Source organism: Rattus rattus, chromosome 18 (genome assembly GCF_011064425.1).
Source record: "Rattus rattus isolate New Zealand chromosome 18, Rrattus_CSIRO_v1, whole genome shotgun sequence".
Taxonomy (NCBI): domain Eukaryota; kingdom Metazoa; phylum Chordata; class Mammalia; order Rodentia; family Muridae; genus Rattus; species Rattus rattus.
The window spans coordinates 1,198,938-1,259,885 of record NC_046171.1 but is presented as its reverse complement, the minus strand read 5'-3'; the positions used below and the strand labels follow the sequence as shown (position 1 = coordinate 1,259,885).

The 60,948-nt window shown below is 52.0% G+C and overlaps 2 protein-coding genes and 2 non-coding genes across 4 annotated transcripts; all 4 read left to right on the top strand.

Annotated features, from left to right (window-relative positions):
• Positions 1–427: 427 nt before the first annotated feature.
• Trpm2 (transient receptor potential cation channel subfamily M member 2) lies at positions 428–49,222 on the top strand. The gene is made up of 33 exons (XM_032888823.1): positions 428–489; positions 2,520–2,766; positions 3,540–3,628; positions 8,717–8,885; positions 11,835–12,015; positions 13,081–13,247; positions 14,708–14,888; positions 16,700–16,761; positions 18,056–18,256; positions 19,927–20,029; positions 22,093–22,214; positions 22,407–22,760; positions 24,647–24,784; positions 25,303–25,432; positions 25,677–25,822; positions 26,614–26,726; positions 27,692–27,905; positions 29,542–29,660; positions 30,074–30,206; positions 30,655–30,826; positions 34,340–34,523; positions 35,998–36,179; positions 36,366–36,498; positions 37,838–37,925; positions 38,913–39,000; positions 39,462–39,619; positions 40,265–40,341; positions 40,610–40,711; positions 43,667–43,753; positions 44,461–44,566; positions 45,702–45,803; positions 47,204–47,320; positions 48,249–49,222. The coding sequence occupies exons 2-33, from the start codon at positions 2,605–2,607 to the stop codon at positions 48,393–48,395; spliced, it is 4,527 nt and encodes a 1,508-aa protein (XP_032744714.1). The 5' UTR covers positions 428–489; positions 2,520–2,604; the 3' UTR covers positions 48,396–49,222.
• LOC116887779 lies at positions 44,520–44,616 on the top strand. Its single transcript, XR_004386276.1, has one exon. It is a non-coding gene; the product is annotated as a Z6 small nucleolar RNA (small nucleolar RNA).
• On the top strand, positions 45,670–45,745 carry LOC116887780. Its single transcript, XR_004386277.1, has one exon. It is a non-coding gene; the product is annotated as a Z6 small nucleolar RNA (small nucleolar RNA).
• A 5,853-nt stretch (positions 49,223–55,075) lies between the features above and the next one.
• Positions 55,076–57,778, top strand: Lrrc3 (leucine rich repeat containing 3). Its single transcript, XM_032888597.1, has 2 exons — positions 55,076–55,194; positions 55,862–57,778. Exon 2 carries the CDS (start codon positions 55,994–55,996, stop codon positions 56,765–56,767), a length of 774 nt encoding a protein of 257 aa, XP_032744488.1. The 5' UTR covers positions 55,076–55,194; positions 55,862–55,993; the 3' UTR covers positions 56,768–57,778.
• The last annotated feature ends 3,170 nt before the right edge of the window (positions 57,779–60,948 follow it).

Genomic DNA, 60,948 nt, shown 5'->3' with positions numbered 1-60,948 from the left:
TTCCCCAGTCTTCACATCCAAAGTCACCCTCTGGGTATTGGCTTTGGCTTTGGGAGCTCGTAGTGTGAGGGTAGCTGTAAGGGACTTGTAGCAGGAGGGTACTGAGGCAGGAGTGTGTCAGGTATTTAAGTCAGCTCAGGTCCAGCAGGGGCGCCCTGGCTCCCTATCCCAGGCTGCCCCCTCCGTGGTTCAGGGATTGAAGACAAGGCACACACAATTCTCTTCCTACACTTTGTGGAGGATCTGACCCCCCGGACCCGCGAGTGCCTTTCTAGGTGTCCTAAAGAGGCTGACCCGAAGGTGGAGCATCTCAGGAGGCCCAGCACATGCTTGGCTCCACGTTCTTAGTTGCGGCTGCTACCAATCAGGCTGAGTGACGCAGAGTGCGGGGCGGGCCGTTCAGGCTGCACCTAGCGGTGAGATGTGGGCGAGTTGCGGCTGTCCTGCGCAGCTGCGCGTGTGACGCTGGGGTGCGCGGCCTCTGAGCAGGTACCCGGCGCTGGTAAAGGGGCGCTGACCTAGTATCTGGAGAGAAAATAGGGGTTCTGTTGGGGGAAGGGAATGCCGACTGCAGGGGCTCAGGCGGGAAGGGAGTGTGAAGTGCGAGGTGCAGGGGGCGGGTTGCAGTGTTCGTTGAGTGTGACAGAAGTGTAAAGATTAAGTCTCCGACCTGGGTGCGGGCATGAGTTGGAATGCTGACTGCTCTCTGGTGCACAGATTTCAGCCTGAGTTGGGGGAGGGTGTGCCCCGGGATAGAGGCATAAGTTGTGGTGTCGAGGGGCTGCTGGGTTTGAGCTGCATCCAGGTACAGTCTCTGGAGTTAGTACAGGGTACAGGTTCAATGTCAGCCAGGGTGGTCTATGCCCACGCGCTATAGCTCCCAGCTCCCAGCTCCCGGCTCCGGGCTCTTCCTCTGAATCCTCACAGGGGACTGGGGGCGTTAGCCTCCTGTGTTTAGCGGTTTATAATATCTCAACTGATTTCCAGGCCAGTATGTCCAGGATGCCTGGGAGCAAGCAGAGAACTACCGGGGAGCCTGAGAGCTGCATAGTTTTCAGGGAGTGAAGTAAAGAAGGTGCCACATGTCCCAGCCTCCAGCCAGGGCTCCTGAGGCCTCCCTCCCAATAAAGTCCCTTATGTTTTCCGGGACTTTTGTGTGCTGGGGTGGGTGCCCAGATACACCCTGGGTCCAGGGGTCTTGAGAATGAATAGCTACTTGGAAAATGCCCAGAGCCCAATCGGGTTTGGCTCTCCAGCCATTCATTCTTAACAGGCAATCTCCAAAGGGACTGAACTCAGTTGCCTGAGGCCATAGTGGAGGGTGTGTCACTACTACTACTACTACTACTACTACTACACACACACACACACACACACACACACATCGGGGTCCTTTCCTGTCTCTACCAGTGTGTGTGTATAGAGCTCAGGTTTGGAGGGTTATCCCATATGGGGGTCTTGCTCTGTTCCAGCCTGCTGTCGTCTACAGGTAGAGCAGATGACCCAGATAAACACATTTATAGATGTCATGTTGTATCCAGGGTATAGGCTCTGCCAAGTCCTGTCTGTCTGTCCACTCATTCTTTTCTCTTTGGAATACTCTGCGAGTGCGTGTGCGCGCGCGCGCGCGCGCACGCGCGCGCGCACACACACACACACACACACACACACACACATACACTGGCTTGCCTCTACCCCCCAGTGCTGGGATTAAAGGCATGAGTCCCTATCCATCTTCAACATAGTTTCTTTATTTATCCATCAGTGACCAGAGGACAGGGGTGAACTCTGTTACTTTTTTAACCATGGACAGCGGCCATAATGCCTGCTCAGGGAGGCTTTGGTTTTAGAATTGAGTTTCCTTCTGACACTCCCAACAGGAGGACCTCAGGATCTGATGGCAATTCAGGCGCCGAGGGCTTCTTTGGTTTTGCCTGGATTTCTCTTTCAGCTAGTTTACCACAGCCCACCCATTTCCCTTAGTGGTTAAGGGCTGGAAAACTGGCAGCTTTTTGCCGCCTCCTCAAAGCAGAGCCAAGGACGAAGGGTTTGCACCAACAGACTGGTTTCTCGGGATGGAGCATTGCAAGACTCCCCAAAACCTATTTTTGTGGGCCGGCGGGGGCTTTTTGTTTTCCTTTTGGAAAGTGAAAGCAGTCAACTGGTTTCTGTCATCGCAAGATGCAGAACTGCGGGGCATGCGCTGGCCACTGAAATTTGTCTCCCGTCACTGGTCTGGGTTCCGATTCAGGGAGCTTGTGAGTAGTGGAGTTTCGGAGATGCCCCATTAGGAGCTGGCGCCGATGGTCCTCAGAGGCATGTGTGCTCGTAGACTGCTCGAGGGCTCTGCCCATGGATAGAGCTGTGGAAGCTTCGGAGAGATGTCCAGACAAAGGGAAAATAGATGAAGACTCTAGAGAGGAAACAGGTGGGTGGGTGGGTCCTCTCAGTACCACAGCCTTGCCTTCCTCTTTCAGATCTCTTTAGAACCCCTTGGGGTGTCTTTCTTTTTTTTCCAGAGCCCCCAACCTCACAAATGAGAAGAGACGTCCCTGAAAGGCATTTAGAGATCTCTCTCCTCTGGTGGATCTGGAGCCGTGGAGGATGGAGCCCTTGGACCAGAGAAGAACTGACTCTGATCAAGAGGAGGGCTTTGGGGTGCAGTCCCGGAGGGCCACTGATCTGGGCATGGTCCCCAATCTCCGACGAAGCAATAGCAGTCTTTGCAAGAGCAGGAGGCTTCTGTGCTCCTTCAGCAGTGAGAAGGTAGGCTTCTGATGGCTAGCCTGCTACATTCCCGACCACAGAGGCAGCCCAAAGGTCAGGTGAGCCACTCATGCCAGGAGAGGAGCATCAGTCAGAGACTGCAGCCTCAGAACAACTCAGACAGGCAGGTCAGCTACAGAAGCAAAGTGACCCAGGGTTAAGACAGGTAACCGTTTTATTATCAGATGGTTAGGGTGAGGTAACCTGAAACCTCACTGATGGGTGCCGGGATGCCCCGGATGGGTTGCATTCCTGCATTATGAATGATTAACCACAGCACAGATGGCCCATCCTGAGATAAAATATTCCCCATTCATGTGGCTCTCTTCAGGCTGCTCCTCGGGTGGGGGGATTTTCTTGTCTTGTTTCTGGACTTTGGGGTCTGCCGCTGGAGCAGATGGCTTCCGGGGCTTCCGAGTGAGACAAAAATGGGATGAATGGGCCCCTTCAGAATGATCATGTTGAAAGTGCATTCGACGGTGAAGACACCAGGTACCAGATTTTCACCTCAGAAGCTCTTTCCATAATACAACACCCCAAAGCAGTGTGGACATATTCGCTGAGCATGAGGTATCCCCCAAAAAATGATTGTGTAGGCTCATCCTTGTCTCCTGGGTACACACCCCAGCCAGGTACGAACCCCAGCCATGGTGCTTTTAGGCTTTGATGTACCTTTGGATGTCTCAGTAGCAGATGGTCAGGGAGCAGAGAGATGACTAAGGGAGACCCTGGGGTAGATGGGCTCCTATCAACATTTCTTTTTTAACTCCCAGCAAGAAAATCTTAGCTCATGGATTCCCGAGAACATCAAGAAGAAGGAATGTGTGTATTTCGTGGAAAGTTCCAAGCTCTCGGATGCAGGGTAAGTGGCGTGGCTCTGATTAAGGGCTCTGTTCCATTTCTCCTGGCTCAGTGTGACTGGTCGAGGGGAACCTGCTCACGCTGCCTCAGCCAGGGCCAGGGAAAGAGCATCTGGTGTTCATGCCAGGCTGAGAATCCCCAAGTCTATCCATCTCAACTCAGGAGACACTTGGGGAGCATGTCCAGGCCGTCTCCTTTATGCCCCTAAGAGTCTCCCGGGGCGTGGAATGCACTTTGTGGCTAGGTCAGCCTAGGGCAGAGGGCCAGATGACCTGCCCAGGGACCTGTCCAGAGTCTGGCTATAGCCGAGTGGCAGCAATGTTCAGATCAAGCCTGGTGGGTCAGGGCTCTGTTACCTGTCTTTAGAGCTTCTTGATCTCCAAAGAATCAGGGGAGCAGGAACCTTAGGGTCTTTTTTTTTTTTTTTTTCCCTAACCCTAACCCTAACCCTAACCCTAACCCCCCTAACCCAAACCCCAACCCTAACCCCAACCCCAACCCAACCCTAACCCTACCCTAACCCTAACCCTAACCCTAACCCTAACCCTAACCCTAACCCTAACCCTAACCCTAACCCTGAACCGTAGGGTCTTAATAGTCAGAGGGAGGTGGATCTCTGAGTTTGAGGCCAACCTGGTCTACAGAGAACGTTCCAGGATAGCCAAGGCTATACAGAGAAACCCTGTCTTAAAACAAAACAAAACAAAACAAAACAAAACAATCCCTGCAAGCCAAAAGTTCCCAGAGTCTCCTCTAGGGGAAGGTATGATTTTTTATTTATTTATTTATTTTTAGAGCGGGGGCAGGGAATGAAGAAATTGAGACAGAAACTCCCAAACCCAGCAGTGGCAGGGAGATATGACTGCCTTTCCTAGCTCAGCCATCTTCTTCTGCTTGTCTGGGTTCCAGACTCCATCTGGTTTTTGCCTCAGCTGTACCCCGTCTTTTGTAAGGCTCAGTATATTGTGCCTCTGTCGCTCCTCTTTTCGTGCAGGGCTTCTATGGTATGCGTTCAACTTTTCATTTGAAAATAAGTACAGATTTAAAGGAAAGATATGCCAGGCCCAAAGCATAGGCCACCACTGCTGGCTTGGCTTACAAGGGATCTTAAGGAACACTTGTGTGGCCTCCCTTTGTGGCTGGCATTAGTTGAACAGCAGGGACAGACCCCTGAGTAAGGCCTGCGTGTGGTATCTTGGCCTAATGATGCCAAGGATCCCACCAGGCAATGCCATCCCTCTCGTCTTTGGTAAAATGAGCTTTCATACCCCTGTGGTGTTCTCCATCCTGGTCCAGAACAGGATGCTCTGCTCTGTGTGGTGCTGTTATCAACAGTGAGAGTTCAGTCTCGGTCAGAGTGCGCTTGGCTTGTGCCCGTTCACCAGCCACATAGCATGTGCAACCACTGGCACAGGATGCACACAGTTCTGTTCCCACAGAGATGGCCTTGTACTTCCCCTTGTGGTAACAGACACCACACACACACACACACACACACACACACACACACACACACACACACACTTTTTTCTCACCCTCTAGCAACTAATAATCCAGTCTTCACATAAACATCTATAGATTTGACCTTTGGAGAATGCCATTAGAATGGAGTTATGGGGTTGGGGATTTAGCTCAGTGGTAGAGTGCTGGCCTAGCAAGCGCAAGGCCCTGGGTTTGGTCCCCAGCTCCAGCTCTGGGAAAAAAAAAAAGACAAAATAGAATGGAGTCATATGCCTCTCGGTCTGTGTCACACACAGTGGGACCTGTGCCCTCTAACAGGTAGCCCTTGAGATCCACTGACTCTTTTACTGTTAAACAATTCTCTAGTTGTATATATTTGAGGTGATACTTTGTAAATACTGACTAGGTTCTTTTTTGTTTGTTTGTTTGTTTGTTTTGTTTTTTTAATCCCCATCTGTCAGTCTCTTTGCTCTCTCTCTCTCTCTGTCTCTCTCTGTCTCTGTCTCTCTCTCTCTCTCTCTCTCTCTCCCTCCCTCCTCCCCTCCCCTCTCTCCCTCCCCTCCCTCCCTCCCTCCTCTCTCTCCCTCTCTCTCTCCCTCTCTCTCTTTTTTCCTCTCTCCCACCCACAGACTCACAGATCTTCCTGCCTTCTTGCCTCTGCCCTCCCAGTGCTGGGACTAAAGGCATCCTACTCCTGGTGTAGTCTCGACTTATCAATGGGTATATTTAGATCATTTGTGTTTAGAATTGTTGCTGCATTCTGGCTTAAGTCTGCCATTTTGTTTCTGTTTTCTGTTTTCTTTCTGTTTCACTTCAGCTTCTTTGTGGCTGCGGTGGCTGTGAAAGTTACACAACAAAGTGTGTCATCATCAGGAGTGTTGACATGCTGAGAGTAGCAGTAGACTGTAGAAATACCTCCTTCCACCTCTCCTCACTTACAATGGTTGAGAATTCCACGTTTGACCCAGTTCAATCATCCACATAATTTTAAAAGCTCAAGAGAAATGAGTTGTACTGATTCTCTTTACATCTTCATCTTCCTCCTCTTGGTATTCACAATGTGTTCATTTGTGCTTTCACTTTTGATTAAACATTTTAAAAAACCAAACAGAGGTTGGGGATTTAGCTCAGTGGTAGAGCGCTTGCCTAGCAAGCGCAAGGCCCTGGGTTCAGTCCTCAGCTCCAGGGTGTGGGGAGGGGAGTAAAAAACCAAACAGAATGTCTTATAGTCCAGGTTGGCCTTGAACTCCCTATGTAGCTGAGGGTGACCTTGAATTTAAGATCTCCCTGCCTTTAGATCCTGGATACTTGGGTCACAGGGGTACATCATAGTGCCTGGTTCATGCAATGCTGGAGACTGGACCCAGGCCTTTGAGCATGGTAGGAAGCACCCTGCTAACTGAGCTACATCTGCACGCCCTCCCACTTTAGCCATCCCTTCGAGTTGTTCATCTGTTGACAAACCTCCTTAATGGTCATTCAGCTAAAAGCATCCCTTGCCAGCTGGCTTCATTCCTGAAGGATAGTTTAGCTGGCTATAGAATTCTGGGTTGTAGTTTTCAGTCTCTCAGCACTGACTCTCCTTATGGTTTCCATGGTTTCTGATAAGAAGTATGATGTTTTTAAGCTGGCTGTGGTGGCACACACCTTCAATTCCAGCACTTGGGAGGTAGAGGCAGGTGAATCTCTATTGGGCTGTAGAGATGGCTTAGCAGTTTCGAGCACCTGCTGCTCTTTCAAAGTACCAGGATTGGGGCTGGAGAGATGGCTCAGCAGTTAAGTGCACTGGCTACTCATCCAGAGATCCTGAGTTCAAGTCCCAGCAACCACATGGTGGCTCACAACCATCTGTAATGATATCTGGTTCCCTCTTCTGTCTGATGCTCTCTTCTGTCATGCAGGCATACATTAAAAAACCCACAAAAACAAAGCACCACGGGCTCAATTCCTAGGTCCCACATGGTGACTCATCTCTGTTTCTAGCTCCAGTTTCAGGAACACAAATACCTTCTTCTGGCCTATTTGGGTACCAGGCACATATGCATGCACGGGAGAGAAATCAGCAGGTGCCATTTCTGTTTTGCTGATGTCAAGCACTTTTTCTTCTTTGGCTTTGGAATTTTTTTTTTTTTTAAGATTTATTTATTATATACGAGTACACTGTAGCTGTCTTCAGCCACACCAGAAGAGGGCATCGGATCCCGTTACAGATGGTTGTGAGCCACCATGTGGTTGCTGGGATTTGAACTCTATTTTTGCTCATTCAGCCTCTGGAATCTGTAGATTTGTTTGTTTGCTTGTTTGTTTAAAGCAAATTGTAAGAGCCCAGGTAAGGAGGCTGTGAACTTACTCTGAACTATGGATGGGGCAGCGAACAGGTTGTTCTTCCCACAAGGTGGCCTTCTAGAGAGAATTGTATGAACCATGAGAAGGGTATGCCTTTGGCATGTCGGCATCATCTCTGAGGGCAAGGCAAAGGCCTGGGAGGATTATTCTTGTTTTGTTTCCTTTTCCCACATGACCAAAGATGATAAGACAGAACTCCAGATGTATTCCCTCTCTGGGCTTATCCTCACTTAAGTTAGCTGTAAACTTCACCTCCTGTTTTATTTGTTTTAAATAACGATGATAAGAAATGCTTTGCCTGCTCCACCTTTGAGCTCAAATACGTTGAGTTTCCTGGTTACTTCAAGCAGATCTTTGGCATTTCCTTCAATCCATGGGTCAACAGGGAGTCTAGGGCATTCTTCCTTTACCTGGCTTTATCAGTCTTGTCTTATCTTTTCCCTCTGGGTTTCTGATGGCCCTGCAGGTCTCAGCGACTCTGGGTCTGTTTTTTTTTTTTTTTTTTTTTTTTTTTTTTCAGGGCTGGGGACCGAACCCATGACCTTGTGCTTCCTAGGCAAGCGCTCTACCACTGAGCCAAATCCCCAACCCCTGGGTCTGTGTGTTTATATTCTGGTTTACTTTCTCTTTTGGTCATTCCCTTTTGCAGAGCTGAGGGTTCCAGTTGTTCTCTCTGTCTTTCTGGAAGCTTCGGTTGGCGTCCGGGGTGGTTTTAGTCACTCACAGAAGCATTTTTTTTTTCTATTCTTTTTTTCGGAGCTGGGGATCGAACCCAGGGCCTTGCGCTTGCTAGGCAAGCACTCTACCACTGAGCCAAATCCCCAACCCCACAGAAGCATTTTTAACCTGGATGCTTTAAAATCCTCGTCAGATGACTCCCACACCTGTGCTATCCTGGTGTGGGTGGCTGCCCTAGCCTGCTTTCTCGGTGTGACTGATGATTTTTTCTAGCTTTTGAGTTTTTCTGGTCCTGAACCCTGTCTGAGGGAGGGAGGGAGGGACAGAACCTCATCGTTGCCACACAGGAAAAGTTCAAAGTTCTAGCCTAATGTCTCCTTTGACCTCACTGTATATCTTTATTTGGCTCCTTGCTGATGCCACCTGGCTGGGAGGGCAACGGTGCCTCGTACCCACTGCCCACATGGCCCCTTGACACCCAGGAGGGGTACCTTGTCACCGTTGGGTGAGATGAATGTCATGACTCTCTTCTGGTGTACCTGATGTCCCATTAGAGAGCACCAGTGCCCTTTCATTCCCATGACAACCCTTGGTATCTTCACAGGAAGGTAGTGTGTGAGTGTGGTTACACCCATGAGCAGCACATGGAAGTGGCCATCAAGCCTCACACCTTCCAGGGCAAGGAGTGGGACCCAAAGAAACACGTCCACGAGATGCCTACAGATGCCTTTGGTGACATTGTCTTCACCGGCCTGAGCCAGAAAGTGGGGAAGGTGGGTTCCGTCATTCTCACGCTTCATCGTGTTGGCTTCTAGGACACCGTAGCAGGCTTCCTGGTCGGGGTATGGTGGGGGAGAATGAGGAGCCGGTAGGAGTCTAGGTGTATGGAGTCCACTCTGCATGGAGGAATGATGGGGGTGGGGTGCTCCCTGCTCACAGGAGGCTTTGTGAGCCGAGGGGAGAGTGTAAGGCGTCCTAGGGGAGGAGTGAGCTAGTTCTGAAGGGTCCGCTCTCTGTTTGGGTCTAAGGCATCAGGACCTGGCACAGGTGTGGAAGGGGGTGAGGTCTCTGGAAGGGAGGGGGGAGAAGGAAACGTCCAGGGTGAAGAGCCCAGGCAGGAGCCACCACAGCTGGCTGAGCAAGGCTACCTTGGACAGGAGGTGGTACAGGTAGGTACAGGGGAGGTGTAGAGAGAATCTCTTATAAACATTACCTGTTAATAAAAAAAGCCAATGGCCAGTGAGCTGAGGTGGGACACTGGCAGGAAGAGAGAGAATTCTGGGAAATAGTAAGAGATAAAAGAGAGACGCTGAGAGATGCTGAGAGACGCTACGGGAGACAGACGGAGAAGACAGAGATAAGCCAGCAGGGAGACACTGAGATGTAAAGAACCGAGCTGTGACTGAAGGACCACAGGGTAGACAGAGAAGAGTTTAAATGGGGGTAACTAAGTTACAGAGCTCCTCAGGGGGTGAGCCAAAGCGTATGGCCTAGGCTTTTTTTCGGAGCCGGGGATCGAACCCAGGGCCTTGCGCTTCCTAGGCAAGCGCTCTACCACTGAGCTAAATCCCCAACCCCTTGGCCTAGGCTTTTATAATAAATATTTAGTCTCAGAGTTATCATTTCAGAAGCAGGAGTGGGAAGGAAACACAGATACCATATTTTAACAAGAAGGTCCTGTCACCTGGCCTCAGGTAAGGAAGAGAGGCATGGAGAGGTGTCGCTTCTTACTCAAAGCTATCACAGGCAGAGCAAGGGTGGGCTTGCAGCCAATCGAACCCCGGGCCAGGTTCCTAACCTGACAGTTTGTTTCCTCAAGGGCAGTGACAGAGACAGTCCCAAGCCAGGGACAGCTAGTGGTAGGGGATAGTACTCATGTCCTACCAGTGACTAGGATACCTGTTGAGAACCATAAGGCATATCCTGACCCCAATGAGTGTGTGTGAACCCACCTGTGATAAAAGGCAGTTTCTAGAGGAAGGGAAGAGGGGCTTATTCTGGCTTATGGGCCAGCATGGTGGAGAAGACATGTGGCGTAAGAGGAGCTCAAAGCTATGGGTGTAAGGCTGCTGGTTGCATCTTGGTAGGCTGAGATAGGTAGAGAGATATATAGGAGATAAGAAGATGTGAGTGAGGTCTTCACCTTTGTCTTAGTTGGGGTTTCATTGCTGTGAAGAGACACCGTGACCAAGACAACTCTCATAAAGGACATTTAATTGGAGTTAGTTTACAGGTTCAGAGGTTCAGTCCAGTATCATCATGGTGGGAAGCATGTGTGGTAGCGTCTAGGCAGCCATGGTGCTGGAGAAGGAGCTGAGAGTTCTACATCTTGACCTGAAGGTAGCCAGGAGGAGACTGTCTCCTGTAGGCAGCTAGGAGAGGCTCTGATTCCACACTTGATGGAGCTTAGGCATAGGAGACCTTAAAGCGCCCCCCTACAGTGACACACTTCCTCCAACAAGGCCACACCTCCTAATAGTGCCACTCTCTATGGCCAAGCATTCAAACATATGAATCTATGGGGACCATTCCTATTCAAACCACCCCAACCCCTAAGACCTGCTCCCCAGCAACCAGCAACCCACTTGCTCCAGCTAGATGCCACCACCAAAAGGTTCCACAGTGTCTTCAACAGGAGACCAGAGGTTCGAACACATGAGCCTGTGGGAGAACATTTCGTGTTTAAACTTTAGTGCCTTCAGTGTGGATCTACAACCCCTTTCTTCTGTACAGACATGCACTTGCACGAACACACGGGGGACAGGGGAGGGGGAGGGGGAAGGGGAGGGGGAGATGGGAGACAATAGAAGGGATAAGGAGGGGGAGAGGGAGTGGGAGGAGGGAGGGGGAGGGGGGAGGGAGGAGGAAGGGGAAGAAAGGGAGGGGGATGAGGGAGGGGGAAGAGGAAAGGGGATCGAGAGGGGGAGGGGAGAGAACAGAGAGAGGAGGAGAGCAGGAGGAGAGAATAAAGGAGAAGAAGAGGGGGAGGGGGAGGGGGAGGGGAAGCAGGGGAGAGAGTCCACCATGGCTCAGGGTGTTCTGGAGTGTGAAGCCAGGGAATTGCCACTTCCCACCCCCACCCTTTCCTGGAGGGCAGAAAATGTGTACACAGAGCAGGGCCAAACTTGAAACCCAGTGACAGTTCAGGGGCCAGCAGAGTTCTGCCAGTCCTGGGAGCAGGAAATAAATGGGGTGGAGGCCAAACCATATGGAGGAACCAGTGCCAGGGTGACATAAGGAAGCGGGGAAGGTCTGCTTAGGGTGCTCCCTAAGCATAAAGGATGGGGGAAGAGAAAGCGTGTGGGGGTCAGGGGAGCTGGACCTGGGGCTTCGTAAGGAATAGTCTGGCTTTACCTAGGGAGGCCCCATTGTACTTGAATCTCTCCTCTGGGCCTCACCTTCTTCCCTTTCCTCTTACAACTCGTGTCTTGACTAGACCCTGTGGCTACTTTTCCTTCTGGGTGTTAACTCAAGAAGGTGTTCAGCCCTAGGCTGAGCAGGCAGGGCTCAGGTGGCCACACTCCCTATTGAGAGTGAACAGAACAACCATTCTTTCAGGGAATCCTCGCCAGCCCCTGCAGGCTTCCCTTTCTGTCCCTTGCTCAGTCCCCTTGCCCCTCAAGATGCCCTCACTGTCTCCTGCAGGGTGTCCCTGTGCCTTGTAAAGTTCCCTTGCAGTATCCCCTACCAAGTGCCCTCACCAGTGTACGATTCCCCTGCAGTATGTCCGACTCTCCCAGGACACGTCATCCATTGTCATCTACCAGCTCATGACACAGCACTGGGGCCTGGATGTCCCCAGCCTCCTCATCTCTGTGACCGGTGGGGCCAAGAACTTCAACATGAAGCTGAGGTTGAAGAGCATCTTCCGGAGAGGCCTGGTTAAGGTGGCCCAAACCACGGGTGAGTGAGTGCTGAGGCCTTCCCAGGCCGTGGGTGCATGAAGGGATCTCTGGGGATCAGGGTTATGGGCTCTGGAAAACTCTTGGGGATAGCTGAATGCACACCCCAGCCTGGGCTAGATTTCTCAGGTCCCTCATCTATGGACAGCACTTCCTTCTTGCCATTTATTGCTCTGATGCCCTCTAGCCAACTGTCGTGTGCTAATGTGCTAGATTAAAAAAAAAGATTTATTTTTACTTAGAGCCTATGTGGGTACATGTATGTGCACCTATGTGCATGTGGGTGCATGCATGTGCACTTATGTGCATGTGGGTGCATGCATGTGCACTTATGTACATGTGGGTGCATGCATGTGTGTGTGTGTGTACATGTATGTGAATACTACACGTGTTCAGATGCCTGTGGAGGGCAGAGGGGGGACATTGGATCCTCTTGGAGCTGAAGTTATAGGTGGTTGTGAGCCTCTCAACATGGCTGCTAGGAACAGAACTTAGGTTCTTTGGAAGAGCAGTCAGTACTCTTCACTACCGAGCTATCTCTTCAGGCCCTAGATTTTATTTAATGTCCACATCACATGCGGTCTTAAGGCACTGATTTCAGAGGTCTGGCCAGAACTGTCTATTGAGCTAAGCACCCACACAATGGCCGAAGGGCCTTGACTTATGTAGCATGTATGCACTTGGCTCAGGGAGCTGGGGAGGCAGATTGTCATCTGTGGGGAGGAGGGCTGAGGGATGGACACCATCTACCACTCTCTGGGTCACAAACGCCGAAGGAAGCAGACGAATAGGAGACTCAGACCCTGTATGCTCCTCAGCCTGAGACAGAGAAGACATAGGTGCAGGAGAGACTTGGAGAGAGAAGATGATGGCCTTTGTTTCCCATTCTTTCCCATCACCATCTTTGTAACATGGGGAGCTCAGGTCCCAGAAAGGCATCAGGAAGATACTATCACTGTATAGTGTTTCCTCCTTAATCCTGCTTTAGAGACATAGCTGCCAAGGTACTCGAGAGTCTGAGGATGAGTCCATGTAGGATTAGCATGACCTGTCTCTCCTTCCCAAGGGGCCTGGATCATCACTGGGGGGTCCCACACCGGTGTGATGAAGCAGGTGGGCGAGGCGGTACGGGACTTCAGCCTAAGCAGCAGCTGCAAAGAAGGTGACGTCATCACCATTGGCATAGCCACGTGGGGCACCATCCACAACCGTGAGGCACTGATCCATCCCATGGTGAGTAGCCATTCCAGAGTGGCTCTGGCTTGGAGGAGGAAGGCCAGGGGCAGAGGGAGAGGGGTGCAGGGAGCCCATTGGATGACAGCATGGGTGTTGGGGGAGGGAAGGGCACAGTGAGCGGGGTGGACAGCTAACATGGACTGACTGTATAAGAGGTATCCAAGTGCTGGTTATTACTACATGGGAGTACATCCCAAGAGTTGATTTGATGAGAAATGGGCTTCAAGGAAGGGAGTGACTGACCAAGACGACACAGCCAGCAAACATTGGGGTCTGATTGAGCCAGGCTCTGACCCCATAACCTGAGCTTTTAGCTCTGAACCTTTATGCTCAGAGGCTTCCAGCCTGGAGTTCCATGGGGTAGCGGTTTCTGGCAGTCAGCAGCAAGTTGGGCTACATTTTCATGCTACCCCCCAAGCTTGGCCTAGCAGCTCCTTAAGAATGGAGACTTCAGGGTTGGAGAGATGGCTCAGTGGTCAAAAGCACTGACTGCTTTTCCAGAGGTCCTGAATTCAATCTCCAGCAACCACATGGTGGGTCACAAACTCTGTAATGGGGTCCGATGCCCTCTTCTGGAATGTCTGAAGACAGTGACAGTGTACTCAGTATACTCACATATATAAAATAAATAAATCTTTAAAAAAAAAAAGGAGACTTCAGTTGGGTAACTTGGTTAACTAAGCCGGATTTTCTAAAGATACATTGGGTCTGTCCTAATGAGGACATTCACAGCCAGGGAAGTCTGGGGACATCGTGGTCTGTGACTAGGGAGTGATAAGAGTATGCCTGTCTCAGTGTGCAGTCCCCCGGGCTCAGTGACCCTTTGTCAGACATAGTCATGGTCTTTCTCTTGTGTCTTAAATCATGGAGTTCATCCCTGGGCATGGGGGGGGGGACCAACTGTTCTGTCTTGCACACCCATTTTTTGGTGTAAGACCGAGGCTAAGAGAAGCCGGGGGTGTTCCAAGTTGCGAACCCTTCTGGTCCTTATGCTGTTCCCTGCTCTGTGGACAGTGGAGACGGTGATGCCTTGTCCGGTAGCATCTCCCAGGTGAGTAGCCTCTTTGGGGTGCTGTAAAACACAACCACACACCTGGTTGCACAAAGCGACTACAATTAGAAGTCACTCTCCCACACAGCAGGACACCATATCACTCGGCCCTGACGAAAACGAGTTATACTATTCTGGGGCTCTGATGGGACCCTTCCTGTCCCTTTAACTATTGGTGCGTCTGGGAGTCCAGACAAACCTTGCTAATCTTCTCATGTTGAGATCCTTAAAAACACAGTTGCAACGGCCATGTCTCCAAATATGGGAACTCCAGCAGACTTTCGGTTTTAGGGATTGGTGTCTTTGAGGGTCATTATCCAAGCTATTAGTCCCCTACCCCTTTCCAGAATACAGATATGACTTTAAAAAATAAACCCAATGTGTGTGACTTCCCTGTCATCCCCAGGGAGGCTTCCCTGCTGAGTACATGCTGGATGAGGAAGGCCAAGGGAACCTGACCTGCCTGGACAGCAACCACTCCCACTTCATCCTGGTGGATGATGGGACCCACGGGCAGTATGGTGTGGAGATTCCGCTGAGGACTAAGCTGGAGAAGTTCATATCGGAGCAAACGAAGGAAAGAGGGGGTAAGTGTGCATGCTCCTAAGGGAATCTGGGGCAGAGAGGAGAGGCTGGCTCTGTGTCAGAGCCACAGCTGGCTGTGACAGGCATAGTTTGTGGCGGTGAGATCGCAACACGACTGTATTCGTTTCCCCGGGTCCCTGAATGCTTCTTCATGGGGACCTGACTTCTCTTGCTGCTTCAGTCAGCGGACGGATATCAGTGTAGGCTCGGCTGTTGGCTGTCAGTTAATAGGACATTTGACATTTTCAATTAGAGATGGCTTCAGGCTGTGTCTTAGTCATAGTTTCTATTGCTGCAACAAAACACCAGGACCAAGAAGCAAGCTGGGGAGGAAAGGGTTTATTCAGCTCACACTTCCACATTGCTGTTCATCACCAAGGGAAGTCAGGACAGGAACTCACCCAGGGCAGGAACCTGGAGGCAGGAGCTGACGCAGAGGCCATGGAGGGGTGCTGCTTACTGGCTTGCTTCCCCTGGCTTGCTCAACCTGCTTTCTTATAGAACCCAGGGCCACCAGCCCGGGGATGTCACCACCCACAATGACCCCTCTCACCCTTGATCACTAATTGAGAAAAATGCCTTACAGCTGAATCTCATGGAGGCATTTCCTCAAGGGAGGCTCCTTTCTCTGTAATAACTCCAGCTTGTGTCAAGTTGACGCACAAAGCCAGCCAGGACAGGCTGCGAAATGGGAGCAGGCGACAGGCAGACCTCACAGTTTGACCTCAGTTGCCTGTGAGGAGAGGGATGGGAGCACCCAGGGTGTGAGGTGAGGAGAGAACACAGAGCGTAGGAAGGAGGCTTCCAGCTCAGCACGTGTTTGGAATGGCGCTGGGCAGCAGATGTCAAGCTTCCTTGTGCTTCTTGAATCAGGGTCCCCACTGGGGTTGGGCACCGTGCCCTCTAATCACCTCCCCCAGGTCTGATGGCGTGTCCACTAAGTTCCTAGGGGATCTGTAATCTCTTTAGGCTCCACACTGGGGGAGCACTGCTTGGGGGAGCACTGCTTGGAGTAGGAAGTGTGTGAAGGCAGGCACCCGTGTTGGCCCTGGGTACGGGAGGGAACCCCATATGTCACCTCCATTTCCTGCCTTCTGGGTGGGGTCGAATAGAAGAGGAGAAGACTCACGATGTGTGCCCTCATGCCCCCAGTTCATGCAGGGTGGGTCCGTCCCTTCCTAGAGGATCTTTGAGCCAGCCTGGACTTTGAGGCACCATGAATAGAGCAGCAGAGAAAGGCAGGCTGGCTAGAGTGGTCCACTGGGTAGAGGGGATGGAGTTCTGTTCTTCTCTCTTCTGTACAATTCAATCAGGATGGGGTAGGATACAGGTGGAAGGTTGGCCTGGGTAGTCAGGTGCAGGAGTCCCTGCTGTGATAGATGCAGGGGTAGGCACAGGGGTGGGGTGAGTGGGCAGGAGCAGGGAGAAGTGTTGGGGAAGCAGGGGTGCAGCAAACGGCCAAGTGGTCTTGGGTTTGCTTCATCCTCCCACCCCCAGGCATGGTTTCTCTTTGTAGACCTGGCTGTCCTGGAACTCACTCTGTAGACCAGGCTGGCCTCAAACTCACAGAGACCCGCCTGCCTCTGCCTTCTAAGTGCTGGGATTAAAGGCAGGTGCTACCACCACCTGGCTGGGTTTGCTCTTTTACGGTGAATGAGCCACTTCTTCACGTCGTTTATCTTTAGCCGTTGGAGCTGCCTGCCACTGGGCCCCGGGTGACTAGGGTGGAGGTGGTTGGGTGGAGGGAGAGGACTCAAAGGGTAGGTCTGCGCTTTCCCCAACTTGCCTTCACGTGGGCTCCGTATCTGTCTAGGTGTGGCCATTAAGATCCCCATTGTCTGCGTGGTGTTGGAGGGTGGCCCTGGCACTCTGCATGTGAGTACTCGATGCTGTGCAGTGTGGGGCTCAGGTGCTGCTGTGGAGGGAGGGCTGGAAGAGGCTTCGAGGGAGGACTGGGAGGTGCTTTAGAGGGAGGACTGCTAGATGCTCTGAGGGAGGACTGGCAGATGCTTTGGGGGAGGATTGAGAGGTGCTTTGGAGGGAGGACTGGTAGATGCTCTGAGGGAGGACTGGTAGATGTTCTGAGGGAGGACTGGTAGATGCTCTGAGGGAGGACTGGTAGATGCTTTGAGGGAGGACTGGCAGATGCTTTGAGGGAGATTGAGAGGTGCTTTGGAGGAAGGACTGGTAGATGCTTTGAGGGAGGATTGCTAGATGCTTTGAGAGAGGACTGGTAGATGCTCTGAGGGAGGACTGGTAGATGCTCTGAGGGAGGACTGGCAGATGCTTTGCAGGAGGACTGGGAGGTGCTTTGGAGGGAGGACTGAGAGGTGATTAGGAGGGAGGACTGGTGATGTTTGAGGGAGGAGCAGTGGATGCTTTGAGGGAGGACTGGGAGGTGCTTTGGAGGGAGGACTGGGAAGTGCTTTGGAAGGAGGACTGGGAGGTGATTTGGAGGGAGGACTGAGAGGTGATTCGAGGGAGGATTGGTGATGTTTGAGGGAGGACTGGGAGGCACTTTGGAGGGAGGACTAGGAGGCACTTTGGCTAGAATCTGGTGCTATCACTGAGAACACACATGGCATGCTGTCCTCAGGATATGGAGGAGAGAGAATTCATCACAGGACAGGGATGTTTCTGGGTGGGAGAAGAGGCACATGGTGGACAGACCCTCCTGTGGGAGAGGTGGTTGGCTGTAGCTCAGGTCATGGTGGGTCTGCTGGCTCTCTCTTCCCCAGAGACTCTCCAGAAGGCCTCCACCCAGTGTCCCAGGCACTACTCTCTGAGTACAGGCCCCAGCCCCAGTCCAGTTCCATGGGGTTTCCTCATGGTATTGGTATCCCTTGGGTTTTGGTTATTCTGGATCCACACAGCATCCCTGTGAGTGTGTCTGGTCCATGGCTATGCCATGAACCCTTCTTACTAACTGGTATTGGGTGTTGACTGACACCTGAGTCAGGTGTATCAGTTGTGCATTCCTTGTGTCTTAGCATCAGCTCTCTGGTGTGTACCAAACCAGTGAGAGCTTCCAGAAAGATCCAGCGCCATAGGTGCACTCTGGGTAGCAAATGGGATGCGACCTTAGATGCTATCGAATAACGTTCTACTCCGAGTTTGTGAGACCCGGGTGAGGACTCTGGCCAGCTCACACTCGGTTCTGGTTTTGCAGACCATCTACAACGCCATCACCAATGGCACACCCTGCGTGATAGTGGAGGGCTCCGGCCGAGTGGCTGACGTCATCGCTCAGGTGGCCGCTCTGCCCGTCTCTGAGATCACCATCTCCCTGATCCAGCAGAAGCTCAGCGTCTTCTTCCAGGAGATGTTTGAGACTTTCACTGAAAACCAGATCGTGGAATGGACCAAAAAAGTGAGGCTCCTATGCATACGGTCACCAGGCTGACTCCCAGACACGACAGGACTCCAGAGACCCAAAATGGGTCAGGCGGGGTGCATGATTGGATTTGCAGATGGAGGGAGGGATTCTGAGTACCAGAAGAGGAGAGGAAACCTGGTTGGGCACTGCGAGGTTGAAGAACGTGACAGACAGCATGCCGAGGGAGAACTGGGGCTTGAACTCTGTTCGTAGAATGCTAGGGTCCCTCTGGGACACCTCAGCTTAACAGTGCTGTTTTGGGACCCAGAGTCTGTTGGAAAAGAAGGGTGTGGTACTTGGGGAGGGCCAGGAAGCACAGAGGGACCTCGGCTGAGTTGCTGGCAGCAGAGGAACTTATTGGCCACAGCAGCAAGTGGTCTAGCCTTGTCTCCTCATAAGAGCACTAAGGCTAGACCACTTGCTGAAGTTATCCAGCTCCCTAGTCTGGAAGCTGGGTTTTGGGGTGGTGCCCTGATGAGACCTGCAGAGGAGGGTGTAGCTAGTGTCTACACTTTTGGTATATCCCCTGCAAGGCTGGCCAAGTTTCAGAGCTCCGAGCTCGCACTCAGAGTTTTACTCACTAAGTGAGCTTTCTTGGGGGTGGTTGTGTGCAGTGCTGGGTTTCAGTAGAGCTGAGTTTAGGTCCCACCAGCCATAGACCACAGGGACACCTGGAGCTAGCCACACCAGACTCATGGAGGAGCTTGGGTCGTGGCTTCAACGGTGGAAAATCAGGAGCTCTCTGATTGGGTATCTTAGAGAAGCACAGAGACCTCATTTTAAATTTGCCAAGGACTCAGAGTGGCCTTGTTTGGTGTGGATGCTGTGATGGTTTGCATATGCTCGGCCCAGGGAGTGGCACTGTTAGGAGGTGTGGCCTTGTTGGAGTGGGTGTGGCCTTGTTGGATGTGGGCTTTAAGACCCTCCTTCTAGCTGCCTGAAAGCCAGCCTTCCCCTAGCAGCCTTCAGATGAAGATGTAGAACTCTCAGCTCCTCCTGCCCCATGCTTGCCTGGATGCTGCCATGATCCTGTCTTGATGATAATGAACTGAACCTCTGAACTTGTAAGCCAGTCCCAATTAAAATGTTGTCCTTATAAGAGTTGCCTTGGTCATGGTGTCTGCTCACAGCAATAAAACCCTAGCTAAGATGGATACTCTGTAGGATTATCCAGCAAGGAAACAATGTGAATTCTGTAAGCTCCTCATCTCCTTCCCTTACCCGCTTCCCCAGTCCTGAAGTCCTTTGCTTCCTTGCTGGGTGAGCTCTGAGCTGTTCGGCTGGCCAGGAGAGCCTTTTCTCAGCAACATTATAAATTATTCAGGCAATTCAGAGAACTGAATTTAATCTTTTTATCCAAAAGTTTTTTTGTTACATTTTTTGTGTGTGTGTGTGTGTGTGTGTGTGTGTGTGTGTGTGTTCATGCTCACACACTGGTGCCACAGTGCACATATTATGGGTGTCAGAGGATACTTTGTGCGAATCAGGTCTTTCTTCTACCGTATGGGTCCTAGGAGATTGAAGTCAGGTCATCAGGCTGGGTGGCAAGTGCTCTTACTGTGCCTGTACCTGCCCAGTCTGGGGAGTCTGGCTCCTTGTTGGGTCCCCGATCCTTTTTGACCCCCTACCCCCACCCCAAGTTTCACTGAATCCATTCGCTGCAGATCCAAGATATTGTCAGGAGGCGGCAGCTGCTGACGGTCTTCCGGGAAGGCAAGGATGGTCAGCAGGATGTGGATGTTGCCATTCTGCAAGCTTTACTGAAAGGTGAGGCCAGGGTCAGGGTGAAAAGGGAGGGGGAGAGACCAAAACTTGTGGGTTCAGGATGAGGGTCAGCATCTCAGTCAGGTGTAGCAGCTGCCCTGCCACGCCCTGCACACCCCTGTCACCCAAGGTGCACAGCAAATTCCCAGTGAGATGAACTCAGTCACCCCACACCCAGCCCATTATGGTCAAGCTTTTCGGAGGCAACACATGTTGAGAACAGCGAGGTGAGGTGACTGGCTTATCCCATACAAGGGAGTCTCAATAAGATACTATGCAGGGACTGGAGAGATGGCTCAGTGGTTAAGAGCACTGACTGCTCTTCCAGAGGTCCTGAGTTCAAATCCCAGCAACACATGTTAGCTGGCAACCATCTGTAACGGGATCCAATGCTCTCTTCCGGTGTATCTTAAGAGAGGGACAGTGTAGTCACATACATAAAATAAATAAATAAATCTTTAGAAAAGAGGCTTTAGAAGGTGGAAGGCAGAGGGCTGCACGGTAGGGGAGAAATTAAGATAATCTTAGATAAACAAGAACTAAGGAATTTGTAACCACTAACATTGGGAATTTGTAACCACTAGACCAGAGTTACAAGAAATCCTCAAGGGGGGCAGCAGAGAGAGCTGAAAGTTACTATCTCTTCTGTAGACAGTGATTCAAAGCCAGATGAAGGAGTAAAGATCCCAAACAGGCCAAGTCATAGGCAGGGGAACACCTACAGTTGTAGCATTTGTTTTCCTCATCGCATAAGAGGTTAAGACAGTAACAGTTACTAGTCGAAAAGTTAGTATTCTAAGCCACTTCTCCAGGTTCACGCTTGCAATCCCAGAACTTCAGAGCCCGAAGTAAGAGATTCACTGCCAAGTTCAAGGCCTGGCTGGGCGATATAATACTACAATGCAGAGTCTTGGTGTGCTTTCAGTATGTTTCTTCCTGATGTATTTCCTGTGGCGTGGAGCATGTTTCAAGGCCTCTGTTGCCGTTTTCTCTCCTCCTTGTTGACTGATAGGAGTCCTCTGTCAGACGTTTGAAGTGGAAAGCCTTTCCTTGGTTTGTGGGTTGCAGCCACGTTTTCTTCAAGTGGCTTTGAAGAACAGAGGGATTAGCTTTCGTGGTTCACCAACTTTCCGTTTGTAGTTGGTGTTCTCTGTGTCCTGGCTTGGAACTCTGCCTACCTCAAGGGTGCTGGTATTCACTTGTGTCACTTTACACACCCAGCCCGTCTCAGCACCCTATTTTGTGGTACGTGGGGGCAGTGGAAACACACATGCACACACACACACACACACACACACACACACACACACACACGGTTAAAGCAGAAAACAAGCTTAGGAATGCTTGACTGTTATATGTTCCTGAGAATTTGGGTGGTATGGCTGCTGCAGAATGGAGACAAAGGTGTTTTGTGTGTGTGTGTGTGTGTGTGTGTGTGTGTGTGTGTGTGTATGTGCGTGTCTCTCTCTCTCTCTGTTTGTATGTGTCTGTGTCTATATGCATGTGTATGTATGGTGTGTATATGTGTGTTTGTGTGTATGTGTGTATATGTGTGTCTGTGTGTATATGTGTGTGTCTGTGTGTATATGTGTGTGTGTCTCTGTGTGTATGTTTATGTGTATGTGTGTATGTATGTGTCTATGCATGTGTACATATATGTCTGTATGTTTGTGTGTGTATGTGTGTGTCTGTGTGTGTCTGTATGTGTGCATGTGTGTGTGTGTATGTTGGATTTTGGAATTCTGCTTTGCATGTTAATATAAACGAATGATTTTTAGAGCCCCGTATCTTCTCTTATCATGACTTATGCTGTGATCCACCTGTCACATAGGGCTTGGCATGTCTAGAAGGTGACCCAAAGTAGGGAGATAGGGCAAACTAAGAGATTCTGAGCCTAATTGGAGATTACAAAGTACTTCCCAAGGTGGGTGTCCTGGGAAGTTGTCAGCACTGAGCTCTGAGTTTGCCTTGAAATCTTTATGGGAACTAGAATTCCTGGCCAATTCCTGAGCCTGACACCAACCAAGCCTCAGGGAGAGGTACCTGACACACATTGTCACCCACAGCCTCTCGAAGCCAAGATCACTTCGGCCACGAGAACTGGGACCATCAGCTGAAGCTGGCCGTGGCCTGGAACCGTGTGGACATCGCCCGCAGTGAGATCTTCACTGATGAGTGGCAGTGGAAGGTGGGGTGTCGTGTGCAAATGGGGTGTGTGTGCGTTTCTGCAGGGTTCCAGTTTTGCTTTGGGACTTTGACCAGGGTGGGCTCGATCCTTCAGGACAGATATCCCACCAGCCTCTCTTAGGGGCCTGAGCTCAGAGTTCCAGGAGGTGCTGACTTAGTGTGAACGTCACTGAGCCCTGCTCCTCCCTCTCAGCCTTCAGACCTGCATCCCATGATGACGGCCGCCCTCATCTCCAACAAGCCTGAGTTCGTGAGGCTCTTTCTGGAGAACGGGGTGCGGCTGAAGGAGTTTGTCACCTGGGATACTCTGCTCTGCCTCTACGAGAACCTGGAGCCATCTTGCCTTTTCCACAGCAAGCTGCAGAAGGTGCTGGCAGAAGAGCATGAACGCTTAGCCTATGCATCTGAAACACCTCGGCTGCAAATGCACCACGTGGCCCAGGTGCTGCGTGAGCTCCTCGGAGACTCCACACAGCTGCTGTATCCCCGGCCCCGGTACACTGACCGGCCACGGCTCTCGCTGCCCATGCCACACATCAAACTCAACGTGAGTGCTGGGAACGTGGGTGTTAGTGATGTGGATGTTGGAGTCAGCGGTGCAGGGACATACTGGTGACGTGTAAAGTCTGGCTCCTTGGTGGATGGCCATTGTGTCCTCAGCTGGGTTGTGAGCTCGTACAGCCATTAGAATGGCTAAATGTGTGTGTATAGGGGCGTGGGGGAGCAGAGCGGTGGGAGGGGGATGCTTATAATTTCAGCCCTCAGAAGACTGAGGTAGGAAGATGAAGAGTTCGAGGCCAGCCTGGGCTACATGATGAGGCAGTCGCTGAGGTAGTCTCAAAGAAAGAAAGGGAGAGAGAGAGAAGAGAGAGAGAAAAGCAAAACCAGTTGACCGTACAAACGAGTCCAAAGCAAAGGGCTCTGCACTCTGTCCTGCAAGGCGTGGGCTTAAACAATCGTAATTTATTTTTCACCCAGTAATGGAGACTGAGGTCTGAGGACGGCGGCAGGGCTGGTTCCTGAGGAGACAAACCTCTCTCAATACCCTCCTCACTTAAACCCCAGCGGCTCCTGAGTAACTTCATTTTGACTTATTTACCTCTAGAAATGTCTACAGCAGGTTTTCCCTCCCTCGTTGAGATCAAATACCTGACCAATAAATAAATAAATAAATAAATAAATAAATAAATAAGAAAAGGAAAACAAACAAAAAAGCTTTTGGAAGGAGGGCTTTACTTTGACTCAGTTCCAGGGCACATCTTGGAGGAGACGTCATGCCAGCAGGATCCTGAGGCAGCTGGTCACGCAGGATCTCCACTCAGGAGGCAAAGAGAGATGAATGCTAAAATCAGCTTGCTTTTTCTTTTCCGCTCAGTCTGTGGCCCATGCCGTGGTGCAGGATGAGACTCCCCTCCTCACTTAAACCCCCAAAAGGCACACCCAGAGGTGCGCCCTTCAGGTGGTTCTGAATCCCATCAGCCACGGTAAACTGCCACGAATGCCTTGTCTTTGAAGTTGCACGTTGCAGGTTTAGGCTCCAACGTAGCACTTTCCGAGGGGCTCCGTTTGCTTGTAACAAACCCCATTCTAAAGCTGGGAAGACAGAGGTTTCTCGAGGACAGCACCTCCCCTCTGCCCTGAGCCCTGAGTCCCGCTGTGTGCCTGGACTGATGGGAAGCACCGTGTGCGTGTCCTGCCAAGGGAGGTGTGGCATTTATACACGCACTTCAGTTGGCGTCGGCATCAGGAGGACACTTTGCTTCTTTTCTGTTTATGGCTTGAGTCTGATGAATTGGTGTGTGTGTGCACATGTGTGTGTGTGTGTGTGTGTGTGTGTGTGTGTGTTGTATATACATTTGGACCTGTGTGTGTTTGTATGAAGAGGCCAGAGGTTAACATAGGGTATCTTCATCAATTGTTACTACCTAATTTATTTATTTATTTGTTTGTTTGTTTGTTTGTTTATTTATTATATATGAGTACACTGTCACTGTCTTCAGACACACCAGAAGAGGGCATCAGATCTCATTACAGATGGTTGTGTGCCAGAATTTGAACTCAGGACCTCTGGAAGAGCGGTCAGTGCTCTTAACCGCTGAGCCATCTCTCCAGCCCTACTCCCTAATTTTAAAGATGGGTCTCTTACTGATTCCACAGTTTGCTGTTTCAGCTAGCCCGAGTGGCCAACTCTAGGAGTCCTCCAGCCTCTGCTGCTCACCACCACCAGGCTTACTCAACTTTTCTTCCCATCTGGGCGGTGGGGATCTGAACTAAGATTCTCAGGCCTCTGCAGCAAGCTCTTTACCCTCTGAGCCAAGAGTGATGTGTGCCGTCTCTCTCTGACGTCACAAGACAGGACACGCACTGCCCATTACCTTGGGGTCTGATGCTGGGGGGACATCTTTGGGACACAGACTGTTCTCTGCCTATCAGGTGCAGGGAGTGAGCCTCCGGTCCCTCTATAAGCGATCAACAGGCCACGTTACCTTCACCATTGACCCAGTCCGCGACCTTCTCATTTGGGCCATCATCCAGAACCACAGGGAGCTGGCGGGCATCATCTGGGCTCAGGTATCAGGCCCGGCTTAGTGGCAATGACTAGACTGGTGGTCTGAGTCAGGGAGTCACCTCCCGCAGCAAATCGCAGCTCGCAGCTGAGTGGCTCAGTTAAGATCTCTCACCCGGAGAGTCTTGGAGCATCCGAAAGTGGGAGACAAGAAACTTGGGTGGAAAAATAATTCTTAAATGAAAGACAGAAAGAAAAGGAAGGAGAGATAAAGGACCTATTAAAAAATCTGTTGTGCTTACTTCCACGGCTTACAATGTAGGCAGCATTGTTCTCTGTGACCTGCCCAGGTTCATGTCTGTTTGTTATACCCTTTAGGGAGACAAGCACACAGTACCCATGGGCCCAAGAGGCCACCATATTATGATATGTGTTAATGTGGCACGACTCAAGACATTTATCTGAACAGGGTCCACATAAACTTGGGATTCTAAGAAGCTCTGTTGGCTAGCATAGGTTTCTGGGAGCAGGGCGGGTAAACTGAGCTAGTCCCCCAGGTCCTCACAGTGTCCTCGTATCCCAGAGCCAGGACTGCACAGCGGCCGCACTGGCCTGCAGCAAAATCCTGAAGGAGCTGTCCAAGGAGGAGGAAGATACAGACAGCTCTGAGGAGATGCTGGCACTCGCAGATGAGTTTGAGCACAGAGCTATTGGTAAGCCTCCAGGGGGGCGGGTGGGGGACCCTCCGGGGGCTACCTGCACTGTCACCGTGTCTTCCTTTCCGCATGTCAGCTCCGATGCTGTTGCTTAGAGTCCTTGTCCACAGTCATGGTGTAGATGTTCCTGGACAGTACTGATGGGTTAGTCTCGCCCAGTGTCCTGCCTTCGCTGAGGGAATCACTTGAAGGGCCGGCTCTCCGTCCCCATGTGCTGTCTACTTCTTCCTCGTCTCCTCAGGTGTCTTCACCGAGTGCTACAGAAAGGATGAGGAGAGAGCCCAGAAGCTGCTTGTCCGTGTGTCCGAGGCCTGGGGGAAGACCACCTGCCTGCAGCTGGCCCTCGAGGCCAAGGACATGAAATTCGTGTCTCACGGAGGGATCCAGGTGATTCCCCGAGGGCTTCCAGAGCCAGGTGCTTAGGAGGGCACAGCCCTGACTTTGACCTCACGGCTGAACCCAGCAATGTAGCTCTTTGATGACTGACTGGGCTAAGGACCTGGTACTTAGCCACAGGCCGATGCATGGGCACTTGTTCCTTGGTTTGGGGGATGGGCAAACTGGAGCACAGCAAAGTAAGTGGCTGGTGGACATGAAGACAGGAGCTCAAATGTCAGGGGGCCCCCAGTGCACTTTCCCAGGGCCTGTGCCACCTAAGGGGACCTCAGGAAGAACAGGGGGACAGCGTAGCCTTTATGAGACATTAAGGACCAGGGGACACACCCCCACTCCTTTACTGATTCTTAGAGCCCAGCCTCAGGCTGTTATAATAACCATGGAACTCCATGTGAACTGGGCTGTTCGGAACCTGGGGAGAATCGAACCTGGCCCAGGGCACTGAAAAGGGTCTGTTTATGACTACATGGGATGGTATGGCCTTAGGTGCTTACAGAGATTGAGAATCCTCCAGCTGGAGGAGGGATGGCTGGCAGGAGGGGAGTCAGAGCCCCAAATAATAAGTCCTGCTTCACCATGCACAATGGCCTGTCTCCAATCACACAAAGCCCCATTCCTCTGCTGGCTGACAGTGGGGCATTGTCATGCTGGCCACCTGCGGTCAGGGGTTCAGAGCACCGTGGTTATGACGATGTGACCGCCGCTCATCCTTGGGTGGCTGGCGTCTTGGGTGGGGGTCAGGCCTCTGGGTGTCCGCTGTCCTGAGACCACCCTGTCCACAGGCTTTCCTAACGAAGGTGTGGTGGGGTCAGCTCTGCGTGGACAATGGCCTGTGGAGGATCATCCTGTGCATGCTGGCCTTCCCTTTGCTCTTCACCGGCTTCATCTCCTTCAGGTGAGGGGAGGGGAGCCCTAGAGTGGGCAGGAAGTAGGGGGAGTACCACCAATCCTGAGTCCCACATTTGGGTCAAATTTCCATGCACTGAGTTTTCTGCTGGATACTGGATGATGGCCGTGCTGATGAGTCTGTGGCTTGGCCTCAGCTCCATGGCAACAGGGAACCTGGAGTGCATGGGCGTAGTCTTGGTGCTGCAGCCCGACTGGGTGGAAGATTGAAGACCAGACATGATGGCTATGTTTCACCTTGGAGCACGCGGGCTCTTGCTAAGATGTCATCTTTGTTTTGATAGACGGTGTCGCTGGGTTCCCTGGGAGTTCAGGGTCAGAGACCAAGCCCCAGCCTAGGTGGCCAGTGGGAAGCCCTCCTATAGACATAGGTCACATGGTCCACCACCTTCTCACAGCCCAACTGTTGGAAACGTGTCCTGGAGGGAACGGAGGCACCAAGGAGCAGCCTCCGTCTGCCTCGTCTTCTGGATTCCCACCCTGTACAAACCTAGGAGGACCAGAAGTCAACCCGGGGTCATGGACATCACCCCGAGACCTTTATAGTGTCTTTCCCTTCCCTAAGAGGAACAGAGCTGAGCCTCTGTTTCCAATAGCAGCTGTGACAAGAGGTTGGACATCAGAGCACAGGGCTTGGTCACCCGGTTAGACTGACCCTTGTGACTGTGATGGTAGCTGGGTTCTCATTCGTGGGGGCACCTGAGGCCTGGGAGCTCCTCTAAAGCAAAGAGCACTGCACAGGGAACCTAACCCAGGCTGGGCTCACAACCATGCGTGGCCCTGGATGGGAGCTGTGACATCCATACGATGTACCGAGATTTGATGTAGAAAGAAACCTTTTGGGCCTATGTGAGGCTTGGGGTCTTCAGTGTCAAAGCTGTCTTGCTGGCCCGTCTATGCCAAGGACCAAAGTCTGTGGGACGTCCCAGTCACCTGATGTGTCTTCTTCTGCAGGGAAAAGAGGCTGCAGGCCCTGTGCCGCCCGGCCCGCGTCCGCGCCTTCTTCAACGCGCCGGTGGTCATCTTCCACCTCAATATTCTCTCCTACTTTGCCTTCCTCTGCCTGTTTGCCTACGTGCTCATGGTGGACTTCCAGCCCTCACCATCCTGGTGCGAGTACCTCATCTACCTGTGGCTCTTCTCCCTGGTGTGCGAGGAGACACGGCAGGTGCACGTTGCTTCCTCAAGTGTCTGTTACAACTGAGCCTCACCCAAGCCCCCGGGGTGCTGGGCAGAACCCCAGGAGGCAGGTACCTACCCCTCCACTTGGGAGTTTTGCCTTCGTGGCCTGGCTACCTTATCTGAGGCCGGACCTTTCCAAGGCGAAACACTCATGATTGACCTCAGTTTCCAGTGCTGCCAGAGGTTGAGCTGTTTCTCTGTGGCTGCCTAGTCACGTTCTATGGTGACCTTTGAGTGGACATGTCTCCCCACAGTGCCAAGTGGGGGGCTCTGTGTGATCATTCGCAAAAAAACTTGGGTTGATGGGTTATGGTTTACTCCACAAAAAGGGCTTAGAGTAAAACGTGCCAAACACAGAGAGGTACCCGTCCACCCAAGAGTATCCAGAGGTCATTTTCCTATGTGTCATGACACTCAGGGCCAGTGCCACTCAAGCATCTTCTGCAAGCTGCAGGGTACAGGGTTCGTACCAGGGGTCAGTCACACAGACGTGACTCTGATCTCATGGCCCATCTGTCTCCAGTCCCTTAAGAGTTGGACTAGTCCTGAGTGGCCAATATGGCTGCCTGCTCTAGCTCATGCCCCTGATAAACAGGGTGATTTTGTGAGGCTGAATATTCCAGAGACTTGAGGTTACCTCCCAGGATAAAGGCCTTCATGATGGCTGAGCAGATTAACCCTTTACTCAGTTGGGGTCCCACTGCATCCGTGTGGGACCAGATTACACTGGGGGGGTACCCTTCCCGTTGAGACACCCAAAGAAGAAAGAGGAGACCCCCAAGATGGAGCTTTGGGGCTGAGGGAGCCTAGGGCAATGTGGAGGATCTGGAAGTTTGGGCCTCCTCAGCCTCTGTAGCCAAGACCCTCCATGGGGGTCAGAACTTCTGTGTCTCCTGAACTCACATGGTGGCCCCAAGATAGAGGGCACATGTGTCTCTTAGAATCTGTCCCTCAGGTCCAGGGAAAGGACATGCCTTTGTTGGGGGCATGATACCAGAAAAGGGTGATGATTACTGCCAGGCAGACTGTATGAGAATCCTGGGGTCTCTTCCAGGCTCCTGTTTTCTGGGGGGAGGGGGCTTCAGGAAGTAGGCGTCATTCTGGATAGAGCAAAGATTCTTGTGGAAGGCGCTGGTAGGAAGGAAGGAGGTTCAACAGTGCATATAAACACACACACATGTGTGCATAGTCACTCACACATGCACGCAAACACACACACTTATTCATACATGTCCATGCGCACACATGTACACGCAGGCTTGCACATGCACACACATGCACGCATATACACTCACACATGCATACACAAACTCATTCACACCTGTCCATGCACACACACGCATGCATGCATACATACATACACACACACATGCACATGCACACTCACTCACACATGTCCATGCACACACATGTACACGCAGGCTTAATAGCATCCCTGGTCCACGGGAGACTAGCGTGAAATCTGGTAGGGACTTACCTCTATTTGTGCTGCTCTATTTGGATTTGTTGAGGGCCCCATGTCCTGCTGGCCCCCACCATAGTCGAGATCTCTCCACAAAGGGCTTTGCTTATGTGACGCTGGTGGAGGCGTTGGCCTCCCCTAACTGTGGTCTCCTCAGTAGCTATTCTACGATCCTGATGGCTGCGGGCTCATGAAGATGGCGTCCCTGTACTTCAGTGACTTCTGGAACAAACTGGACGTTGGAGCCATTCTGCTCTTTATAGCAGGACTGACGTGCCGGTGAGTAGCCAGGGTACCTTCTCCTTCTCCCTGTGTGGCACCCAGACCCGGCCAGTTTAAGACAATGTGGGGAGCTGGCTTGACCCCCCTGACAGGTGATCTCTGGACCCCAACTCTTGTGGGTGACCCAGATGATGCCTGATGGAGAGATGGCGTTGGGGCGTGTGGCTGTTCTTCCAGTCATCTTGGGTTGCTGTCATATGCTGGGGCCACCAGTCATATTGTTTGTCTGAGCTTTCCAGACACACAGTGTCCCCTTTGCCCCTCCTTGTCACCTTCACCTCTGACATATTTAGGCCTGGCTCTCCCCCAAAGCCTTGTACCTCCAAGGACCACCCTAAGTTAGGGAGAGGTTTTGGAGCCCTCTGCCTCCTGGTGTGCAGAGCCTGAGGAGGTACCCTGCCTACCCCCAGGCTCATCCCAGCGACGCTGTACCCTGGGCGCATCATCCTGTCTTTGGACTTCATCATGTTCTGTCTCCGCCTCATGCACATCTTCACCATTAGCAAGACACTGGGGCCCAAGATAATCATCGTGAAGCGGATGGTGAGGGCACGAGGGGCTGACCCGGGAGGGGCTGGAGCTCACGGTCACTGGGAGGGAAGCTGAGAGCTGAGCCCATCATGAAGAATGTAGGGAGGGGCTAGAGCTTGCCATTCGCGCTGTGTCTTGCCTCTGCCTCACCCCTCCTCCCCAGAATCTATGAACGTCCCCATACCATTGTCTGGATGCCACCTCCCCCAGGCTGCCTTCCATGTCTCTCATTTCGAAGCCCCAGCACGGATCCCGTTGCCACTCAAAATGCAAGCTCGTTATTCTTTGGGTCATCCTTGTCTATCCCGCTCTGTGTCTTGGGTACCCCCTATGAAGATGTCAGTGTGCTCTGTGCGGTTGCCTGGAGGCCCCGAGATGCTTCCCAGCATCCTGCATCCGTACCCGAGGGATGGTGGGGAGAAGACTTCCAGGGTGCAGCCCGTTGTTTTGCTCCCTGCAGATGAAGGACGTCTTCTTCTTCCTCTTTCTCCTGGCGGTGTGGGTGGTGTCCTTCGGAGTGGCCAAGCAGGCCATCCTCATCCACAACGAGAGCCGCGTGGACTGGATCTTCCGTGGAGTTATCTATCACTCTTACCTTACCATCTTCGGGCAGATCCCGACCTACATTGACGGTAGGGGCCAGGTTGTGGGCATCTAAGGGGCAGGAGGAACAGAGATGGAGAGAAGGAGCTCCCTAGAGCTCTCTAAGAGTCCAAGAGACAGGGATCACTTCCAGCCAGGCTGTGTGGCTTTCTAAGGACTGAGAAGGTTTGGGACTCTGTTGGGTCAGTTTGCCTCGGATGCTGATAGCCCTTAGCAGAGAGGGAAGGGTACCTGCATTTCCCTCTCAAAGAGGGGTGTGTGAGTAGGAACTTAAACTAAGCCAGAGTTGTCACCCTCTCCCCCTTTCCCTCACCCCACTATCGTCAGAAATTACTCCTCTGACAGAAAGATGACTTTCATGTGTGGCCATGTGTATGTTGTGTGTGTGTGTGTGTGTGCGCGTGTGTGTGCGTGTGTGTGTGTGTGTGTGTGTACCTGTGCCCGTAGGTGAGCCTGTGTGTGCAGGTACATATATGGATGTGAGCATTGTGTGTGTGTGCACATGTGTTTGAGTGCCTGTGTGTGTGTGCATGTGTGTGTGTGTGTGTGTGTGTATACCTGTGCCCGTAGGTGAGCCTGTGTGTGCAGGTACATATATGGATGCGAGCATTGTATGTGTATGTGCACATGTGTGTGAGTGCCTGTGTGTGTGTGCATGTGTGTGTGTGTGTGTGTGTGCGTGTGTGTGTGTGTATACCTGTGCCCGTAGGTGAGCCTGTGTGTGCAGGTATGTATATGGATGTGAGCATTGTGTGTGTATGTGCACATGTATGTGAGTGCCTGTGAGTGTGTGCATGTGTGTGTGTGTGTGTGTGTGTGTGTGTGTGTGTGGTGGCCAGAGGACAACCTCAGGTGTCATTTCTTCAGAGCCACCCACGTTGTTTGTTTTTAACTTTTTCCTTAATTTTTATTTTACGTGTATGACTGTTTGAGTGCTCAGGTAATGATGAGCATCTACGTGGGTGTTGGGAATCGAACCCAGGCTCTCTGGAAGGACTCTTAACCATTGAGCCATCTTTCCAGTCTGTCTCTTTTTTTTTTTTTTTTTTTTTGAGACAGGATCTCTCAGGGGTCTGGACCTTGTCTAGTAAGCTAAGTCCCAGGGATCTGCCAGTCTCCTCCTTGGCACTGGTCTTGAAATTGTCAGGCATAACATCTGGCTTCGAGCGTGATTCTGGGGATTGAACACAAGTCCTCGTGCTGTGAGGGAAGTATTTTACTATTCCCCTGTCCGTATGGGTTTTGTGTTGTCGCTTTTAACCGGCATCCTTCAGGTAGACTTCCCACAGAAAGTCTGCCCATGACACATGAGAGGTGTCTTACGGAAGCTTGCTTCAAACCCATCCCATCATCAGCCACTCCCCTCCTCCCTCAGCTCTACAAAGCTACCCCTCTATTGCCGTCCACACATTGGCTCTCCGGGACATGTCGCACACGTTAGAGCTAATGTGGCGTGAAGTTAGTTGTGTCTGGCTTTGTTACCCCCTGGCACGTTCAGGGTTCCTAGGGGATGTAGCAGGTACTGGCACTCCGTCCCAATTTTATCACTAAATTGTATTTCTCTGCATGGAAGGAGCACCTTTTAGTTATTCCTAAACTGGGACCACTTGCGTTCGATCTGGGTTTTGGTTACTGTGGCTGCTGCTGCTGCTGTGAACCTGCGTGTCCGTGCTTCCGCGTGGGTGTGTTTAACTCTGAGAACATGCCGAGCTGTTTCCCACAGAGGGTGCATGCTTCAGTTTCTTCACACTTACACTTGTGACTGTCGGGTGGGTGCCGGCGGTGTCTTCTTGTGGATTTGACGGACATTTCTCTAATGGCTTCTGCGGACGTAATTCCACGGGCTTACTTACCGGACCATTTTGTGCCACTTCTTAGGAGAAATATCCATTTCTATCTTGTGCCCATTTCCTCCCTTCCATCGTGATTTTTACTATCGAGCTTTTAAGACTTTTACCTTTGCAGCATTCTCTGTTATGACGGGGCCCGTCCTTCTATTTTATTTATGAAAAGACAACTTTCTTTGAAGCATAGAATTTTAATGAGGCACGGCCCGATTTTTAGACACTGCCGAACCCGAGCCTCGAAAGGTTTATGAGTGTGTTTGTCTCGTAAGGGTTTACAGCTGTTGGTCTCTCTTTTGGCCTCCGCCGACCCATTTGCAAGGACTGGCTTTCAGCCCCTCCCCATCGGCGGTACGGTCCTCACCCCCTCCACAGCCACAGATTGGCTTTATCTACACACGTTTGTGTGTGAGATAAGGGTTGCTCTTGTATTCCCCTTTGTTATTTTCTTTTTTTATTTATTCATTTATTATATATAAGTACACTGTAGCTGTCTTCAGATGCACCAGAAGAGGGCATCGGATCTCTTTACAGATGGTTGTGAGCCACCATGTGGTTGCTGGGAATTGAACTCAGGACCTCTGGAAGAGCAGTCAGTGCTCTAACCGCTGAGCCATCTCTCCAGCCCCCTTTGTTATTTTCTATGTGTTGGCGTTGTTTTGTTTGCACGCACGTCTACGTGTCACGTGTGCGCTTAGTGTCCGGGGAGGCCAGAAGAAAGCCCCAGATCCCCTGGAGATGGAATTAGAGATGGTTGTGGCTGCCGTGTGGGCGCTGGGAATCGAACCCAGATCCTTTGGAAGAGGATCCAGTGCTGTGTCTTCCGTCCCTGTTGGTAGACAGGTCTCCCTACATAGCCCTGAAACTGCCAGTGAATCCCCTGCCTCTGCTTCCTCAGTACTGACTATGTGATCAGCTATGCATCACCAGGCTTGGTTAAGGGTCATATTTTTTCCCCATGTGGCTGTCCCTTGTCCCAGCAGCGTGGGTTGACAAGCATCTCCCACTGAGTTGCTCTGGCTCCCTGCCAAAGTCTGGAGCTGCTAAGTTCGTTCTGGGGTATTGTCCTCCTCTTTAGCATGTGTTGCCGTTCTTCTCTTCTTGACTTTTTTTTGTGTCTATCATTTTTTTTAGGTTTAGTTTATTTTAATGTGTGCATGTGTGTCAGTGTGAGGTTACGTGTGTGCATGATAGCAGTGTCTGATCCCCAGGAGCTGAAGTTATAGCTGTTGAGCGCCACCTGGAGTGGGTGCTGGGAACTGCATTTGGGTCCCCCAGAAGAACAGCTATATACACTTACCTGCTGACCCGCTTCTCTAGCCCCTGGTTATTTCTTTTAAAATCCTCTCCTTCTAATTAAATTTCTCAGGATCAAAACCCGTACACGGGTGACTGTAGCCATGAAAAGTGCCTGGGGAGAGAGATGGGTGGATCCTGGGTCATAGGACACCAACCTGAGAATCAGCTCTGACTCTAGTCTTCCCTAAACAGCCTACTTCCTGCTTGAGGATGTCCCAGTATAGATGGTCCTCCTGTCAGCCTTTGGACCCTAGTCAGACACTCAGCCCCTACCTAACTCCTGGGATGCAGGTGTCCAAGCCTTTGGGGAGCCTTGGTGACGCAATGGCCAGGATCCCTGGCACCCAGTTCCTGGCAACTGACTGCATGGTTTTTCCTTGCCCCCTCCCATTCCCAAAGGCGTGAATTTCAGCATGGACCAGTGCAGCCCCAATGGCACGGACCCCTACAAACCCAAGTGTCCTGAGAGCGACTGGACAGGGCAGGCGCCCGCCTTCCCCGAGTGGCTGACGGTCACCCTTCTCTGCCTCTACCTGCTCTTCGCCAACATCCTGCTGCTTAATTTGCTCATCGCCATGTTCAAGTGAGTGTGGGCTCCTGTGCAGGGCAGGGCTCTCCTGGGCTGGCGCGTGCACAGGCAGCCACGTGACGACTGATGGAGTGTGTGGACCCAGCATGTCATCCTGTCTGTGTCACTATTCCTAGGGGACCAGGAGCCCTTGCTGTACTATTAATAATTTAATAAATCCCGATGTGAGGCTACTACCCACCTCAATGGTTTATGTTCCCGGATGAAAGCCACACACACAGCCTTTGTATTTTAAAACGTCTTAGGCAGCACAATAGCAGGACAGCTGCCTACCCTCCATGCTCTTGGGATCCACCTCCCACCGATAATTCTGAGTTACTACTTACTAATTTCTGTCTTCCGTCATGGCTGCTCTTGACCCATTTGACCCCTTTACATGGCAGCTCTGCTTCTCTCTCCTGCACACTCCTCAGGCATGGTGTCCCTCCTTCCTCTCTTCCTCCTCGAAGTCCCAAGCCTGGGAACCCTAAACCCCACTACTGTCTCTCCTCCCCAGCTATTGGCTGCTGGTATCTTTATTCACCAATCAGAATTAACTGGGGGGCAGGTTCCCAGAAGCTATGTGTGGATGATGTCATGCAAACGGTTTGGGGGGGGGACCTATTAGCATTAGATTTATTTATTCATTATATCTAAGTACACTGTAGCTGTCTTCAGACACACCAGAAGAGGGCATCGGATCCCATTCCAGATGGTCCCGAGCCACCGTGTGGTTGCTGGGATTTGAACTCAGGACCTCTGGAAGAGCAGTCAGTGCTCTTAATCACTGAGCCATCTCTCCAGTATTAGAATATAAGCAGCTACATTGGTCCACTGACTCTGGGCCCTAAAAGGCGACTACTCTGCTAGGGACCAGCTCAGTCATGGAAGATCCAACCCGCCCACAATAAACCCCTTGAGCCCTTGGCCCTCCTGTCTCAGCAGACAGGTTCTGGGTGGCTGTGACCTTTGGAAGTCCTTCTGTTACATTGTGTACCATACACTCTTTTCTTACCAGCTAAGTTTGGGGGCTTCCCCTTCTGTCTTGGAGTATTCTAAACATTAAGAACCACATGTGCTCACTATATCTGAGGTCAGGGTAAGGGGTATAGGTTGGGAGTGGGGAGGACACTCTTAGGTAAGGAAAACCATCTGACAAAGTGGCACATGTCCCTTTCCCTGCTCTTGGGTCTCTGTGTCAGACTTGGGTACCTGAAGCACCGGTGGCGCCGTCTTCTGCTTGTCCAAATCACTAGGCACACAAATTAGCTCCGTGTAGCCCGCACCCAGACAACATCTTCGCTTATTCCTGAATGCAAATCTAAAATCCCCGTGATTTCCTCTTCCTCACCTGCTCCCCAGAAGCTGGCTGCCTCTTGGCGTTTGGCGTGCTTTCTGCTCACCTGCCTCGCTATGCCAGGCTGGAACGCTGGGTCCCACAACCATTCTGACACACACACGCACACACATACCTCTGCCTCCCAACCAGCTACACATTCCAGGAGGTGCAGGAGCACACAGACCAGATCTGGAAGTTCCAGCGCCACGACCTGATTGAGGAGTACCACGGCCGGCCCCCGGCCCCTCCCCCACTCATCCTCCTCAGCCACCTGCAGCTCCTGATCAAGAGGATTGTCCTGAAGATCCCTGCCAAGAGGCACAAGCAGCTCAGTGAGTCCCCTTGTCCCCAAACTGCGGTCTCATGTCAAACTGGTGGAGTGCGTGAGTGGGAGGTTTCTTCCGGAGCCTTGGGCAGTCAATAGGTGCGCTAAGCGTCATGGTGTTGGGCTATCCCTGTAACCTGGCATAGACCCTTTCCATGGGGCCCTGGGTGAGTTAACCCTTTCCGGTCCACAGAGAACAAGCTGGAGAAGAATGAGGAGGCAGCCCTCCTGTCCTGGGAGCTCTACCTGAAGGAGAATTACCTGCAGAACCAGCAGTACCAGCACAAACAGCGGCCAGAGCAGAAGATCCAGGACATCAGTGAGAAGTACAGAAGCCGAGAGCCACCCTGGGGGTGGGGGGGCACCCTTAGAGCCATGCCCCACAGTTCCAAAGCCAACCTAAGTGTGGTCCCACGGTGGGGAGGGCTGATGCTCAACTTGTGGGAGGGAAAACTGGATATCCTTGTGCCCAGACAAGCAAACAGGGTACCTGATTGGTGATGTGACATGGTGACAATGATCTTAGTGCTGGAGGTCACGGTGACTACAGTGCTGGTTGTTATGGAGACAATGACAGTAACGGACCAGCTGTGAATCACAGCCCCTTCTACCTACTACGGTGGGAGAGTCAGACAAACACATCCTGTTTGCTTGACTTTGGGGGCATCTCGAGGGATCTGAGTCCCAGGGAGGCGCCCTGCTGACCTAAGTTGATCCCAGCTCCTCACCCCCAGAGCATGGCTGGAAGTTTTGGGGTTTCTGCCAATCTCAATGGTCCCCGTGTGTCGCTGTGACTGAATCAGGGAGTTCCAAACATGATCACCCTTTCATGTCTGCAAAGTTGTCTCGGGCACGGGGGTGGGGGGGGTAGGTAACGGTACCAGAGTGTCTTTTGTGGACTGAAACAACACGGTGCATGGGAAAGTTGATGCCAGCACATGCAGTGCGTTTCTTAGCTTCCCTTCCCCGGGGTGGCTGTTTAAATTGGGTCACATCCCAGAAACACTGAACAGATATTACTGAGAGGCTTACTTTATTACAAAGGGATATTGCTAGCAGTTGGCACTGCAGGTGGGAGGAAGTGAAGGAATCCCTGGGCAAAACTAGGTAGGCAGGTGAGCATACACACGTGCATGCAGGCGTGGGTGCCGGCAGGCAGAGATAGATGCAGGCAGGTAGGCAGGCATGCATGCGGGCAGGCATTGGCCTGCCCTTGGTTTAACTATAAACACAGCTGGCCATGGAGGGGAGTGGGGCTTCTGGTTCAAACTAGGCATTTCCCCAGCAGCCCGTGCATCGCCCACTCCAGCCCAGCTGTCCCCACAAGCCTTGTCATCTGAGGTAGCTTTCACAGCTCATGGCCCAGCACCATGAGACAAACCCAGACAAGTGGGCTGCTGTGAATGTCATCCCCCTCCCACTAGCTGACACCTCTGACGTCACATTGAGCCAGGCCACATGAGCCTGGGTTGTCCAAGTGCTGGGACAGTTTTATTTCGTGATGCAGATGTGTGTCGTAGGTACTTTCAAATGAGAAGAGACCGTACTGAAGTGAGAGCCACGCCCAGGCTGCTGGGTTTGGCGAGGTCGTCTGGAATCAGGGTGTCGTGTTTTTTTTCTATAGCTGGCAGGCTCCCAGAAGCTTGTCCATTTGTCCTCTTTCAGAGTGGACACCATGGTGGATCTGCTGGACATGGACCGTGTGAAGAGATCAGGCTCCACGGAGCAGAGGCTGGCCTCCCTTGAGGAACAGGTAGGTAGGCAGGTTGGATGTCCGGGTCCGGGGCCTTGTAGAGCATTTTGTGTTGTGGGACAGCGACAAAGACAAAGACGAAGGAATGGAAATTTGTAAATGGGAGGGGGAAGGGCAGGGGAGGGAGGGAGAGAGAGAGGAGAGGGAGGTGGGAGAGAGAGAGACAGAGACATGTGGAGAGACACATACAGAGACACATAGAGATCATTATCTATTGGAAGACTTTTTTTTCCTGTGACTTTTTTTCTTTCTTCTTTCTTTAATTAACCGATCCATTTGTTTACATCTCAAATGATAGCCCACTTCCCAGTTACCTCTCCACAAACCTCCCATCCCACATCTACCTTCTCCATCCTCTCCTCTCTCCCCTTCACCTCTAGGAGGGTGCTCCCCCACCCACTCACCCTCTCCCATCCCACTGCTCCAGCATCCCCCTACATATGCTGGGGCATCAAACCTCCACAGGACCAAGGGCCTCCCCTCCCACTGATGTCACACAAGGCCATCCTCTGCTACACATGTGTCTGGAGCCATGGGTCTCTCCTTGTACACTCGTTGGTTGGTGGTCTAGTCCCTGGGACCACTGGGTGGTCCGGCCAGCCGATGGGCTGGAGAGATGACTCAGCCGTTAAAGGCTAGGCTCACGACCAAAAATATAGGGAAGACTTTCTTTATTCCCCAAAAACTTCTACCCAAGCCTTCTAACATGTAGCTTCCCCAGATTTGGATTGTGAGGCGTACGTGTTCCTGGTGGTCCCAGAGTATACATGGCTCCTCCCTCCTCTTGGAGGGATGCCGATGTCTTGGAACTATATCTAAACTTTGACTGGGGCCAGAGGATCAACCCCCAAGTTCTCCTCTGAGGCTACATGGCCCATCAGGATGACAGGGTCACTTGGGGATTGAGGCCAGACCTCCAGGCCATAAGCCACATGTAACGTGGGTCACAGGAGACCAACCTAGTCTTCCCTGGGACATGCCATCCAGGTGACTCAGATGGGCAGATCTTTGCACTGGATCGTGACGACCCTGAAGGACAGTGGCTTTGGCTCAGGGGCCGGTGCACTGACCCTGGGTGAGTATATGGTCTCTCAGGAGCTGTCTCCGTGCCCTGGGGGTGGAGGGCAGCCCTCACCTCCTCCTGTGAGCTGAGCAGGTTACTGGGCTCTTGGGGGCAGCATGTCACCCCTCCCGGACCCCCTTTATAGATCTCGCTGCAAAGTTGGGAGCAGGGGACAGTTCTGGGTGACTGACGCCTTGCCAATCACGGCATAGAAAATAAAGCTCGCTTCCCTAAATGTTTAGCCAGAAAGGAAATGGACGTGAATGGTCATAGTCTTCCTCAGGTGGGGCCATTAATTTGGACAGGCCCTGTAGCAGCTGGCGATGTTATCCCAGCTCAGTGTGACTTTAGTGGTAGGTGTTTCCTAGGGGATGGTGACCTTCATCCTTCCGTGACTAGGATCCTTGGGGTGGGAAGCAGGGGGGTGGGGTGGGGTGCTTGAGACTGTCATTCAAACTTGTGACTGTTTCTAGCAGCCCAAAGGGCCTTCGACGAGCCAGATGCTGAGCTGAGTCTCAGGAAGAAAGGAGAGGAGGGAGGAGATGGCTATCATGTGAGCGCCCGGCACCTCCTCTACCCCGATGCCCGCATCATGCGCTTCCCCGTGCCTAATGAGAAGGTGCCTTGGGAGGTGAGCATATCTCTCTGATGTGTGCCATAGCAGGAGGTGGTAGGCTCTCGGGGAAGAGAAGAGGTCCCCCAAGGTCCTCCCCTGTTCGTGGTAGCCTCCACCCACTCGATCCTCTCTGGTCATCTGAGCGCTGACAGCTGAGGAAACTTAAGCAAGGCTTGCAGACAAATCACCCGGGGCCTCATGGAGTCATGGCTCAGGGATACTCCTGCAGCTTCTCACGTGCTCCAGTTGTCCTAGCCCTGCCATCCCATCCACCTCTCCTTGCTCTTGACTCTTCAGTACCCAATGAGCAACTACAGCTCCCTTTTGAGTGCCAGGCATAAAAGAGAGACCTCTACACAGAGGCAGGATGCCTGGGAGTTCACCTGCTTATGGGCTTGCCATTCTGATGATGTACACCCCCATCCCATCCCAACGTTCACACCCTCCATGATAAAGCTTGGGCCGGTCCCACGGGAGTCTACATCTGGAGTCTCTTCAACTCTACTGGGGCTGGGAGATACCCATGCACACTGGGGGAGGGAATTTGGTCCTGGTTGGACAACAGCCTTGGCTGAAGATACTCTTGGGCCCATTGGTAGCACTCAGGCCTAGACTGGGAGTGGGATGGAACCCTGAGGAAGCTCATTTGCTCTCTTACAGGCGGAGTTTCTGATCTACGACCCTCCATTTTACACAGCTGAGAAGAAGGATGCGACTCTCACGGACCCTGTGGGAGAGTGAGTGGTCCCTTTCTCCACAGGGAGCCCAGAATTCACAGGTGGCAGGTCCCGGAAGGTTCTGTTTCCTCTGCCCCAGAGATCCTGGGGGGGCAGCACTTCCTGCATTCTGACAATGGACATGAGCTGTGGCCAGAGGCCCCTCTTAAAGGAAAGGCCTGGGTGACTGAAGTTGGGTCACCAATGGAGGTTGAGTCCCCTGTCCCTCTTTGTCTCTACTCTGTCATAACCTCCTCTGACAGGGACATGTCCTTTTGCTTGCTCCTAGCACTGCAGAACCTCTGTCTAAGATCAATTACAACGTCGTGGACGGACTGACGGACCGTTGCAGCTTCCATGGGACCTATGTGGTCCAGTATGGGTTCCCTTTGTGAGTATGCTGAGCCTTGCTGGCATCAGTAAGCTGGCCCTTGGGGCGACTTTCTCTCTGAGAGAGCTGATGTTTCTGGCAAAAGCAAATGAGAAAAGGAAACCGGGTGTGTGTCATTTCCTCAGTCTGCTCAGAGCCTTTCCCTAGAAGGTTTCACTCCAGCAGTGCCCCAAGTGTAGGAGTCTGTTGGGACCTGGCGACTACAACTTAATGGTCAGAAACTCCGGGACCAGTCAGGTCCGAGGAGAGCACTCTGCCGCTAGAGCGTGTTTAGAGTGTGTTGGAAAAATATATTTTAAAAATCCTGCCGCGGGGTTCCTTCCTTCCTGCCTTTGATCATTTCTGTTTCTGGATGAAAGACACACACAGAGAGAGCCTTTATATTTTTAAATATTCCTTATGCAGCACAATAGCTGGGCAGCTGCCTGCCCTCCCTGCTGTTAGACTCCACCTCCTATCCATAACCCCGTTTTTACTTTCTATGTTTCATCTTGACTGATCTTAACACAATTGGGCAGCCCTCTGGACCACATTCTCTTGGTCCAGGGTGCTTAGGACTCTTCTTGCTTCTCTGTCCCAGGGCCACTCCGTCTCGCCTGCCTCTGCTTCTTCCTCTTCTTGATACCCCTCCCACCCCCAAACCTAAAACCCCGCCTATATCTCTTCTCCCCAGCTATTGGCTGCTGACATTTTTCTTTACTAATCAGAATTAACTGGGGGCAGACTCTCTCATCTTTGTGGCAAATAGTTTTGGGGGATGCAAATTAGTATTGGAATACAAGCGGCATCAGGCCAACCCACTACAAGAGCGTGTGGCTGGTGGGCCCACATTAAGGATGGTAACTTGCAGGGGCAACTGTGATGGGCCAACAGCATAAGTACCCATAAATACCCAGACGAGATGTGGCCAGCAGGGGGAGCAGTGGAGCAGAGGATGCGGAGGGGGCCTGAGGGAAGGGGAGGCGGGCATGTTGGAGAATGTTCTGGAACAGTGAGTGGGCTACTGTCCCTGGAGCCAGAGATTATATACGTGGCAGCAGTGGAGGAGTAGCTTGAAATAGACCCGGGCTCTAGCCGGCATGTCTGCGTGATGGGACCATGATGGATGGGGTGAAGGTAGCAATGTCAGTTGTTAGGTGAGTGACAGGGAGGAGGAGCAATGCTCAGATGACCGGTATATTCCTGCTGTCATGACAGCTGTGTGAAAACATGAACAGAAAGGACCGGAGAGGACTTTGGTCTTCCTGGACCACTCTCCATTTGAGGCAGGGGTAGGGGTGGGGACATGGGGGGTGTCTCTCCATGAGACTGGAGTTTAGCAATTGGCTAGCCTGGCTGTCAGTCATCCTTCTGTCTCTGCCACCCCTGGGATTATAGAGATGTGCTTCCGTGCTCACCTTTTTTTAAAAAAACATGATTTCTGAGGATTTGAACTTGGTTCTTACATTTGCATGGCCAACACTTTTCCTACCGAGGCTTTGTTCAGCCCCAACAATTTCTTTTTACATAATAACCCACTTATGTAGTTAGGACTCCTGCATTGTTTTTTTTTTTCTAATTGTATTTCCTAGATATGTCTTCCATCTGTGAAGTGATTGTCTAAGTCTGTTTTATGTTGCTCATAATAGAATACCAAAGACTAAGTAGGTTATGAAAGATAAAAAAAAAAAAAGAACGTTGATTTCAGCTCATGGTTCTGGCTCAAGGGCAGGCGCTCACAGCTCACATCCAGTGATGCCTTCTTGCTGGTAGAGGAAGGGGAAATGTGGGATGTCGCATGGCTTGGATAGTCTGTGAGGGCAGTCACCTCCTGAAGACCCCTCCTGACCCCGGTGCTCCACAGATCTCATGGTGGGGTGGATTGGACGTGAGCTTTGGTGGGGACAAGCACAGATCGTAAGGAAACATCATTCTCTTTTCTTCTACAAAGTAGTGTTTGGAGTTCCTAGTTGGCCACGAAGCTGGAGTGTGTGTGTGGGGGGGGAGAGGGGGTGCGAGGAAAAGAAGGTGATGGGTCAGTCAGCTTTTTCTGTCATTATGAAACACCCAGGACAATGAGCCAAGAAACAGAGAATTATCACCGCGGTCTTGGTTTGAAAGCTTTTAGTACAGATTCAAGGTGGCTCCGTGGGGAGGGAACCCAACATGGCACGGTGTGTGGAGTGGAGAAAGCTGCCCACCCCTAGGTTGGAAAGCAAAGTGGGAGGAGGAAGCTGGGGCTCCTCGAAGGGCACCCCAATGACCTAAGTCTCCCATCAGGCCTTGCTCCACAGGGCTCCACCTCCAAATAGCTCTGTGCCAGGACCATCCCATCCGGACCTCAGCTGAGCAGTGGGAAATGAGAAAGGCGGGAGGGTCAAAGAGGGCACTAGGAATGCTGAAGGAAGCAGAGCCAGCCCACAGGGTGGGTCTTGCCAGCGGGGGGTGGGGGGAAGGGATGTGGTTCGGTGGGCGGGAGAGTCATCCACGGAGGAGATGATGCTTGCACCGGGGTGAGTCTCCGTTTTGCGTTGAAATCATGAGAACCCCCAATTCTTAGTCCTGATTTAGAATGTGGTCTGGTGGTGAGAGAGGGGTCCTGGCCCAATGACCAACACCTGTGCACTCATGTTGCCTGCGGTCCCGGAGCACAGTGACTCCATGGAGTCACAGCCTGGTTCCTTCAGTCTGGCTTCAAGTGCAGTCACTGGTCATTTGTGAGCCCAACCCACAGATACAGGCCTCTGGGTGTTTGACCCCACCTGTGAAGGAGGACCGCCAGCCATGGTGGTTGTACACTGACTAGAAAAGCCCTGGCTTTGCCCTGTGGAGATCCTTGAGGGGCCGGGACAGGTTGGCAGGAACTGGCGTACAGTCTCTGCTATGCCCAATTGTGACTGGGCTCCACCCAGCCGATGTCCCTGCTGGTAACCTCTCCCTCAGACACAGTGGCTAAGTGAACCGTTTCTAACCTAGGAACCCTATGGGCCGCACCGGGTTGCGTGGTCGTGGGAGCCTCAGCTGGTTTGGTCCCAACCACACTCTGCAGCCAGTTGTTACCCGGTAAGCACCTTGTCTGCCGTCTGCACCTTCGCTCCAAAGATGCTCCCACCTGCGCAAGTTCTGAGGGCCTAGAGCATGGCCTTTGTACTTGATACCTTGTGAAGCCCGTAGAAAAACGCAGACACGTATCCTGCACCCCAGCCTCTCTGAGAAAGCCCAGACTACCCTCTTTCCCCTGGAGGCTGCCTAAGTTTTTTTGGGGGGGTAGTCCCTTAGCTCTACTAGGCATTGATAAGAACTGTATTTTGAGCTTCTACTAAAGAGAAGAAGATATAGAAATTAAAGACACACACACACACACACACACACACACACACACACACACAGCAAAGCCTACCCACAATTCCACTGGAATACTAAAGTTTGAAAGTTTTCCTACCAGGGGATATGTCTATATCCACGCTCTCATGCAGCCTTGCACGCACCCCTCAAACCTCACGGTGTTTCCAACCCTGGGTCCTGCCTAGCTTCTAGGCGGATGTTGACTGGCTGCTCTTGTGGGGAATCCTCTGGGGGTTTAGGAAGGAAGATGAGGGTGGGGTGGGCGGGGTGGAGTGGGGAGCATGGCGGGGGCTGGAGATGGAGGTTGAGGGTGTGGGGGAGGCAGCAGAGGGTTCGATGCTGCTTCCAGGCCTGGCCAGTCCCTGCCAGGTGCTCTGCACGAGGGTGCCTATGGCCGTGCAGGTATAAGTAAGTCCCCCGCATAGGTGGAAGAGGAACCAGGGTGGAGGCATCTGCCGGAAGAGCGTCAGGAAGATGTTGGAGGTGCTGGTCATGAAGTTGCCTCAATCCGAGCACTGGGCCCTGCCTGGGGTAAGCCAGGCATCTTATCTGTCTGTCCCATTCACTGCCTGAATACAGCAGGCCGCAGTCACCAGCAGAGACAGTGACAGTCCCAGCCTGCCATAGCTCTGGATGAGTTAATGTGGTCCAATGCCTCCCTGGCTTACTCATAAGCTTACACTCTGGCGTGTCCTAGGCCAGGCTTCCTGGGATGTTGGAGCTCAGTGCAGGGACAACTCACTGTGGGTCAGACATAGAATGCTTATCCTGCTCCAGACTCTGAGTTGAACCCTAAAGGCAGAAGGGTGCTGTTTAAGGGTTAAGGGTGGGGTGTTGCACAGGCAACAGTGGCTGGCCGTAGGGTTGAACTTGAGAGGGCATCACAGAGGCCATTTAGTAATACAGAATTGGGATGCCGAGGCCCAGGCTGCTCATGCCGGTATGAATCCACATTGCTCAGTTTATCAGATCAGTTTATCCTGCCTGCTCTTACGTACCCCTCCTGCCCCCCAGGCCTGGCTTTTAGAGCAAGGGTCAGAGCTTGCCCTGCTAGGAGAGATCTAATACAGCCTGGGATGCCTCTCCTCTGTCCCTATTCTCTGGGCCGGTGTTCTTCACATACTCAACAACAAGCTGTTCTTGGAACACCTCTGCCTACGGCCATGGCTCAGAGGCTGTTTTAGTAGGGGTACACGCCCCTGTAGTGGCACGGGCAGTAAGTAGTGTTAGCCAGGGTCTTCAGGATAGAGAGATTGGAGGGCCAAGGCAGTAGCCTAGTCTTCTGATGCTCAAAACCTAGTGGCTTGAACCAGGCAGAGGGGACTGGGGACAGCAACCAATCAGGGTATAGCGCCTGTCCCTCTCTGGCGTCAGGCTGGTGGGAGGTGGTGACAGGGCTCATTTTTGCTTCATGGAGCCATCATGGCTATCCCTGCTCCTCTTTAGCCCCATACCCTGCTCAGGACTGCTGACGCAGATGGTGATCTGGGCAGTGTCACTCAGCTAGCAGGCTGACTCCGAACTGACAGGGACTGCCGCCTTCGGCCTTCCACGGGTCTGGCTGGCTGCCTACACTAGGCAGGTGGCCAGAGACAATGGGCTCCTGGGTTGTCCGGGATCCAGCTTGCAGGCTTTGCTGACTGCCCTCCACTTCCTCTCTACTCAGGGCTCTCGGGAGCCAGGGGAGATGCTACCACGGAAGCTGAAACAGGTCCTCCAGCAGGAGTACTGGGTGACCTTTGAGACCTTGCTAAGGCAAGGTACAGAGGTAGGGTCTGTTCCCTATTCAGTGAGCCCTGTGTATGGAGCCCCTGTGTGGAGCCCCTGTGTGGAGCCCCTGTGTGCTAAGTGATGCCGTCCTGAATCCTTAAATGTCTCCCTGCAAAGGGAGTTCTTTTTTTTTCTCAGAGCTGGGGACCGAACCCAGGGCCTTGTGCTTGCTAGGCAAACCCTCTACCACTGAGCTAAATCCCCAACCGCCATCCTGAATCCTTAAGCAGGGATCTGCTTCTTACTTCTTTGTAGGGCTGTCCACCCTCCCTAGCCAGACTGGGCGGATCTCTGTACACAGACATGGGTGTTCCTGATAAATAGTCTATGAGGTGCCTTTTCACGGCATCTGAAACACTGTATTTAAGTCCAGATTCACAAATGCACCTCTGACCGTTGGGACTATTTGTGGATATAATGTAACCGATTTCAATAGTTCTCTGGAGGCAGTCCAGCTGTTCTGTATCTTAGAAGGAAACAGATACTGGGGCTCCTCTTGTTACCTGGGAGCCCCACAATTTTAGCTGGGTATCCTTGGCAGTGCCTCTGTGGACACCGCTGCCTCCTCTCTGGCAATGTAAAAAAATTTTTTTTCTTTTCTTACTGGAATCAAATTCACATCATGTGAATCTGGAGTGCTCTGTGGCTAAACACAGACACACCCAGAAACAGAGCTGGAATGCCTGCACCTCATCCTCTTTGAGAAAGTACAGGCCAATTCCTCTTCTCCCGGAGGCTAGGTTTCCAGGAATCATTCCTTAGCTGGACTGGAGGCTGACAGAGATGTTGTCTACAATGAGCAATTTCCTCACATACTTTCCTCATACTCTGTGGCCACTGTCCACATCTAGTTCCAGCATGTGTCACCCAAACCCCCTCAAACCCCTCAAAGACATCATCTGTCTTTATCTCTGGAATTGTTCTGAACACTTATTTTGTTCTGAACTCTTTTCTGGAGCTGAGGACCGAACCCAGGGCCTTGCATTTGCTAGGCAAGTGCTCTACCACTGAGCTAAATCTCCAACCCCTGTTCTGAACTCTTTATACGGGGTTGTATAGCAGTGAGTGACCTCTGCTGTCTGGTTCTCCTTGAGAAGAATCTTTAAAGATGAAGCCTCTGGATACCCAGTGTAGACAGGAAAGTCCTTTGTTTGACTTGTGCCAGTGGCCGGGAATGGGGTCAGGAAGCTACGGAGCCTGAGGTTAGTCGGGGAGGAAAACATGTACCGGGCAGCCTCAAGCAGGGACAGGTCAGGGGTTGAACAGGATAGCTAGCCATGTTCAGACCCTGCCCCGGGAGGCCCTCCCTCCGTATAGATCTGAGCTTCTTTATGATGGGCTTGGGGAATCGGGACCCCATCACTGGACCAGCTAGCTTACCCCCGCCATGGCCTCCAGGTGTACAAAGGATACGTGGATGACCCAAGGAACACGGACAATGCCTGGATCGAGACGGTGGCTGTCAGCATCCATTTCCAGGACCAGAATGATGTGGAGCTGAAGAGGTTGGAAGAGGTATGAGGCCCAGCCTCCAGAGCAGGAAGCATGGTGAAACATGCTCCAGACATGTTTCAGGGACCTCCCAGGTCTGCCTGGGGTCTTGAGACAGAGCTGCCCATGGGTGGGGAGGCTAACAGACAGAGTCTGACCCTGAGAAGACCAAAGGGTGCCAGGGAGAGGCAAAAGAAGCACAGAAAAGGCTGAAGAGTGGGCCTGCGCCTGGGTTGTTTAGTGAGGAGGGTATATTAGTCCTTTTTCTGTGTGTTACTGATATTACTATGACCAAACACCCAAGGAAAAGCGACTTAGGGAAGAGCCTGGCTTGGCTCATAGTCACTCCTGACTGGAGAATCACTCCAGCGGGAGCACAAAGCAGCTGCAGTCAGGAAGTGGGCATGAGTGCTGGAGCTCAGTCCAACTTCTCTTTGTTCCAGGGGACCGTGGCGCCCACATTGAAGTGGGTCTTCCTTTCTTAATCCAGTCTAGATAGCCTCTCATGGGCTTGCCCGGAGATTTGTCTCTAAGGTGATTCTAGAGTCTGACAAGTTAATGGTCAATATTAACCACCACCAAAGGACTCGAGGACCAGGTCCAGAGAAAGGCTGGCATGGCCTTTTTTTTTTTTTTTTTACTCCCCGTGCCCTCCTTATGGGACCTATGTCCACTGGCGCTCAGAGCAGCCCTTTGTATTAGCAAATTATGAAACTGGGGTGGGAAAGTACCACTCTACGAAATCCAGGTTGTCCTTAATAAAGAACCTTGGAGGAAGGTTACACCTCTCCATTCGCATGGGTCTCTAGGGTCAGCTCAGGCACCCAGAGCAGGCAACGCTGTGTCACGCAGCGATCTAGTCACGAGTGGGACCCAGTATCGCAGGTTGCCTTGGCTCCTGCAGCCCGGGGATTCAGGGCACTGGGTAGACACGGGCTGTTTGTCCTTGCAGAACCTGCACACTCATGATCCAAAGGAGTCGGCCCGTGGCTTGGAGTTGTCTACTGAATGGCAGGTTGTAGACCGGCGGATCCCTCTGTATGTGAACCACAAGACCATCCTCCAAAGGGTGGCCTCGCTGTTTGGCGCTCACTTCTGACCGTGGGTTCTTGTGGAAGCTCCAGGGGAAGGGGTGATCATCCATCAATGACCTCCCCCCCCCAAGACTTGGACTGGGTGGCAGGTTGGGGTACTGGGTTGGGCTGGTAGGTTGTAGGGCTGGGTTGGGTGACCACAGGGATCTTAATCAGTCCCCAGAGGTACTGTCCTGAAAGCCACCTCTGCCACAACAGGAGGGTCACAGCATGAGGACAGAGTATTCAGTGGCTCCTGAAATCTATGTCCTCAAGTGCCATGGCTTGACTAGGGTTTACGGGGCCCTGACCAGCACGATGCTGCCACCACTCATAGACCTGGTTGGAAGTGCTACCTCTAGGACAGGTGTTTTCCCTCGGAGGGACCTCTGTCCTCATCATGGGAGCCTTCTGTCCTAGGCATAAGGTAGACAGAGGCTATGCCTCCTTCAGGAAGAGACGCTGCTCTCATAATTCCCGGTCAGTGCTGAGTCACAGGCACCGAGGAAGGCAGTGAGGACTTTGAGCTGGGATCACTGTCATCTCTAGACTTTAGAAGGGCTCCTCTGAGGACACTCGGGCAGGAGCACACCCTCCCTCAGCTCCAGCGCCAGCTCTGCTGGTCACAGAAAGCACTGGAAGAGGACAACAGGGTCCCATGTCACTGCTTCTAGAGAAATGTACAATTGTGAACAATAGGCTTTCTCTCACAGGGTAGGTGACGGGGTAGGTGACTCAAGGATTGGTACTGGCTAGGAGATCAACTCTGTAGCGGGGCAGGGAGTTTTGGGGGAACGGGCAATGTCCGGGTTTAATGGGATGGGGACAATAAAGAATGTGTATGATCAATCCATCTAAAAATGAATCTCGGAAAAGTTCAGGACTCTACTGGGGTCACTGGGAACAAAGTTTTGCAGTATCTGGGGTCTGTCCTGAGCTGCTGGTTTCCCAGGCAGTAGATGTCCCTGGTTTCCAGAAAGGAGGTCTAGATGGCAAGAGAGGTGGTCTGATTTGTGTCACTTGCTAAGCAGTGAAAGGGTCTCTGGGAAGCAACAGGTAGTCCAATGAGGGCTACTGTGTGGCTCCATGGAAACTGCAGGGCACAGTCCTAGGCTGTCTTTTTTCCAGTTCAGGCTTCAAAACAATGCAGAGTCAGGAATTCTAGAAGAACCAGGAATCCCTGGAGATCCAAGAATCCTGAGAGATCTAGGGTTTCTGGGAGAATCAAGGATTCCAGTGGTACAGAAGAGGCCATCTGGCCTAAACTGCTGAGAAAATGGATCTAAAAAAACCAACTGTCTCTGCTCTGGCTGGCCTAGTAGCCCCTTGGCCACCTTTTATCGTGTGATTGAGTCACTGCATGTGTTAGTACCATGACGACGCAGGGATGGGGGTGGGGGCGAGCATGTGGGAGCAAAATGAACCAATTTCATGTCCACCAGTGGAGAGATACAGCTGGTTTTCATCAAGGGTACCTCCACGATGACTTGAGACACCACCCCCTCCCAGAAGCACCATGCCAGGGACGAAGCCTCCAATCTTCAAGTTATGTACCCAAGTCACAGGCCCACGTCTAGTCCGAGAAGGTAGACAAGGGAATAAAGACGTGTTGACAGATGGCTTAGAGGTCTTCTGCTTCCCAGACACCCTTTAAACCAAGCCAGCAAAGCCAGGAGCCACCACAGGCCTAAAAGCCATAGTCTGGCTATCACGCTGACTCGATCTTTCTGGGTTTCTCATGGCTGTCATTTGTCCTAGGATCTCATTACTGACTCAGGCCAGTTGACACTGACTTCTTAGCTTCCCCCACCTGCAGCAGTGACTCAGAGTTCTGCTGTCTGTAATGACATTTTCATTGGTGAGCATCCTGTCCCTCTGGATGGTGTATTATTCAGTTCGAGTGTGTCTGATGTTTTCTCACAGCCTGGACTCACTGGATGGGGCATTTTTAGTGGCATTTTATAATGTGTGTTACAGCTTTCCCCTTACCCAGCTAGCTCCCAAACAATTGAGACCAGGCTATTATATTTATTTTACAGCTGTAAGGGCACAATAACTGAGCAGTTACTACTCTATTTTAGTCTTCCATGCCAATCTGGCTACCACGCAGGCAAAATCCCTGTGCTACTTACATTTTATGGCTTTCTATGCTCTGGGTGTTTTCTTTTTCTTTTCTTTTTTTTTTTTTTTTTTCGAGCTGGGGACCAACAGAGGCCTTGGCGCCAAGGCAAGGCCTACCACTGAGCTAAATCCCCAACCCTTCTGGGTGTTTTTCTTATGGTCTATCCTGACCTCTCCCCATGGGTAATCTCCCTCCTTTCCCTCTCTTCCTCTTCCTCTTCTTCCTCCTCCCCTGGGTGGAAGCCCAGCTCTATTCTCTCCCCTGCTCAGTCACTAGCTGATCAGCTCTTTATTGACCAATCAGGGAATAATTGGGGAGTCATGTTTACACAACATCAAGACAGGAGAGTCTTAGAATAAGGATTGCAACCAGATATGGTGGCTTAGAAATAAGCATTTGAATAATAGTACAGGGATAATCTTTACATAGCGCACAATAACGTTATGCCTACAGGACATCACCAGAACAAGGCTGTACCCTTCTCACTGGGTAGCTACTGGCTGTCTGATCACATAAACCCTCTGTGATGACTAGTCCCTGTTAACCTGACTGGACTTAGAATCGTCTAGAAAACTGAAGAAAACCCCTGGGGCATGTTTGTGAGGGTGTTTCTCAGAGAGTTTAACTGAGGCAGGAAGACCCACCCTGGGTACGGGTCATACCACCCTGTGGGCTGGGACTTGGGTAGCATAAAAGAGGAAAAAGGAAAAAGTTATCTGAATGTCATTGTTCAAAGCCTGTGCTTCCTGGTCCTTGAACAATCCCGCCTTCTGGACTATGGACAGGCACCGGATACTATGCCTTCCCCACCAGGATGGCAGTCTCTTAACTATGAGGCAGAAAAAAGTCCTCCTGTAAGTCACTTGTAAGATATTGCTCTCCAGGGAGAAAAGCAGCCGGCACACTTGGCCACACGGAGGGAGCTTTCTTAGAGTTGCTGTTTTTTCCTTTGGAGTTGATTGTTTTTGAGAGGTGCATCAGCCCTGTGGGACCCTGAAGGAAGTGACTTGAAACGGAAGCTCCGGTATGTGACAAGAAAGGACAGATTGGGACATCCTGCTTTAACTTCTCAAATGGAAGCTGCCCATGGCCGTATTAACATCACACAAGGTGGATTTCTAGGGATACACAGTGACAACACGAAAGAACCCATGTGGTCAGAATAGGTTCAGAATGAGCAAAGTAAACTCTTGACGGGGTAGGGAGTTCAGCTGGTAACGTGTTCGCTGCACAAGTGTGAGAAACTGAGCTCAGATCTCCAGCGCCTGTGTTTAAAAAAAATCAGGCGTGGCAGCTTGTGTCTGTTGTCTCAGTGCCGGGGAGGTGGAGACAGGAGAATTCCTGGGGCTGGCTGGCCAGCTGGTGATACTGTCTCAAAACTCAGAAACTGAAGAAGACATTCAACATCAGCTTCCAGTGTACACGCACACACACACACACACACACACACACACACACACACACACTCACACACACACACGTGTTCACACACACATTCATGATTCTTACATCCAGCACCCTTTCAACCTTTATTCCTTCCCTTTCCAACCCCCCAACACTAGGAAGGAGAGAAAGAAGGTTAGAAGGGAAAGGGACATAGATCTCTTTCAGCCAATGAAATAGGTCACTTCCTGTTGATTAGGGGTATTGGGTTCTTTGGGGGCAAGTTCAGTCTTCGTAGACGGGGTTGTCAAACTACAACAGCAACCAGGAGCAGCAGGGGGAGCAGGCAGCTGCCACTGGGTTCTTTCATTTATACTCTCTTCAAAATCCACAGAATTAAACAAACTATCTGCAGCTGGCAAAAATCACGCCCCTGCCTATGCACAAGGCAAATCATAATCACCTGCTGTGAAGCAGCCTCTCATCCCATACCCAGGACTAAAACAAAATATATTCCATGTACCATAACTGGGTTTTTTAAGAAACCAAAATTCTCACTATAGCAATCTGTCCTCTGACCTCTATGGTCTCAGGTGCCATTCACCTGACCACACAAACACAGATAAATATTTATAAAAAACTAAAATGAGAGGTTACAGAGTATTTTAAACTTGATAAGGGGCGGGGGGAGACAACCCGTAAGGATCGAAGTTCTAGGATGCAGCAGAAACAGGACAACAGGAAGTTCGGATACTGGAAAAGGGGACACTGCCCAGGAGCTCTGCCTCTAGCTGAGGCAACTAGGAAGGGAAGAGGAATGCATGCAAGCAAGAGACAGAACAACGTTCAGAGAGGAAATCAAGGGAGGGAAAGTGAAACAGTGGAGAAGCAGCTTAAACCAAAAATTGTTGTTCTGAGGTGATCAACAAAATCAATACATGTCTCTCCCGAATGATCAGAGAGAAAGCACGGGAGGAGTCATGTGTGAGAACAGTATCAATCACTCACATTCACGGACATAGAAAGCCTTACAGGGGTGTGTTATGAACTCCTTTATGCTGACAACTGCAGAGGACCGGTTGATACAAAACATAAGACTAAGGGCGAAACTTTGGCTCTTGTAAATACATTAAAACAGCTCAGCTGCGTACAAAGACCATAACATCCCAACAAAGTTGCCTTTATCCCCAAACACAGGCCAATTTAACACTTGAAGATCAATTGCTATAATCCAATGCTAACAGACTTAAAGAAAAAAAAAAATCCAAGGCTGGAGAGATGGCTCAGTGGTTAGGAGCACTGACTGCTTTTCCAGGGGTCCTGAGTTCAATTCCCAGCAACCACATGGTGGCTCACAACCATCTGTAATGGGATCTGATGCCCTCTTCTGGTGTGTCTGAAGACAGCTACAATGTATTCATTATATACATACATACATACATATACACACACACACACATATATCCACTTGTAACTAAAAATATTCTCAGCAAATATATATTCCAACATCCACTCCTAACTAAAAAATACTATTCTCATCAACTGGAGAAAAGATGTTCCTCTCAACAACAGACAAAATGAGCTATTTACTATGTATCACACTACTTACCCAGATCAATTCCAAACCCAGACTCAAATGAAGATCTCTACGTCCATAAAACCCTGTGGCTTTTTAACCTTAGACAAAGACATCTTACAGAAGATACCCAAAAATCATTATCCACCAGAGAAAGATCGCTGAGTCAGACTCCCTCAAAATTAAGTTAGAGTCCCTCAAAATTAGAAACCAACCGTGGGGAAAACTGTCAAGAGGATAGAAAGACAGCCCGCACAAACTGAGAAACAATATTTACAAATTATGTGTCTGAGAAGGAGGGCGTTCCCAGGGAACTCTGGCAACTCAAAATTAAGGAAAACAAGCGATTCATCTAAAAGCAGAGAAGTGGAGCAGACAGGAAACAAGACCGCACCATGAACCTCTGGGGTGACACAGACCCATGCCACAGCTCGAGCCACCACTCCACACCCAGAGTGTCCCCAGTTAGAGCCACTGGCCCACCAGGTGCTGTTGGCTATGTGCCTGTGTTGTCAGTGGGGGTGCAACACGGAGCCAAACGTGCTCAGTCACTGCCTTTCCGGAGTATGCACTCAAGGCTGCTGCAGAATGCTCCCATGGCCCTTCCGTTAGAGTCCCAGATTAAAACCCGGCCGGAGTTGAACAGATTACAGTACAGAAACCGGCACACTGGACCTAGAGAGCCACTCAGCGGGGTAAACCACGAAATAAGGAGGCAGAAAGAGAACCTATGTGATAGGAGGCCATTTATGGAAGTCGTGGCAAACGCAGACTCCGTGGCGCGAGGAAGGCAGGTGACAAAGGGAGACTGGGGTCCTCCTGAGGTCGGTAGTGATAGGTTCCAGGCTGAGGATTAGGTCCCGCGTCGACGCCCCCATTTGCCTTTCTAGGGTGCTCCGACCTTAGACCTGAGACTTGGGGTGAGGGGCGTCATTCATGCGGTGGGGCTGCTCAGGGTGGGGCTTAGCCACGTGGCACGCCCACGGACACTTCCCTTACCAATGCCCTAGAAAGCCGGTACCTAAACCCGCCCACGCCCCTCCAGGCCCCTCCCACATCCCACCCCAGTCAGTGCAGTTTACACATCAGGCCCCGCCCCTCACACAAACCTCGCCCACAACCCCGCGCACCCCTTCTTGGGCTCTCCCCTCGGTGTGCTGGCCCCGTAGGATTTTAGGAACTCTGCTCAGCGCTTCCTTACCCAGGCCCCAGCCCCTGCCCAGCCCCTCACCTATCTGGCTCTTCCTCTATGGCCTTGACCCTCCTTAAATAGGACCCTCCCCTCCCCAGCCCCTCTTCCTATAAGCCCCTCCTCTCGCAGGGACAGTCCTTTAGAGACTCCGCCCCTCAACGCGCAGGCCACGCCCTTACCTGGCCCCTCCCACCCACGACATACTCCGGGTCCCCCAACACACGGAACACCAACGCCTCTACTAGGACCCCTTCTCACCCGCGCCGTCCCCATCGCAAGGGCCCTCTCCATCCGTCCCTCCCCTCCCACCCTTCTCCTCAAGGCTCCGCCCCAACACACAAAACCCCGCCCCTCTTGCCTCGGCCCCACCCTGCCCCTCCTCTTGCCGGCCCCTCCCCTATCGCAAAGGCCCCCGCCCCTCCGGCCCTGGCTTACCAGCCGCCCTCTTTTACTGGCTGCTGGGTGGGCACGGGACGGGTCGCCGAGGCGCCGGAAGGGCTCTGGTCAGGCTCTGGGAAGCTCCGAAGGCACACAGCAGCCGTGGCCGCTCAGGTAAAGCTCCCATCCTCCCGCGTGGCCTCCCACCCGCGGAGCTCCAGTGTCCCTGCCCTGCTGCCCTGCTCTCTGCCGCCTCTCCCGGCCCAGCCCACACTGCACGCAGGGGGCTGCTTTTCCTCTCCGGTGTCTCCAGCGCCGCGGGCGTGGAGCTGCTGCTTCAGGGCGCACGGCGAGCTCTATAGATGACCGCAATCTTTAAGGTGTCACAGGTAGCCGAGTGCTTGGGGACAAACTAGCGAACGCGGCCACCCGCCCCGCCCGACCTGGCTCGCACATTTCCGGAGGGAAGCCCTCCGCCAGCTTGAGCCTGGAGCTGGGGGAGGGGAGAGAGAGATGGATACTGGGCCTCCGCCCAGACTTGTGTCCCCAGCTATGGGCGGGTGACCAGAAGGCTAGGACAGGGTTCTGTAACTACCTCGCTAGGGCCAGTCTCCAGCCATCAGTTAGCCCTGGATGCCTTACTTAGCTGGGAGATGCTTCTCTGGGTGGGTGGCCTTCGAAATCTTCCGGAGTAAGTTACAAAGCAGGTATATTAGATAGCTAGCAACCCTGCCTCAAACCTGGTGCGCCTATGACTCCCTTCCTCCCTGGATGGATCGAAATGGACAGTGCTGGTCACCCTCAGTTCCCTTTCTTTTTCTTTTTTTTTTTTTCCTTGTAGAACTGAGACCGCTAGGCTCTTCGGCAGGCGAAGACACAAGAGTTTGTGTTGGATGACTGCCTGCAACGTGAGGAAGGACGCTCGCTTGGAAATCCCAGTAGAGAAGAGCTACCTGGGTCGGGTGGAGGCAAAATGGGCCCCAGGGGCAGGCAGAGCCCCTCGTCCCCACTGGCCCCCTCCCAGGGGTCTTGCTTCTTCATCCTCTTCTGCTTACGGTTAGGTGCCTCCTGCCCACAGTCATGCCAGTGCCCCGACCATGCCGGGGCCGTGGCTGTCCATTGCAGCTCGAGAGGGCTGCAGGAGATCCCCAGGGACATCCCAGCTGACACGGTGCTTTTGAAACTAGATGCTAACAGAATCTCCCGAGTCCCCAATGGAGCCTTCCAGCATCTGCCCCAGCTGAGGGAGCTGGACCTGTCCCATAATGCCATCGAGGCCATTGGGCCAGCAGCCTTCTCAGGTCTGGCTGGGGGCCTGAGGCTTCTGGACTTATCCCACAATCGCATCCGAAGAATCCCAAAGGACGCGCTGGGCAAGTTGAGCGCCAAGATCCGCCTGTCCCACAATCCACTGCACTGTGAGTGTGCCCTGCAGGAGGCCCTGTGGGAACTGAAGCTGGACCCTGACTCCGTGGATGAAATTGCCTGCCACACCTCAGCCCAGGAGCAGTTCGTGGGCAAGCCTCTGATCCAGGTCTTGGACTCGGGTGCCAGCTTCTGCAGCACCCATCGGAAGACCACCGACGTGGCCATGCTGGTCACCATGTTCGGCTGGTTCACCATGGTGATTGCCTATGTAGTGTACTACGTACGCCACAACCAGGAGGATGCCAGACGACACCTGGAGTACCTCAAGTCCCTGCCTAGTGCTCCAGTCTCCAAGGAGCCTTTCAGCCCTGTGCCCTAGCACCCACCTCTGGTGGGCCGCTGAGCCTGGCTGCCCTGCTTTCTGCAGCCAGTGGAGGTGATGGTGCTCTGTGTCCCCAGGGAGGTGCACTGCAGCCGCACAGCTCCAAAGGCACTTTCATAGTTGGCATTTGGTCCCTGCAGCCAATGCCTAACCCTATAGCGGGGGTTGCCCATCCTCATGGCTGCGTAAATGGGGGTTGCGAGAAATGGAAAGTCTTGTCAGGGCTGGTTTTAGCAGGCACTTTAACCCCAGGCTGCCTGTGGTAAGGGGTCTGTGAACCATCTGAGCTGCCAACCTTTCTCACACGGTGCTGTGGGAAGTGAATACTTGTGCGCTCGAGGATGGGGTCCCGGTGGGGAGGATGGCGTCAGCAGTTTTGCCACTGGGGAATGGCTAAATCTGTTTACCCTTGCCCTCCCAGGACATCTGAACAAAGATGTCGCCCCTTTCCCATAGCAAAGTACCGGCAATCTAGACCTTTCCAGAGAGGTCATAGCCTGCACCGGCCTGCACTGGCCTGTGCTGACCTTTGTTCTGGGAGTTCTTTAGTTGCCCCTGTGCCAAAATTTCAGTCCATTGAGAGGGAGAAAATGGAGAAAACATGAGAAAGGTCCAGCGCGGGCTCACCATGGCTGTGCCAGCTGCCAGACCTCTTATGGGCCGCCCCAGCTTCCATCCCGTGCCTGGGCAGTGGAAGCCTGCCAATCACGGCGGCCCTTGTGCCTTGCTGTCCTACTGCCAGTATTTAAAGCAGCTCTCTTCAGAAGGGGAGGGACTGGAGTTTGAGGTTCCCGTGCCAGTCAAGAGGAATGCTTTTCTCTAGCAACAAGAACCTTCTCTTCACCTCGCTGAAATCCCAGAGTTCACTGATCAACTTTCTTACCTGTAATTACTTCATGTTCAGGGGTAGATGCTGTAGCCCCCTAACTCCAATGACTTCCGGTTTTGTCATTTACTGTCTTTTTTTTTTTTTTTTTTTTTTTTTTTGTATAAATGTTTGTACCCTAAGCTACATCGAGTATCCGGGAGAAGCAAATGAGTGTAGAATGTGTGTGTGTGTGTGTGTGTGTGTGTGTGTGTGTGTGTGTGCACGCGCACGCGCGCGCGCGCGTGTGTACATGCGTGCGTGTGTGTGCTGAGTGTCAGGTCTAGACACTTTTCCGAGCAGAAATTGAATACGGCTTCTGTTTCTGCTGCAAATTCTCTTGCGATCTGCAGGGGCAGGGGGAGACTGTGTTTGGGAGCCTGGCCTGACTTGGTCTTACCATCACTGTGGCCCACAGTTCTGTCACCACGTGACACGGTCGCCCGAGGCCACACGACTGTTGGCTGCAGACGTATATGAAAAAGAAAACGCGCTCAATGAATTCCAGACTTTGTCCACCGCTGAATGCCCGCACCTACATGGTGGCCGTGGGGCTACCGTGCCCAGCATGTGCGGTGCGAATAGAGTACCAATCTGGTGCCCGGGATGAGATCCCAAGTTGCCCACTAGTCCTTCACTGCACTGGGCCAAGGTGCACTGGTGTCAGGGTCAAGAGGTTCCATGAGAATTGGAATCTCGAGGCAGCCTCCTTAGGGACACCAGACCCTTGGCGTGACTGCTGCCTGGCCCTCCGTGGCACAGGACATGCTCAACACATGGTGTCTAGTTAGGTGTTCAGAGGAGGCAGGTGCTGAGGGCAGAATGATCTGGACCTTGAAGGGTTCTGTGCCAAGGAAGAGAGGCTAAAAAGCCAGAGATGAGGGCTTGGATTAAGGACGGGTGTGTGTGTGTATGTGTGTGTGTGTGTGTGTGTGTGTGTGTGTGTGTGTGTGTGTGTGTGTGTGATCCTGATGCTGCGGCAGTGCTGAAGTCACTATGTCTGCCCCACGGACAGGGACACCTCTAGCCTGGCACCTACCCCAGGTGGGAGGTGCTGGTGCAGAGGGTACGCTTTCGTCCCTCTTACTGTGTGGTGAGTTCCGGTGTGGGGAAGGTAGCTGCTTCCAGGCGGGGTGGGGTAGGGCACAAGTTGGGAGGTAGCTGGCCCCTGCAGACCTTCTACCATCCTACTTAATTCTTAGGAGCTTGCCACTGTCTGGCACGACTAGGTCAGAAAAGAATATGGTTGGAGGCTGGCTGGGTGGTGAGGGCTTTGGCCGCTCTTGTCCCAGAAACACCGCATTGGGCCCTTTAGATACACAGGGGTGGGGCTTTTTCCCAGGCTGTCCGACTCACTGCCAGACTTGCTGCTCTTAGCCTAGGGCTCAGTCCTACCTGGTTGCGTATCTACAGGGCTCCTGCTGGGAAGAGGAGACAGGGGAGGGTCTCCTTGTATGGACCCTGGAGACAGCATGCCCCTGTCCTCCTGTTAGAAAAACCTGAGAGACCTCTGTACTCTCCTGCTCATCCTGCTGCCCCAGAGACTTATCTCCCTGCTGTCCCACTCCATGTCTTTTTTTATAGACTCTTCCTTTCCTTCCCATGACCAGCTCACAGGACAAGTGTATGAGGCTGGAACCTTTGATGGAGCCTTGCAGACCCGGGTGGGGTGGAGTGGGGGGAGGGGTAGTAGCATTGAAGCTGTCTTTCTCCCTGGATCCCACCGGCTTCCACCAGCTTCACCTTCCTTCTCTCATTCCCCAACTCTACACAGACCCTCTAGATCGCCAGGACTCTGGGTCAGTACCCCCTACTCTGCCCGTCCCTAGTAGATGGGGTCTTGCCACACAGGAGAGCGAGGTGCCTAAATGTCCCTCAGGCACCGTGGGTGGTTTTTTTTTTTTTTTTTTTGTTTTTTTTTGTTTTTTTTTTACCACCTTGCTCAGTGTCCTGCCCCACCCCCATCAGTGTAAACCTATCATCCCAGGTCCCACCCACTGGCTCCTTTGGGCTCTTTCCCTCCCAGTAGTTAGCCTAAGTCATGGCTCTAAATTGAATTCCTTGGATGGGGTGGGAGGTTGAAGGGTGGTAAGTCTCAGACTGAGAAGACCTTCTGGGCTCGCGGCAGCTCTCAGGGTACTAGGCTCCTGGGATAGCTTCCAAGTTACTTTTCTTGGAAGTTCAATCCTGACTCTGATCCTGACCCCCACCCCCACCCCTTCTCAGCCTTTCTGTGAGCCCTCAATAAAGCTTTTTGTGCTGAAAACTGCTGACCAGGATTCTGTCTTCCATTCTAACCCATACCCGACCCTCACAACCCTGCCAACCTCTGTCTGCAGGTCCTCGAAGCTGGTAGGGCATCTCCAAGTAACTAGACAACTGATTGGCATAGATTATTAACAGTCATTAAGTTTCCAGGAATTCTGGGAATCAGCTTACACCATGGTGCCTTGACTCTGACCGTGCAGAGGCTCTTATGTAGGTTGATGTCAAGGAGATACAGGATTGGATAGTAGAGAGTGGGGACAAAGTTTTTGTAAGGTGGGAGAGAGGAGGAAGAGGGGATCAAGGAGATCAAGGGGATCTATGGAGGAGGATGGTTCAGATTTAGGTGAACTAGATCGATTTTATCTTGTCTAAGTGGGCAGTTTATATCTTTTTTTAAAAGATTTATTTATTATATATAAGTACACTGTCGCTGTCTTCAAACACACCAGAAGGGGGCATCAGATCCCATTAGAGATGGTTGTGAGCCACCATGTGGTTGCTGGGATTTGAACTCAGGACCTCTGGAAGAGCAGTCAGTGCTCTTAACCGCTGAGCCATCTCTCCAGCCCTGGCAGTTTATATCTTTATCAATTAGCAGTGAACTTATTGTGTGGATGAATTGTGGATTGAGAATTTAGCATGCAAATCTGATTGCTAAATTACCAGTTTCTGGAACTTAGATTCTACCTGGCTAAAGAGGACAGCGTGTGAAAGAAATGGCTGAGAGGCGGTTGGAACGTGAGGATCTGGTTCTGTTGCCTGCACAGAGTGAGAACGTACAGGGCCCACAGAACGAGGTAGGGGTGTGTGTGTGTGTGTGTGTGTGTGTGTGTGTGTGTGTGTGTCCCCAGCATGGTAAGTACCACCTAGGGGACCGCGTGGAGAGGGTGGCTAAAAGGGAGACAGCCAGGAGAGGGCGGCTTGCGGACCATGTGGCAGAGTAGCAGCCGGAGTGAGCGAATCTGGCTGGCAAGAACTGATAGAAAACGTTCCTTTTTAATTTTTACTGCAATGGCTCTACACCCAGGAAATTGGTAAACGTCAG

Coding starts and splice junctions, on each gene's coding strand:
- Trpm2 (XM_032888823.1), top strand. CDS start 2,605: ATGGAGCCCTTGGACCAGAGAAGAACTGACTCTGATCAAGAGGAGGGC. Junction 2,767..3,539: donor GCTCCTTCAGCAGTGAGAAG/GTAGGCTTCTGA, acceptor TTTAACTCCCAG/CAAGAAAATCTTAGCTCATG. Junction 25,433..25,676: donor GTTTGAGCACAGAGCTATTG/GTAAGCCTCCAG, acceptor TCGTCTCCTCAG/GTGTCTTCACCGAGTGCTAC.
- Lrrc3 (XM_032888597.1), top strand. CDS start 55,994: ATGGGCCCCAGGGGCAGGCAGAGCCCCTCGTCCCCACTGGCCCCCTCC.